Below are 58,951 nucleotides of genomic sequence, written 5' to 3'. Positions count from 1 at the left end.
ATCCTAATCCTAACCCTAATCTGAATCCTAATCTCAAACCCAATTAGAACACTAGTACTAACCCTAACCTGAACATGAATCCTAAAATGAACCCCAAACATTATCCTAACTCTAACCCTAATCCTAACCCATATCCTAACCCTAATCCTAACCCATATCCTAACCCTAATCCTAACCCATATCCTAACCCTAGTCCTTTCCCTAATCATAATCCAAATCCTAACCCTAACCTAAATCCTAACCCTAATCTGAACCCTAATCCTAACTCAAACTCTAGACCTAACCCTAATCCTAACCCAAATTCTAATCCTAAACAAAACCCAAAACATAATCCTAACCCTGATCTGAACCCTAATCATAACCCCAACTTGAACCCCAGTTTTAGCCCAAATCTTAACCCCAATATTAATATTATTCATATCCCAAATTTTAACCCTAATCCTAATCTGAACCCTAATCCCAACTCAAACCTAAAGCCTAAACCCAATCCTAACCCTAAAGTAAAACCTAATCCTACTGTTAAGCCTAACCCTTATCAGAACCCTAACCCTAATCATAACCCTAGCCTGAACACTAATCCTAACCCCAACTCAAACCCTAGTCCTAATCCTGACCCAAACCTTAACCTAAATCCTAATCCCGATATTAACCTAACCCTAATCATAATAGTCCTAACCCTAATGATAACCTAAACTTTAACCATAACCCTATTTGGTGCCCTAATCCTTACCCTAACCTGAACCCTAATGCTAACCCTAAACTTAATTTGAACTCAAATCCTAACCCTAATCTGAATCCTAATCTCAAACCCAATTAGAACACTAGTACTAACCCTAACCTGAACATTAATCCTAAATGAACCCCAAACATAATCCTAACTCTAACCCTAATCCTAACCCATATCCTAACCCTAGTCCTTTCCCTAATACAAATCCTAACCCTAACCTAAATCCTAACCCTAATCTGAACCCTAATCCTAACTCAAACTCTAGACCTAACCCTAATCCTAACCCAAATTCTAATCCTAAATAAAACCCAAAACATAATCCTAACCCTGATCTGAACCCTATTCATAACCCCAACTTGAACCCCAGTTTTAGCCCAAATCTTAACCCCAATATTAATATTATTCATATCCCAAATTTTAACCCTAATCCTAATCTGAACCCTAATACCAACTCAAACCTAAAGCCTAAACCCAATCCTAACCCTAAAGTAAAACCTAATCCTACTGTTAAACCTAACCCTTATCAGAACCCTAACCCTAATCATAACCCTAGCCTGAACACTAATCCTAACCATAATATTAATCCTAACCCTCACCCAAACCCTAATCCACACCCTAAAATGAGGCCTAATCATAACCCTAATACTAATCCAAACCTTTATCCTAACCCCTATTGGAAACCCAAACCTAATCCTAACTTTAGCCGCAATCCGAATCCTATTTTTAAACCCAAATCCTAATGCTAACTCTTATCATTTCAAGTATTATTGCACTCGGAGTTTGGGAGCAGCTGGTGGAGTTCTTAGGACCATCTTCAACCAATGGCCTTATCATCGGATTTCAGTGATTCCGGATTGTATAGTGTCATTAGCTGCCTGACTTATCAACGTGGCATACCCAATGCCGGTACACCATTGTGTGATGTGTGAGGAGCAGAGGGGCCCCCGGCAATGAAGATCCAGGCATTGCTGAGGAAACATCTCACCTATTAAAGAAGAATTAAGCCACAGAATCACATGACTGCCAAATAATTCTCAGCAGAGAGATACGGCAGTACAGGTCCTCCTCCTGATATATGCCTAAGGGTTATCTTTTATGTTTTGTCTCTTTAATGCCCCTTCATATTCACAGAATACATAATGTCTCTACCCCCCATCTGAATGCCTATTGAACACTTTGTAGGTGCCCATTTATTGTCACTGTTTTCTGTTCATTGTCCATGTATTGTCACTATTGCCCATTTATTGTCACAGTTTCCTGGTTGTTGTCCATGTATTGTCACTATTGCACCCTTATTGCTCATTTATTGTCACAGTTTCCTGGTTGCTGTCCATGTATTGTCTCTATTGCCCCTTTGTTGCCCATTTATTGTCACAGTTTCCTGGTTGTTGTCCATGTATTGTCACTATTGCCCCTTTGTTGCCCATTTATTGTCACAGTTTCCTGGTTGCTGTCCATGTATTGTCACTATTGCCCATTTATTGCCCATTTATTGTCACAGTTTCCTGGTTGTTGTCTATGTATTGTCACTATTGCCCATTTGTTACCTGTGTATTGTCACAGTTTCCTGGTTGCTGTCCATGTATTGTCACTATTGCCCCTTTGTTGCCCATTTATTGTCACAGTTTCCTGGTTGTTGTCTATGTATTGTCACTATTGCCCCCTTATTGCCCATTTATTGTCACAGTTTCCTGGTTGTTGTCTATGTATTGCTACTATTGCCCATTTGTTACCTGTGTATTGTCACAGTTTCCTGGTCGTTGTCTATGTATTGTCACTATTGCCCATTTGTTACCTGTGTATTGTCACAGTTTCCTGGTTGCTGTCCATGTATTGTCACTATTGCCCCTTTGTTGCCCATTTATTGTCACAGTTTCCTGGTTGTTGTCTATGTATTGCTACTATTGCCCCCTTATTGCCCATTTATTGCCCATTTATTGTCACAGTTTCCTGGTTGTTGTCTATGTATTGACATTATTGCCCATTTGTTACCTGTGTATTGTCACAGTTTCCTGGTCGTTGTCTATGTATTGACACTATTGCCCATTTATTACCTGTGTATTGTCACAGTTTCCTGGTCGTTGTCTATGTATTGCTACTATTGCCCATTTATTGCCCATTTATTGTCACAGTTTCCTGGTTGTAGTCCATGTATTGTCACTATTGCCCCCTTATTGCCCATTTATTGCCCATTTATTGTCACAGTTTCCTGATTGTTGTCTATGTATTGACACTATTGCCCATTTATTACCTGTGTATTGTCACAGTTTCCTGGTCGTTGTCTATGTATTGCTACTATTGCCCATTTATTGCCCATTTATTGTCACAGTTTCCTGGTCATTGTCTATGTATTGACATTATTGCCCATTTGTTACCTGTGTATTGTCACAGTTTCCTGGTCGTTGTCTATGTATTGACACTATTGCCCATTTATTACCTGTGTATTGTCACAGTTTCCTGGTCGTTGTCTATGTATTGCTACTATTGCCCATTTATTGCCCATTTATTGTCACAGTTTCTTGGTTGTTGTCCATGTATTGTCACTATTGCCCCCTTATTGCCCATTTATTGTCACAGTTTCCTGGTTGTTGTCCATGTATTGTCACTATTGCACCCTTATTGCTCATTTATTGTCACAGTTTCCTGGTTGTTGTCCATGTATTATCACTATTGCACCCTTATTGCCCATTTATTGTCACAGTTTCCTGGTTGTTGTCCATGTATTGTCACTATTGCCCCCTTATTGCTCATTTATTGTCACAGTTTCCTGGTTGCTGTCCATGTATTGTCTCTATTGCCCCTTTGTTGCCCATTTATTGTCACAGTTTCCTGGTTGCTGTCCATGTATTGTCACTATTGCCCCTTTGTTGCCCATTTATTGTCACAGTTTCCTGGTTGCTGTCCATGTATTGTCACTATTGCCCATTTATTGCCCATTTATTGTCACAGTTTCCTGGTTGTTGTCTATGTATTGTCACTATTGCCCATTTGTTACCTGTGTATTGTCACAGTTTCCTGGTTGCTGTCCATGTATTGTCACTATTGCCCCTTTGTTGCCCATTTATTGTCACAGTTTCCTGGTTGTTGTCTATGTATTGTCACTATTGCCCCCTTATTGCCCATTTATTGCCCATTTATTGTCACAGTTTCCTGGTTGTTGTCTATGTATTGACATTATTGTCCATTTGTTACCTGTGTATTGTCACAGTTTCCTGGTCGTTGTCTATGTATTGACACTATTGCCCATTTATTACCTGTGTATTGTCACAGTTTCCTGGTCGTTGTCTATGTATTGCTACTATTGCCCATTTATTGCCCATTTATTGTCACAGTTTCCTGGTTGTTGTCCATGTATTGTCACTATTGCCCCCTTATTGCCCATTTATTGCCCATTTATTGTCACAGTTTCCTGATTGTTGTCTATGTATTGACACTATTGCCCATTTATTACCTGTGAATTGTCACAGTTTCCTGGTCGTTGTCTATGTATTGCTACTATTGCCCATTTATTGCCCATTTATTGTCACAGTTTCCTGGTCGTTGTCTATGTATTGACATTATTGCCCATTTGTTACCTGTGTATTGTCACAGTTTCCTGGTCGTTGTCTATGTATTGCTACTATTGCCCATTTATTGCCCATTTATTGTCACAGTTTCTTGGTTGTTGTCCATGTATTGTCACTATTGCCCCCTTATTGCCCATTTATTGTCACAGTTTCCTGGTTGTTGTCCATGTATTGTCACTATTGCACCCTTATTGCTCATTTATTGTCACAGTTTCCTGGTTGTTGTCCATGTATTGTCACTATTGCACCCTTATTGCTCATTTATTGTCACAGTTTCCTGGTTGCTGTCCATGTATTGTCTCTATTGCCCCTTTGTTGCCCATTTATTGTCACAGTTTCCTGGTTGCTGTCCATGTATTGTCACTATTGCCCCTTTGTTGCCCATTTATTGTCACAGTTTCCTGGTTGCTGTCCATGTATTGTCACTATTGCCCATTTATTGCCCATTTATTGTCACAGTTTCCTGGTTGTTGTCTATGTATTGTCACTATTGCCCATTTGTTACCTGTGTATTGTCACAGTTTCCTGGTTGTTGTCTATGTATTGTCACTATTGCCCATTTGTTACCTGTGTATTGTCACAGTTTCCTGGTTGCTGTCCATGTATTGTCACTATTGCCCCTTTGTTGCCCATTTATTGTCACAGTTTCCTGGTTGTTGTCTATGTATTGTCACTATTGCCCCCTTATTGCCCATTTATTGCCCATTTATTGTCACAGTTTCCTGGTTGTTGTCTATGTATTGACATTATTGCCCATTTGTTACCTGTGTATTGTCACAGTTTCCTGGTCGTTGTCTATGTATTGCTACTATTGCCCATTTATTACCTGTGTATTGTCACAGTTTCCTGGTCGTTGTCTATGTATTGCTACTATTGCCCATTTATTGCCCATTTATTGTCACAGTTTCTTGGTTGTTGTCCATGTATTGTCACTATTGCCCCCTTATTGCCCATTTATTGTCACAGTTTCCTGGTTGTTGTCCATGTATTGTCACTATTGCCCCCTTATTGCCCATTTATTGCCCATTTATTGTCACAGTTTCCTGGTTGCTGTCCATGTATTGTCACTATTGCCCCCTTATTGCCCATTTATTGCCCATTTATTGTCACAGTTTCCTGGTTGTTGTCCATGTATTGTCACTATTGCCCCCTTATTGCCCATTTATTGCCCATTTATTGTCACAGTTTCCTGGTTGTTGTCTATGTATTGTCACTATTTCCAATTTTTTGCCTCTGTATTATCATGATTGCCTATGCAGATATTGTCTTGATTGCTCATTTTTGCTCACATACTGTAATGCATGGCAATTGGCTGCCTGCATATTGTGACAAATGACTGTGTAGAGTATATCACTGTCCTTTTGTAGCCCATGTAGTGGTTTCCTATTGGGGACTATAGAAACTGACATATGAACCCCACATCCATTTCCTATGTAATTTTCTACCCCAACAATTAAGGGTCTTAGCTGATGGATGATAGACATAGAAGGTGTCACAATCTGTATTTTAACAAAGATGGACCAGAAGGGTCATATAGGACATTATTCCAAAAAGTGGGAGTGGCTTAGAAATGTCCTAACAACAAGGCAAGCCAGGAAGATCCTATCTCTGGGAGGTTTGGGAGTAAATGACCTTCAGCTATAACAAGTCCTTATTCCACGGAAGTCAAAGCAGCTCCAGAAACCCCTAAAGACCAATCAGAGAACGTTCCGGGTCCAAACCGTATCTCAACGTCCCTCAAATAGTTCCTCTCATTGCCAATCTGTAGATCTCTGTGGACTCTTCCATTCGTTCCATCACTCTTCCTAGATACAGTCCTTAGTCCTATAGCTCTTCCCCTATAGAGTCCCTACTCCTATAACTCTTCTCCTATACAGTCCCTAGTCCTATAGCTCTTCCCCTATAGAGTCCCTACTCCTATAACTCTTCTCCTATACAGTCCCTAGTCCTATAGCTCTTCCCCTATAGAGTCCCTACTCCTATAACTCTTCTCCTATACAGTCCCCAGTCCTATAGCTCTTCCCCTATAGAGTCCCTACTCCTATAACTCTTCTCCTATACAGTCCTTAGTCCTATAGCTCTTCCCCTATAGAGTCCCTACTCCTATGACTCTTCTCCTATACAGTCCTTAGTCCTATAGCTCTTCCCCTATAGAGTCCCTACTCCTATAACTCTTCTCCTATACAGTCCTTAGTCCTATAGCTCTTCCCCTATAGAGTCCCTACTCCTATAACTCTTCTCCTATACAGTCCTTAGTCCTATAGCTCTTCCCCTATAGAGTCCCTACTCCTATAACTCTTCTCATATACAGCCCTTAGTCCTATAGCTCTTCCCCTATAGAGTCCCTACTCCTATAGCTCTTCTAATATACAGTCCCTTAGTCCTATACAGTCCCTTAGTCCTATAGCTCTTCCCCTATAGAGTCCCTACTCCTATAACTCTTCTCCTATACAGTCCTTAGTCCTATAGCTCTTCCCCTATAGAGTCCGTACTCCTATAACTCTTCTCCTATACAGTCCCTAGTCCTATAGCTCTTCCCCTATAGAGTCCCTACTCCTATAACTCTTCTCCTATACAGTCCTTAGTCCTATAGCTCTTCCCCTATAGAGTCCCTACTCCTATAACTCTTCTCATATACAGCCCTTAGTCCTATAGCTCTTCCCCTATAGAGTCCCTACTCCTATAGCTCTTCTAATATACAGTCCCTTAGTCCTATACAGTCCCTTAGTCCTATAGCTCTTCCCCTATAGAGTCCCTACTCCTATAACTCTTCTCCTATACAGTCCTTAGTCCTATAGCTCTTCCCCTATAGAGTCCGTACTCCTATAACTCTTCTCCTATACAGTCCTTAGTCCTATAGCTCTTCCCCTATAGAGTCCCTACTCCTACATCTCGTCTCATATACAGTCCCCTAGTCCTATAGCTCTTCCCATATAGAGTCCCTAATCTTAAATCTCTGTAATATACAGTCCTCAGTCCTATAGCTCTTCCCCTATACAGTCCCTAGTCCTATATCTCTTCTCATATACAGTCCTTAGTCCTATAGCTCTTCCCCTATAGAGTCCCTAATCTTATAGCTCTGTAATATACAGTCCTCAGTCCTATGACTCTTCACATATATAGTCCCTAGTCCTATAGCTCTTCTCTTATGCAGTCCATAGTCCTATAACTCATCTCTTATATAGTCCCTAGTCCTATAGCTCTTCTCTTATATAGTCCCTAGTCCTATAGCTCATCTCTTATATAGTCCCTAGTCCTATAGCTCTTCTCTTTTGCAGTCCCTAGTCCTATAGCTCTTCTCTTATGCAGTCCCTAGTCCTATAGCTCTTCTCTTATGCGGTCCCTAGTCCTATAGCTGATATGCGGTCCCTAGTCCTATAGCTGATATGCGGTCCCTAGTCCTATAGCTGATATGCGGTCCCTAGTCCTATAGCTGATATGCGGTCCCTAGTCCTATAGCTCTTCTCTTATGCAGTCCCTAGTCCTATAGCTGATATGCGGTCCCTAGTCCTATAGCTGATATGCGGTCCCTAGTCCTATAGCTGATATGCGGTCCCTAGTCCTATAGCTGATATGCAGGTCCCTAGTCCTATAGCTGATATGCAGTGGTATATCCATGTCAGACTCTATGAAGGTTGATCTGGGTTCTATTGGAAATGAAATATATTCAGATATTGATCTTCCTGTATTCTGTGATCGATCGAGTTCTCAGTATTGGTGAATGGGGGAGCTGTAAGTGTTCAGAACTTACCTTATGTCCTTGTATCCATCCCAGAACCCCACCTACAGAAAGAGACCTCCAGCTGGATGTCCCAGGGAGGGGTCCCTCCTTTATAAGGTCTCCCCTGTCCTCCCTTCTACAATGCAGAGAATATGGAACTCTCTGGATGGCAGATCTGCTGATGCCGAGTGACATTGTTCCCCGAATAAGCAAGCTGGCAGAAATATGTCCTGTCCTTAGACAAAGGCCATCAGGTGACGGGAGGGGAGAGCATAGGGATCACAGGATGGTGTATATGGGGTATACAGCATGGGGACCATAGTATATACTATATACTGCATGGAGACCATAGTATATACTATATACAGCATAGAGACCATAGTATATACTATATACTGCATAGAGACCATAGTATATACTATATACAGCATAGAGACCATAGTATATACTATATACAGCATAGAGACCATAGTATATACTATATACAGCATAGAGACCATAGTATATACTATATACTGCATAGAGACCATAGTATATACTATATACTGCATAGAGACCATAGTATATACTATATACTGCATAGAGACCATAGTATATACTATATACAGCATAGAGACCATAGTATATACTATATACTGCATAGAGACCATAGTATATAATATATACTGCATAGACACCATAGTATATACTATATACTGCATAGAGACCATAGTATATACAGCATTGAGACCATAGTATATACTATATACTGCATAGAGACCATAGTATATAATATATACAGCATAGAGACCATAGTATATACAGCATAGAGACCATAGTATATACTATATACAGCATAGAGACCATAGTATATACTATATACAGCAAAGAGACCGTAGTATATACTATATACAGCATGGAGACCATAATATGTAATATATACCGCATAGAGACCATAGTATATACTATATACCGCATAGAGACCATAGTATATATAATATATACAGCATAGAGACCATAGTATATACTATATACAGCATAGAGACCATAGTATATACTATATACTGCATAGAGACCATAGTATATACTATATACAGCATAGAGACCATAGTATATACTATATACAGCATAGAGACCATAGTATATACTATATACTGCATAGAGACCATAGTATATACTATATACAGCATAGAGACCATAGTATATACTATATACAGCATAGAGACCATAATATATACTATATACAGCATAGAGACCATAGTATATACTATATACAGCATAGAGACCATAGTGTATACAGCATAGAGACCATAGTATATACTATATACAGCATAGAGACCATAGTATATACTATATACAGCATAGAGACCATAGTATATACTATATAAAGCATAGAGACCATAGTATATACTATATACAGCATAGAGACCATAGTATATACTATATACAGCATAGAGACCATAGTATATACTATATACTGCATAGAGACCATAGTATATACTATATACTGCATAGAGACCATAGTATATACTATATACAGCATAGAGACCATAGTATATACTATATACAGCATAGAGACCATAATATATACTATATACCGCATAGAGACCATAGTATATACTATATACTGCATAGAGACCATAGTATATACTATATACAGCATAGAGACCATAGTATATACTATATACAGCATAGAGACCATAGTATATACTATATACAGCATGGAGCCCATAGTATATACAGCATAGAGACCATAGTATATACAGCATAGAGACCATAGTATATACTATATACAGCATAGAGACCATAGTATATACTATATACAGCACAGAGACCATAGTATATACTATATACAGCATAGAGACCATAGTATATACTATATACAGCATGGAGCCCATAGTATATACAGCATAGAGACCATAGTATATACAGCATAGAGACCATAGTATATACTATATACTGCATAGAGACCATAGTATATACTATATACAGCACAGAGACCATAGTATATACTATATACAGCATAGAGACCATAGTATATACTATATACAGCACAGAGACCATAGTATATACTATATACAGCATAGAGACCATAATAATATATACTATATACAGCATAGAAACCATAGTATATATAATATATACAGCATAGAGACCATAGTATATACTATATACAGCATAGAGACCATAGTATATACTATATACAGCATAGAGACCATAGTATATACTATATACAGCATGGAGCCCATAGTATATACTATATACAGCATAGAGACCATAGTATATAATATATACAGCAAAGAGACCATAGTATATACTATATACAGCATAAAGACCATAGTATATACTATATACAGCATAGAGACCATAGTATATACTATATACAGCAAAGAGACCATAGTATATATACTATATACAGCATAGAGACCATAGTATATACTATATACAGCATAGAGACCATAGTATATACTATATACAGCATAGAGACCATAGTATATACTATATACAGCATAGAGACCATAGTATATACTATATACTGCATAGAGACCATAGTATATACTATATACTGCATAGAGACCATAGTATATACTATATACTGCATAGAGACCATAGTATATACAGCATAGAGACCATAGTATATACAGCATAGAGACCATAGTATATACAGCATAGAGACCATAGTATATACTATATACAGCATAGAGACCATAGTATATACTATATACAGCATAGAGACCATCATGTTGTGGAAATGTTATTAGGATTAGTGAGGACATTTTTCAGGATGTGTTTTATTTAGATTGTCATTCTGGTTCCTGTAGGTTTGCAGTACTCTCATTAGAGGGAGTGAGCATTGAGGAAAGACTACTTACTGGCAGTGTAATATAAATAGAAGAGAAATTTCCGCGCTAGATGTGACAGAAAACCAAATGATTGAGAACAATAGTGAGCAGCTGGCACAAAATCAACTAACAGTGATTCAAAAAATACAATAAAAACCAAAAAGTGCAGCGCTGAAATCAGTATACAATTCTATAGCTGAAAAGCTCATATAAAGAAAACAAAAAAGGAGAGGGGATAATGTCCAAATGAATAGTCCCAATATTAAGTGCAGAGATGTGAATCCACGTGCAAAATAACTTTCTTCCAGTGACACCAGGGAAAAGTGTAGGAAGGGGACACCTTTGTGCTCAGGTATAACAAGCAGCTTACCGAAATTCCGTGGCTGCTCAATTTAATGAGACAGCCTCTCCCAGCTAGTAGTAAACCAGTAGGTCAACCGATATCAAGCTCAGGTGCTTCGAAAGACTCCAAAAGCCGAAAGCCGTTTCCGGTGTGTTGTTAAACCGATCACATTAATATGTGGCACACTTGGAACTTCTCATATACTCCATTGAACATAAAGCCATATGTAGAAAGAAACAGAGGCCCATAGCGTAATCCCGTAAACCAATAGGTAAATTTATTAAAAAAACTACTTACAATTTAAAAGACAAAAACGGGCATGTAGTATGTGCCGGTCATGGATCTAACCGCGGCGTCCCGCAAGTCTCCAGATCAGCATATGGATAAACAGCCGGCTTCGTTGGGGGGCGTGTAAACGTCCACACACCCCCCAACGAAGCCGGCTGTTTATCCATATGCTGATCTGGAGACTTGCGGGACGCCGCGGTTAGATCCATGACCGGCACATACTACATGCCCGTTTTTGTCTTTTAAATTGTAAGTAGTTTTTTTAATAAATTTACCTATTGGTTTACGGGATTACGCTATGGGCCTCTGTTTCTTTCTACATATGGCTTTACGTTCAATGGAGTATATGAGAAGTTCCAAGTGTGCCACATATTAATGTGATCGGTTTAACAACACACCGGAAACGGCTTTCGGCTTTTGGAGTCTTTCGAAGCACCTGAGCTTGATATCGGTTGACCTACTGGTTTACTACTAGCTGGGAGAGGCTGTCTCATTAAATTGAGCAGCCACGGAATTTCGGTAAGCTGCTTGTTATACCTGAGCACAAGGGTGTCCCCTTCCTACACTTTTCCCTGGTGTCACTGGAAGAAAGTTATTTTGCACGTGGATTCACATCTCTGCACTTAATATTGGGACTATTCATTTGGACATTATCCCCTCTCCTTTTTTGTTTTGTTTTTTTTTTTTTTTTTTTTTTTTGTTTTGTTTTTGTTTTGTTTTCTTTATATGAGCTTTTCAGCTATATAATTGTATACTGATTTCAGCGCTGCACTTTTTGGTTTTTATTGTACTTACTGGCAGTGAAAACCTTCCCTTTGATGTGTAGACGCATTCGCTCTACATAGACATCTCTGCCGGGGAACACTCCATACGCGGGTCTGATTGCCGGTATAGATCTATGTGTATTGAAGGGCGGAGTCAATATCGTTTTCATATCTATCTGCCTCTATGAAGGGATACACGCTCATGTCTTTCTACTGTGCCTGATCACCATAGTGGAAACCGCATGGCTCTTTCCCTGCAGATAGCCTCATGTCTATGGGAACAGTAGTATAAATCCTACTAGGAATTGTCCTCTGAGTTTTGCTGAATGGGAGTCACACCAGTAGTAGTGGTGGGAATACATGCAGGAGTGATCAGAGCAGCGCTCACGGTTCTACACGCTGGTTTCATTGTGTAGTGTTAGGCGTGAATTCCGCTACATGTGAGTTTCATTGTGTAGTGTTAGCCGTGAATTCCGGTACATGTGAGTTTCATTGTGTAGTGTTAGGCGTGAATTCCGCTACATGTGAGTTTCATTGTGTAGTGTTAGGCGTGAATTCCGGTACATGTGAGTTTCATTGTGTAGTGTTAGGTGTGAATTCTGCTACAGGTGAGTTTCATTGTGTAGTGTTAGGCGTGAATTCTGCTACATGTGAGTTTCATTGTGTAGTGTTAGGCGTGAATTCCGCTACATGTGAGTTTCATTGTGTAGTGTTAGGCGTGAATTCCGCTACATGTGAGTTTCATTGTGTAGTGTTAGGTGTGAATTCTGCTACATGTGAGTTTCATTGTGTAGTGTTAGGCGTGAATTCCGCTACATGTGAGTTTCATTGTGTAGTGTTAGGCGTGAATTCTGCTACATGTGAGTTTCATTGTGTAGTGTTAGGCGTGAATTCCGGTACATGTGAGTTTCATTGTGTAGTGTTAGGCGTGAATTCTGCTACATGTGAGTTTCATTGTGTAGTGTTAGGCGTGAATTCTGCTACATGTGAGTTTCATTGTGTAGTGTTAGGTGTGAATTCCGCTACATGTGAGTTTCATTGTGTAGTGTTAGGCGTGAATTCTGCTACATGTGAGTTTCATTGTGTAGTGTTAGGCGTGAATTCTGCTACATGTGAGTTTCATTGTGTAGTGTTAGGCGTGAATTCTGCTACATGTGAGTTTCATTGTGTAGTGTTAGGCGTGAATTCTGCTACATGTGAGTTTCATTGTGTAGTGTTAGGCGTGAATTCTGCTACATGTGAGTTTCATTGTGTAGTGTTAGGCGTGAATTCCGCTACATGTGAGTTTCATTGTGTAGTGTTAGGCGTGAATTCCGCTACATGTGAGTTTCATTGTGTAGTGTTAGGCGTGAATTCTGCTACATGTGAGTTTCATTGTGTAGTGTTAGGCGTGAATTCTGCTACATGTGAGTTTCATTGTGTAGTGTTAGGCGTGAATTCTGCTACATGTGAGTTTCATTGTGTAGTGTTAGGCGTGAATTCTGCTACATGTGAGTTTCATTGTGTAGTGTTAGGCGTGAATTCTGCTACATGTGAGTTTCATTGTGTAGTGTTAGGCGTGAATTCTGCTACATGTGAGTTTCATTGTGTAGTGTTAGGCGTGAATTCTGCTACATGTGAGTTTCATTGTGTAGTGTTAGGCGTGAATTCTGGTACATGTGAGTTTCATTGTGTAGTGTTAGGCGTGAATTCTGCTACATGTGAGTTTCATTGTGTAGTGTTAGGCGTGAATTCTGCTACATGTGAGTTTCATTGTGTAGTGTTAGGCGTGAATTCTGCTACATGTGAGTTTCATTGTGTAGTGTTAGGCGTGAATTCTGCTACATGTGAGTTTCATTGTGTAGTGTTAGGCGTGAATTCTGCTACATGTGAGTTTCATTGTGTAGTGTTAGGCGTGAATTCCGCTACATGTGAGTTTCATTGTGTAGTGTTAGGCATGAATTCCGCTACATGTGAGTTTCATTGTGTAGTGTTAGGCGTGAATTCTGCTACATGTGAGTTTCATTGTGTAGTGTTAGGCGTGAATTCTGCTACATGTGAGTTTCATTGTGTAGTGTTAGGCGTGAATTCCGGTACATGTGAGTTTCATTGTGTAGTGTTAGGCGTGAATTCTGCTACATGTGAGTTTCATTGTGTAGTGTTAGGCGTGAATTCCGCTACATGTGAGTTTCATTGTGTAGTGTTAGGCGTGAATTCTGCTACATGTGAGTTTCATTGTGTAGTGTTAGGCGTGAATTCTGCTACATGTGAGTTTCATTGTGTAGTGTTAGGCGTGAATTCTGCTACATGTGAGTTTCATTGTGTAGTGTTAGGCGTGAATTCTGCTACATGTGAGTTTCATTGTGTAGTGTTAGGCGTGAATTCTGCTACATGTGAGTTTCATTGTGTAGTGTTAGGCGTGAATTCTGCTACATGTGAGTTTCATTGTGTAGTGTTAGGTGTGAATTCTGCTACATGTGAGTTTCATTGTGTAGTGTTAGGCGTGAATTCCGCTACATGTGAGTTTCATTGTGTAGTGTTAGGCGTGAATTCCGCTACATGTGAGTTTCATTGTGTAGTGTTAGGCGTGAATTCCGCTACATGTGGGCTTCATTTTTAACTACGCTGTGCGAATTTCCACACACCAGCGGCGGGAAGCCGTGCACTCTGTTCTTCTCATTCACCATCATGTACTCCCCCTTTCTATTTTATATTTTAATGTACACAAGTGTGTCATTGATTCTATGTGAGTAACTTGTGTCATGTGACTGTACATTTGGAACCGATTGGCTGATGAAGTATAGTCATCACTTCCTGCTGTTGTCCCATAAATAAACAGAGCTCCATGCCTTAGACAGGACATTCTATGAGCATCCAATGAGATATCAGCCTGTGTGTCTGTATTACTGGGGACTGCTGTGCTGAGCACTCCATTACCTTATACACAGAGCTGAGAACTGCGCTTATTACCACAACGGGATGGATTGATATTCAAAAGTGCATTTATTAGTGTAACGGAGTTATTTGTGCATCAAGTGTATATTAATTTCCAAGACACTTGCAGCTGTAATTGCAGGGAAAGGCGCTTCTACAAAGTATTGACTCCTGGGGGGTGAATACAAATGCAGTCACACTTTTCACAGATTTATTTGTATCATTTATCATTTTCCTTCCACTTCACAATTATGGCCATTTTGTGTCGGTCTATCACATAAAATCCCAATAAAATAAATTTACCTTTTTGGTTGTAACATGAGAAAATGTGGAAAATTTAAAGGGGTGTGAATACTTTTTCAAGGCACTGTAGTATTTGGTGTGTACAGAATAGAGATCAAAGGATATAGTATATGAAGTATATAGGATAGAGATTAGAGGGTATGAAGTCTTATACAGTAGAATAGAGATCATACTATACAGTGTAATATTGGTAGAACGATTGCTCCAGGGACAGTCGCAGGTTTGAACATTAATTGAGGATTTTCTGGTCCTGGAAATTGTCCTTTATTTTTACACATAAAATCTCTCCTTGTACAGATACAGACAACGATCTTCATGTACACAAATGGAGAATGTACAAACATGTAGAATGAGCTCTATTCCGGCATGTCATGGCGGTAATCACTCCCAGGGAGGAGAACGGTAACCCCAGGGTCCAGTCTCTGATTATCTCAGGTTCTTTTTCACCAATTAAATTCTCCTCCAGCTCCTCGTGGGCGGAGCTCTCAGTCTTCCAGGCTGCGGAATGCCGTCTGCATCTCCTCATACAGCTGGGCGTAGTCGGCTTTAATCTTGGCTTCTCCATCCTTTAAAGGATCCTGAGGAGGAAGGAAGAGCAGATCAAACCTCCAGCGTCAGTCTTACCTCCCCTCCCCCACCAAAAAAAAAATGGGCTCATTTAATGACTCAGTATAATGTTTGACCATTCAGAATGGGCAGACTGCACATAGGACCCTAAGGCCTGCAATTGCTTATGGTGCATGGTTAGGGGGTGTCTAGTTTGGGGGTGTCTAATCGCGCATGGTTTGGGGGTGTCTAGGTGCCCCCCATGCAGATACCCAGCCCTGTTTTGGAGGGATTTTCATATCTTCCCCTGAAATATGTCACTGTCTGATACTCTCACCTTTTCCTTTCTCACCTGATAGTAAAAAACAAAATATTCCACAACCTTGCTGAGTACGGGTGCTGCTATCATTTCCATGTCATTGACTGCATAATTATCTTTCACACACAAGCAATAAATCACCATTGCAGGTAGTGTGTGATGATATTTACTAATGAAAAATGAAATAGTTGCGTGCTGCCACCTAGTGGTATTTGATGTGTATGGCTACTGCGATCACCAAATGTATTCCCACTCCCACATGTAAAAAAATTATAAATATGTGACAGTTTTTTTTTTAAATTAATTTCGGCATAAGTATAAACTTATAAATCAATAAATAAATAAAATTAAAGCACATTTCACATTTCAGCATAACTGAATAAAGTACAAACAATGAATCAGTGGAAATATTATATATAAAACAAGTAATTAAGGTGTGCAAAAAAAACCCCAAAAAGTGTCCACTTAATATTGTGCTCTGGTAGTGATTCTTCTTATAAGTTATTATACAGGATTTATATAGCGCCAACAGTTTGAGCAGCGCTTTACAGTGTGAATAAGTTGTGCAAACGAAAGTCTCTAATCAATAAGGTGATTCATAAATAAACATGCAGCGTTTCGCCACTTCACAGCCTGTGCTCCATTCACCAGGTGAATTCACATTCACAGCCACATTCCCACATCAACCACATTCACAGCCTGTGCTCCATTCACCAGATGAATTCACATTCACAGCCACATTCCCACATCAACCACATTCACAGCCTGTGCTCCATTCACCAGGTGAATTCACATTCACAGCCACATTCACAGCCTGTGCTCCATTCACCAGGTGAAGTGTTCACCTTCATCTTAGACCTATAAGGCTTCTTTCACACGGCCGCTCCGCTGCTTTAGTCCGCTGCGGGACTTTTTTTCACGGAGCGGATGACATTTCTGTCATCCGCTCCGTGTGTCCGCATATCATCCCATCCGTTTGCGGATGATATGCGGACATAATGTAAGTATATGGCATTGCGGATGTCAGCGGATGACACCGCTGACATCCAATTTTCCTTCCTTTCCGTTTTTTACACGGATGAAAAAATAGGGTTCTGTTCCGTTCCAAAAAACGGAACAGAACTGAAAGGAGGAAAATCGGATGTCAGCGGATGGTATTCCGCTGACACCCGCAGTGCCATAGACTTACATTATGTCCGCAAATCATCCGCAAAAAAATAGGATGATTTGCGGACACACGGAGCGGCCGTGTGAAAGGACCCAAAAGGGTTTTTTCCTCCAGATGAAGCCACATATGTTAGTGGCGTAACGCGTAGGGTTGAGCCTGGCAGCAGGAGTCATTTATTGGAATATGTGAGATCTTGCTGGATGTTATTACATAATTATGTTTCATAAATAAATGTGAGTTCATTATATGAGTCACCCTATTGATTAGAGAAGAAGAATGACTACCAGAGCACCATTCTACATGGACTCACCTTATTTACTTGTTTTAAATATAATATTTTCATTGATTCATTCTTTGCACTTTAGTCAATTATGCTATGAAACTTGCTTTCATTCTATTTATTGATACGCTTATACTTAGTATATGTTTGAATTAATTTGGGCAGCGCTATCACATATTTATCATTTATTTCCATTTTATTTACTAGTCGGCTTTCAGGCTGCAGATAATAATACAAATGGAGTCAAACCTTTCCTCTCTGCAGCCAATAGAAATGTTCCTTTTCCTTCAAATAACATTTTATAACCAAAAGTACATGAGGAAGGCAGCGCATGAACCACACCGGGATGCAATGGATAAGGAAGTCAGGTGAACATCCAGTATAGGAAGGGTTGACAGTTTATTGGTATTGTACATAAAATGCTTCCATCCCCCTGGGCTGGAGGGGACAAGGGCACCTGGCAGCAAGCAACACGAGTGCGAGGAGGTCGGTCTCTCAGGACTACTGAGCAGTGTGTGCACAAAGCCGGAAACCAGCCGGCGCGAGGATGAAAGGACTCCGCTGTAGTTCCGAATCGGTGACATCAGCCGGACAGGCGCCACTTGCGGGGGAAATACCAGGAACCAGGGTGGAACACAAGCTATATGGTTGCCATGACTACATGTTTCGCGCTATGCACTTTATCAAGTCAACATTTTATAACCTGCAATACCTTTCCTTGTTATTGTTATCTGTCACAACTAGGAGGTTTTCGTGTCATACCTCACCTACAGGTGTCCAATCGGAGGGGTTGGCACTGACGATCCACAGTAGGAGAATCAAAAATTACAGCAGCAGTACAAACGGATCTACGCTTGTGAGCTGGATCTATAGCTGATGTCTGAAATGTCTTGAAGATCAACTTGAATGTTAACCAAGGAACATGGAAGATCCAAACTCTGACCCTGGAACATGGAATATCCGACCTACCTCTGACCTTAGAACATAGAAGATCCACTCTAACTCTGACCCTAGAACGTGGAAGATCCAACCTAACTCTGACCCTAGAACATGGAAGATCAAACCTAACTCTGACCCTAGAACATGGAAGATCAAACCTAACTCTGACCCTAGAACATAGAAGATCCAACATAACTTTGACCTTAGAACATTGAAAATCCAGCTAACTCTGACCCTAGAACATTGAAGATCCACCCTAATTCTGACCTTAGAACATAGAAAATCCAGCCTAACTATGACCTTAGAACATGGAAGATCATCCAGCCTAACTCTGACCTTAGAACATGAAAGATCCACCTGCACTCTGATCTTAGAACATTGAAAATCCAGCTAACTCTCACCTTAGAACACAAAAGATCAAGCCTAACTCTAACCCTAAAATAGTGAAGATCCACCGTAACACTATCTCTAAAACATGGAAGATCCAGCCTAACTCTAACCCTAGAACATGGAAAATCCAGGCTAGCTCTAACCCTAGAACATGGAAGATCCAGGCTAGCTCTAAACCTAGAACATGGAAGATCCAGGCTAGCTCTAACCCTTATACATGGAGAAACCGATCTAACTAGAATATAGAAGGTCCAATGCAACGCTAATTCTAAAACATGGAAGATCCAGCCTAACTCTAACCCTAGAACATGGAAAATCCAGGCTAGCTCTAACCCTAGAACATGGAAGATCCAGGCTAGCTCTAAACCTAGAACATGGAAGATCCAGGCTAGCTCTAACCCTTATACATGGAGAAACCGATCTAACTAGAATATAGAAGGTCCAATGCAACGCTAATTCTAGAACATGGAAGATCTAGCTTAACTAGGTAACGCGGATGATTCATACTGTGAGCATTTCACATTTCAATCAGAATTCAATAGCCACGACCTGAAGTACGGTTATTAGGAAATAATTACCCATGACTGGATAAGAGGTGTGTACCCCTAAAGGGATCCCCAATTTCTGATCATTTTGTCACCCTCCCCCATCTTCTGTCTGGTGCAGAACGCTAACTGCCATCGTATATTCAGTGTCCCCAATTTCAGCACAACCCAACAATTACCTTAAATTTCATGGAGCTGAGTTTGTACATGATGTCCCCAAGTTGTTCCCGAATTACCGCCCAGGTTATTTTATTTTCTGCCTGAGCCGTGGCTTCCACTGCATGTCGTGCCATGTCATAGAAGGCGATCATGTTCTGCAGCATTCCCACCGTCTTGTAAAAAGGACAGAATCTGTAAGAGAATGGAAGAGATGTTTGTGGTGGTCCCAGGTGATGGGTGATGATGTCCATGGTAGAGGTTCCCTTTATCTATAATTGGTTGTGTGAAACCAAGGACTGGTCATACACCAATTCTAACACAATATAACCCAAAACTGGGCTCATGTCATATTCATAGTATCCCATAATACCGCAATAAAGTGTCTACTTGAACCAGTTGCCGACCACCCGCCGCACATTTACTGCTTGAACCGATGAACTGCATGCCAAGCGCCCGTGGCTAGGGGGCGTGCGTGCGTGCCCGCCATCCCCACAATGTGCTGATTCAGTTCAGAACCGATCAGTCATCAGGTCCAGGCCAATGATTTTTGGCCTTGACCTGGTGATCAGTTCTGACCAATTGAAAACGTTATAAAAACAGCGCTACCAGGAATGTGAATAAATAGATAATGCAATCATCCAATAATGATAAATAAAATACAAAATCATCCAATTAATATATGTGATAATATATAAAGTGCATTAGTGATGACAAAAATATATGTCAATTAATACATATGAAGGTGCAATAATAATTTGCAGTGCTAATAGTGCAAAAGTGCTAAATAAAGTGCAGTCCAAAAAATAGTCCACTATAAATCTCAATAAAACTGGATAAAAAGTGCTTGAAGTGCTTCACACGGTGGCAAGGTGCTTCAAACGACCCTTTTGGGGATCCACTCACCAGATTTTAAAGATAATAAAGCCTCAAATAATCAGTGGTTTTTCCACAAAATCTGGTGAGTGGATCCCCAAAAGGGTCGTTTGAAGCACCTTGTCGCCGTTGTCACTAAATGATATATTGCTCACACATGCCATGGGTATATGTGGAATGGCACCCCAAAATACATTCAGCTACTTCTCCTAAGTATAGGGATACCACATGTGTGAGACTTTTTGGGAGCCTAGCTGTGTGCGGGACCCCGAAATCCAATCACCACCTTCACGCTTTCTAAGGGCGTAAATTGTTGATTTCACTCCTCACTACCTATCACAGTTTCGGAGGCCATGAAATGTCAAGATAGCACAACCACCCCCCCACCCCAAATGACCTCATTTTGGAAAGTAGACACCCCAAGCTATTTGCTGAGAGGAATGTTGAGTTCATGGAATATTTTATATTTTGCCACAAGTTTTGGGAAAATTACAATTTCTTTTTTTACACAAAGTTGTCACTTAAATGATATATTGCTCACACATGCCATGGCTATATGTGGAATGACACCCCAAAATACATTCAGCTACTTCTCCTAAGTGCAGGAATACCACATGTGTGAGACTTTTTGGGAGCCTAGCTGTGTGCGGGACCCCGAAAACCAATCACCTCCTTCAGGCTTTCTAAGGGTGTAAACCTTTGATTTCACTCCTCACTACCTATCACAGTTTCGGAGGCCATAAAATGTCAAGATAGCACAAAACCCCCCAAATGACCCCTTTTCGTAAAGTAGACACCCCAAGGTATTTGCCATGAGGCATGGTGAGTATTTTGCAGCTCTTATTTGTTTTGGAAAATAAACAAAGAAAAGGAATTTTTTTTTTTTTTTTTTAAATTTTCAAAACTTTGTGACAAAAAGTGAGATCTTCAAAATACTCAACATTCCTCTCAGCAAATAGCTTAGGGTGTCTACTTTCCGAAAAGGGGTCATTTGGGGGGGGGGGGGGTTGTGCTGTATTGGCATTTCATGGCCTCCGAAACTGTTATAGGTAGTGAGGAGTGAAATCAACAATTTCCTCCCTTAGAAAGCCTGAAGGCGGTGATTGGTTTTCGGGGTCCTGTACGTGGCTAGACTGCCAAAAAGTCTCACATGTGGTATCTCCGTACTCAGAAGCAGCATTTTTTTAAACACCTGTGACAAACAAATTGAATATTCAATGGGCTCAACATGCCTCTCAGAAAATTCCTTGGGGTGTTTACTTTCCAAAAAAGGGGTAATTTGGGGGGGTTTTGTACTGCCCTGACATTTTAGCACTTCAAGAAATGAGATAGGCAGTCAGAAAGTAAAAGCTGCGTAAATTCCAGTATATACACCATAGTTTGTAGACGCTATAACTTTTGCGCAAACCAATAAATATACGCTTATTGAGATTTTTTATATCAAAGACATGTAGCTAAATACATTTTGGCCTAAATGTATGACAAAAATTTAGTTTATTGGATATTTTTTATAAGAAAAAGTAGAAAATTTAATTTTTTTTCTTAAAATGTTTTTTTTTTTTATTATATCGCAAAAAATAAAAAGAGGTGATCAAATACGACCAAAAGTAAGCTCTATTTGTGGGGAAAAAAGAACATACATTTTGTTTGAGTACAGCATTGCATGACTGCGCAATTACCAGTTAAAATCACACAGTGCCAAATTGCAAAAAAATAGCCTTGTCATTAGGGGGGCAAAACCTTCCCGGTCTAGAAGTGGTTAAAAAGTGATAATAAATTGGTTGCTACAGGCAATATCACTTTTACTGCAGTTTTCATGCAATCGTCACTGTGTGTATATAGATGGTCAGAAGAGAAGAGGAGATTACGGGGGGATATGATCACCATGAGAAATACATAAGGGGGGATATGATCACCATGAGAAATACATAAGGGGGGGATATGATCTCCATGTATAAATACATAAGGGGGGGATATGATCTCCATGTATAAATACATAAGGGGGGATATGATCTCCATGTATAAATACATAAGGGGGGATATGATCTCCATGAGAAATACATAAGGGGGGATATGATCTCCATGAGAAATACATAAGGGGGGATATGATCTCCATGTATAAATACATAAGGGGGGGATATGATCTCCATGTATAAATACATAAGGGGGGGATATGATCTCCATGTATAAATACATAAGGGGGGGATATGATCTCCATGTATAAATACATAAGGGGGGATATGATCTCCATGAGAAATACATAAGGGGTCCATATAGTGAACTTGGTGTTGAGTTTTTCACTTTAAGGTCAACACAGAGGACAAGGACAACTCTTTATGTCCAGAGGAAAAGAGATTTATTCTCCAGGTGCGGAAAGGTTTCTTCACAGTAAGAGCTGTGAAAATGTGGAATAGACTCCCTCCAGAGGTGGTTCTGGCCAGTTCCGTAGATTACTTTAATAAAGGCCTGGATTCTTTCCTAGGTGTACATAATATAACTGGGGAATAATATTTATAGGTAAAGTTGATCAGGAAGGAAATTTTCCCCTGCTGTAGTAAATTGGATCATTCTTTGCTGGGGTTTTTCGCTTTCCTCTGAATCAACTGCGGGTATAGGATGGTGTATATGGGATTGTATGGTTGGGGAGGGTATAGGATTGTGTATATGGGATTGTATGGTTGGGGAGGGTATAGGATTGTGTATATGGGATTGTATGGTTGGGGAGGGTATAGGATTGTGTATATAGGATTGTATGGTTGGGGAGGGTATAGGATTGTGTACATGGGATTGTATGGTTGGGGGGGGGTATAGGATTGTGTATATGGGGTTGTATGGTTGGGGCGGGTATAGGATTGTGTATATGGGATTATATGGTTGGGGAGGGTATAGGATTGTGTATATGGGATTGTATGGTTGGGGTGGGTATAGGATTGTGTATATGGGATTGTATGGTTGGGGGGGGGGTATAGGATTGTGTATATGGGATTGTATGGTTGGGGAGGGTATAGGATTGTGTATATGGGATTATATGGTTGGGGAGGGTATAGGATTGTGTATATAGGATTGTATGGTTTGGGAGGGTATAGGGTTGTGTATATGGGATTGTATGGTTGGGGAGGGTATAGGATTGTGTATATGGGATTGTATGGTTGGGGAGGGTATAGGATTGTGTATATGGGATTGTATGGTTGGGGAGGGTATAGGATTGTGTATATGGGATTGTATGGTTGGGGAGGGTATAGGATTGTGTATATGGGATTGTATGGTTGGGGTGGGTATAGGATTGTGTATATGGGATTGTATGGTTGGGGCGGGTATAGGATTGTGTATATGGGATTGTATGGTTGGGGAGGGTATAGGATTGTGTATATGGGATTGTATGGTTGGGGAGGGTATAGGATTGTGTATATGGGATTGTATGGTTGGGGAGGGTATAGGATTGTGTATATGGGATTGTATGGTTGGGGTGGGTATAGGATTGTGTATATGGGATTGTATGGTTGGGGTGGGTATAGGATTGTGTATATGGGATTGTATGGTTGGGGTGGGTATAGGATTGTGTATAGGGGATTGTATGGTTGGGGGGGGGGTATAGGATTGTGTATATGGGATTGTATGGTTGGGGAGGGTATAGGATTGTGTATATGGGATTGTATGGTTGGGGAGGGTATAGGATTGTGTATATGGGATTGTATGGTTGGGGTGGGTATAGGATTGTGTATATGGGATTGTATGGTTGGGGAGGGTATAGGATTGTGTATATGGGATTGTATGGTTGGGGTGGGTATAGGATTGTGTATATGGGATTGTATGGTTGGGGTGGGTATAGGATGGTGTATATGGGATTGTATGGTTGGGGAGGGTATAGGATTGTGTATAGGGGATTGTATGGTTGGGGAGGGTATAGGATTGTGTATATGGGATTGTATGGTTGGGGAGGGTATAGGATTGTGTATATGGGATTGTATGGTTGGGGTGGGTATAGGATGGTGTATATGGGATTGTATGGTTGGGGAGGGTATAGGATTGTGTATAGGGGATTGTATGGTTGGGGAGGGTATAGGATTGTGTATATGGGATTGTATGGTTGGGGTGGGTATAGGATTGTGTATAGGGGATTGTATGGTTGGGGTGGGTATAGGATTGTGTATAGGGGATTGTATGGTTGGGGTGGGTATAGGATTGTGTATAGGGGATTGTATGGTTGGGGTGGGTATAGGATTGTGTATAGGGGATTGTATGGTTGGGGAGGGTATAGGATTGTGTATAGGGGATTGTATGGTTGGGGAGGGTATAGGATTGTGTATATGGGATTGTATGGTTGGGGAGGGTATAGGATTGTGTATATGGGATTGTATGGTTGGGGAGGGTATAGGATTGTGTATAGGGGATTGTATGGTTGGGTTTTCTTCATTGTTTTTTGTTGGTTGAGCTGGATGGAATTGTGTCTTTTTTTAACCTGATTAACTATGTAACTTTGTACAGCCCCACCCACAACCACGCCCTTCCCGTATATCAGATACAGAGCCCCTATTCATGTTGTACTCATTTGTTTCCACTGAAAAGAGAAAGAATGTTTAATTGATCTTCAGTCTATATTGGATGAAAAACTTCAACCCCAATGCAGACCACAATATCCCTTGTTTGAATTCAGAGTGCCCCTTAACCTGAGCCTAAGAAGGTTGCTGATACCTGTCATAGGCGGAGTAGCCATTCTGCTGGAGGAAATCATCCTTTATCAGTTTAGCAACTTCCAAGGTGATCTTATCCGCTTCAGCTAGTGAGGCCTACAAGACAAAGACATTAAGATTCCCAGATCCCCATAGACCTCACATATCCCCAATAGATCTCACATATCCCCCATAGACCTCAAATATCCCCATAGACCTCACATATACCCTAAATACTTCACATATCCCCATAGATCTCACATATCCCCATAGATCTCACATATCCCCCATAGATCTCACATATCCCCCATAGATCTCACATATCCCCATAGATCTCACATATCCCCCATAGATCTCACATATCCCCCATAGACCTCACATATCCCCCATAGATCTCACATATCCCCCATAGACCTCACATATCCCCCATAGACCTCACATATCCCCCATAGACCTCACATATCCCCCATAGACCTCACATATCCCCCATAGATCTCACATATCCCCCATAGATCTCACATATCCCCCATAGATCTCACATATCCCCCATAGATCTCAAATATCCCCATAGACCTCACATATCCCCCATAGATCTCACATATCCCCATAGATCTCACATATCCCCCATAGATCTCACATATCCCCCATAGACCTCAAATATCCCCATAGACCTCACATATCCCCCATAGACCTCACATATCCCCCATAGACCTCACATATCCCCCATAGACCTCACATATCCCCCATAGATCTCACATATCCCCCATAGATCTCACATATCCCCCATAGATCTCACATATCCCCCATAGATCTCAAATATCCCCATAGACCTCACATATCCCCCATAGATCTCACATATCCCCCATAGACTTCACATATCCCCATAGATCTCACATATCCCCCATACACTTCACATATCCCCATAGATCTCACATATCCCCATAGACTTCACATATCCCCATAGATCTCACATATCCCCATAGACTTCACATATCCCCATAGATCTCACATATCCCCCATAGATCTCAAATATCCCCATAGACCTCACATATCCCCCATAGATCTCACATATCCCCCATAGACTTCACATATCCCCATAGATCTCACATATCCCCCATAGACCTCACATATCCCCATAGATCTCACATATCCCCATAGACTTCACATATCCCCATAGATCTCACATATCCCCCATAGATCTCAAATATCCCCATAGACCTCACATATCCCCCATAGATCTCACATATCCCCCATAGACTTCACATATCCCCATAGATCTCACATATCCCCCATAGACCTCACATATCCCCATAGACCTCACATATCCCCCATAGACCTCACATATCCCCCATAGATCTCACATATCCCCCATAGATCTCACATATCCCCATAGACCTCACATATCCCCCATAGACCTCACATATCCCCCATAGATCTCACATATACCCTAAAGACTTCACATATCCCCATAGACCTCACATATCCCCCATAGATCTCACATATCCCCATAGACCTCACATATCCCCCATAGACCTCACATATCCCCATAGACCTCTCATATCCCCCATAGATCTCACATATCCCCATAGATCTCACATATCCCCCATAGACCTCACATATCCCCCATAGATCTCACATATCCCCCATAGACCTCACATATCCCCATAGATCTCACATATCCCCCATAGACCTCACATATCCCCATAGATCTCACATATCCCCCATAGACCTCACATATCCCCTATATACCTTACATTTTCCCCATATACCTCACATATACCCTAAAGACTTCACATATCCCCATAGACCTCACATATCCCCCATAGATCTCACATATCCCCCATAGACCTCACATATCCCCCATAGACCTCAAATATCCCCCATAGATCTCACATATCCCCCATAGACCTCACATATCCCCATAGATCTCACATATCCCCCATAGACCTCACATATCCCCCATAGACCTCAAATATCCCCCATAGATCTCACATATCCCCCATAGATCTCACATATCCCCCATAAATCTCACATATCCCCCATAGACCTCACATATCCCCATAGATCTCACATATCCCCATAGATCTCACATATACCCTAAATACTTCACATATCCCCCATAGACCTCACATATCCCCCATAGAACTCACATATCCCCCATAGACCTCACATATCCCCAATAGACCTCAAATATCCCCCATAGATCTCACATATACCCCATAGATCTCACATATCCCCATATACCTCACATATCCCCCATAGATCTCACATATCCCCATAGACCTCACATATCCCCCATAGACCTCACATATACCCTAAAGACCTCACATATCCCCATAGACCTCACATATCCCCATAGACCTCACATATCCCCCATAGACCTCACATATCCCCCATAGATCTCACATATCCCCATAGACCTCAAATATCCCCCATAGACCTCACATATCCCCCATAGATCTTACATATCCCCTATATACCTTACATTTTCCCCATATACCTCACATATCCCCCATAGACCTCACATATCCCCATAGACCTCACATATCCCCCATAGATCTCACATATAGCCATAGACCTCACATATCCCCATAGATCTCACATATACCCTAAAGACTTCACATATCCCCATAGACCTCACATATCCCCAAAGATCTCACATATCTCCCATAGACCTCACATATCCCCATAGACCTCACATATCCCCATAGATCTCACATATCCCCCATAGACCTCACATATCCCCCATAGATCTCACATATCCCCCATAGACCTCACATATCCCCATAGACCTCACATATCCCCATAGACCTCACATATCCCCCATAGACTTCACATATCCCCTTAGATCTCACATATCCCCCAAAGATCTCACATATCCCCATAGACCTCACATATCCCCCATAGATCTCACATATCCCCATAGACCTCACATATCCCCCATAGATCTCACATATCCCCCATAGATCTCACATATCCCCATAGATCTCACATATCCCCCATAGACCTCACATATCCCCATAGATCTCACATATCCCCCATAGATCTCACATATCCCCATAGACCTCACATATCCCCATAGACCTCACATATCCCCATAGACCTCACATATCCCCTTAGATCTCACATATCCCCCAAAGATCTCACATATCCCCATAGACCTCACATATCCCCCATAGATCTCACATATCCCCATAGACCTCACATATCCCCCATACACTTCACATATCCCCCATAGATCTCACATATCCCCATAGACCTCACATATCCCCATAGACCTCACATATCCCCATAGACCTCACATATCCCCCATAGACCTCACATATCCCCCATAGACCTCACATATCCCCCATAGATCTCACATATCCCCATAGACCTCACATATCCCCATAGACCTCACATATCCCCCATAGACTTCACATATCCCCATAGATCTCACATATCCCCCATAGATCTCACATATCCCCATAGATCTCACATATCCCCATAGACCTCACATATCCCCCATAGATCTCACATATCCCCATAGACCTCACATATCCCCCATAGACTTCACATATCCCCATAGATCTCACATATCCCCCATAGATCTCACATATCCCCATAGACCTCACATATCCCCCATAGATCTCACATATCCCCATAGATCTCACATATCCCCCATAGATCTCACATATCCCCATAGACCTCACATATCCCCATAGACCTCACATATCCCCATAGACCTCACATATCCCCCATAGATCTCACATATCCCCATAGACCTCACATATCCCCCATAGACCTCACATATCCCCCATAGACCTCACATATCCCCCATAGATCTCACATATCCCCATAGACCTCAAATATCCCCCATAGACCTCACATATCCCCCATAGATCTTACATATCCCCCATAGACCTCACATATCCCCCATAGACCTCACATATCCCCCATAGATCTCACATATCCCCATAGACCTCACATATCCCCATAGACCTCACATATCCCCCATAGACCTCACATATCCCCCATAGACCTCACATATCCCCCATAGATCTCACATATCCCCATAGACCTCAAATATCCCCCATAGACCTCACATATCCCCCATAGATCTTACATATCCCCTATATACCTTACATTTTCCCCATATACCTCACATATCCCCCATAGACCTCACATATCCCCATAGACCTCACATATCCCCCATAGATCTCACATATAGCCATAGACCTCACATATCCCCATAGATCTCACATATACCCTAAAGACTTCACATATCCCCCATAGACTTCACATATCCCCATAGATCTCACATATCCCCCAAAGATCTCACATATCCCCATAGACCTCACATATCCCCCATAGATCTCACATATCCCTATAGACCTCACATATCCCCCATAGACTTCACATATCCCCATAGATCTCACATATCCCCCAAAGATCTCACATATCCCCATAGACCTCACATATCCCCCATAGACCTCACATATCCCCCATAGACTTCACATATCCCCATAGACCTCACATATCCCCCATAGATCTCACATATCCCTATAGACCTCACATATCCCCCATAGACTTCACATATCCCCATAGATCTCACATATCCCCCATAGATCTCACATATCCCCCAAAGATCTCACATATCCCCATAGACCTCACATATCCCCCATAGATCTCACATATCCCTAAAGACTTCACATATCCCCCATAGATCTCACATATCCCCCATAGATCTCACATATCCCCATAGATCTCACATATCCCCCATACACTTCACATATCCCCCATAGATCTCACATATCCCCATAGACCTCACATATCCCCATAGACCTCACATATCCCCCATAGACTTCACATATCCCCATAGATCTCACATATCCCCCATAGATCTCACATATCCCCATAGATCTCACATATCCCCATAGACCTCACATATCCCCCATAGATCTCACATATCCCCATAGACCTCACATATCCCCCATAGACTTCACATATCCCCATAGATCTCACATATCCCCATAGACCTCACATATCCCCCATAGATCTCACATATTCCCATAGATCTCACATATCCCCCATAGATCTCACATATCCCCATAGACCTCACATATCCCCATAGACCTCACATATCCCCATAGATCTCACATATCCCCATAGACCTCACATATCCCCCATAGATCTCACATATCCCCCATAGACCTCACATATCCCCATATACCTCACATATCCCCTATATACCTTACATTTTCACCATATACCTCGCATATCCCCCATAGACCTCACATATCCCCCATAGACCTCACATATCCCCATATACCTCACATATCCCCCATAGACCTCACATATCCCCATATACCTCACATATCCCCTATATACCTTACATTTTCACCATATACCTCGCATATCCCCCATAGACTTCACATATCCCCATAAATCTTGCATGTTCCCCATAGACCTCACAAGTCTCCCATAGACTTTGGGTGTTCTCCACAGACTTCATATATCCCCCATAGACCTTGCGTGTCCTCCACAGACCTCATATGTCCCCATATACCTCACATATTCCCCATATACCTAGCAGATCCTATGCAGACCGCACATATGCCCCAAAAACCTCACATAGCCTCCATAGACCTCGCGTTTCCTCTACAGACTTCACATGTCCCCCATAGACCTCAAATATTCCCCATATACCTCGCATGTTCTCCACAGACCTCACCTTTCCCCTGTAGACCTCACTTGTCCTTCACAAATCTCACATGTCCCCCATAGACTTTGCGTGTCTTCCGCAGGCCTCACATGTCCCCCACAGACCTTACACATCCCCCATAGACCTTGTGTGTCCCCCACAGACCTTACACATCCCCCATAGACCTTGTGTGTCCCCCACAGACCTTACACATCCCCCATAGACCTTGTGTGTCCTCCACAGACCTCACATATCTCCCATATACCTTACATGTCCTCCACAGACCTCTCATGGCCCCCACAGACCTTGTGTGTCCTCCACCAAACCTCACATATCCCCATAGACCTTACATATTCTCCATATACCTTATGTTTCCTCCACAGACCTCACATATCCCCATAGATCTCACATATCCCCCATATACCTCGCATGTCCTCCACAGACCTCACATATCCCCCATATACCTCGCATGTCCTTCAAAGACCTCACGTATCCCCCAGAGACCTTGCATGTCCTCCACAGACCTAAAATATTCCCCGCAGACCTCACATGTCCTCCACACACCTCATATGCCTGCCAATGACCTCGCAAGTCCTCCCCATACCTGGCGTATTCCCCATAGAGCTTACATGTCCCCCATAGACTGCACAGGAAAGATGTTTGTGCTTGGAGAGGGCAGTACATGCAAGGACATATCTCATATATATTGTCTCACCTTTCCCACCAGCTGGACAATCTCTGCTAGGTCTTCCTCCTCCTGAAGGATCTCTTTGGCTTTGGTTCGGAGTGGTACTAATTCAGCAAAGTTCCTCTCGTAATATTCATCCAATGCCCTCATGTACTTGCTGTAACTGATGAGCCAGTTCACAGATGGAAAATGTTTCCTTTGGGCCAATTTCTTGTCTAGACCCCAGAACACCTATCCGGGGGCAAAAGAGAGGATTCAGCTTTACATATCGCTCCCGTAACATACACCGCTTTCATTATTACATTTTACATTGCACACAGTGCTGGACGCCTCCCAGTAACCTCAGACAAACAAGCCAGTATGATAAATGACATCTAACCCTAATTCGATCTCTAACTAAAACCCTAACCTTTAACCCTAACCTCTAACTAAACCCCTGACTATAACACTAGCTATAACCCTAACTTTAACCCTAAACCCCTGACTATAACACTAGCTATAACCCTAACTTTAACCCTAAACCCCTGACTATAACACTAGCTATAACCCTAACTTTAACCCTAAACCCCTGACTATAACACTAGCTATAACCCTAACTTTAACCCTAGCTCTTAACTCAAACCCCTAACTCTAACCTTAACCTCCAACCCTAACCTCTAACCCTAACCCCCATCTCTAACCCTAAATCTAACCCTAACCCCTAACCTTTAACCCTAAACCCCTAACTATAACACTAGCTATAACCCTAACTTTAACCCTAAACCCCTAACTATAACACTAGCTATAACCCTAACGTTAACCCTAAACCCCTGACTATAACACTAGCTATAACCCTAACGTTAACCCAAGCTCCTAACTCAAACCCCTAAATCTAACCCTAACCCCTAAATCTAACCCTAACCCCTAACTTTAACCTTAACCTCCAACCCTAACCTCTAACCCTAAGCCCCTTCTCTAACCCTAAATCTAACCCTAACCCCTAACCTTTAACCCTAAACCCCTAACTATAACCCTAACTCTAACCCTAGCCCCTAAATCTAACCCTAACCCCTAACTTTAACCCTAACCTCCAACACTAGCTTTAACCCTAAGCCCCTTCTCTAACCCTAAATCTAACCCTAACCCCTAACCTTTAACCCTAACTTTAACCCTAGCTCCAAACTCAAACCCGTAAATCTAACCCTAACCCCTAACTGTAACCGAAACCCCTAACCCCAACCTCTAACCCTAACCCCCATCTCCAACAGTAACCTCTAACCCTCACCCTAACTGTAGCCCTAACCTCTAACCCTCACCCTAATGCTAGCCTTAATCCCAGGGGAAATGATGACATGGATTAGGCAAGGGCCCCGTATGTCCTTTGTGATAGATAAGGGAAATTTCTATTACTTCTGCTCATTGTTCAGTGGGATTGGTTCCATGCAATAGATGCCTACCTGCACAATACCCAGAGTGGCTGATGTAACCGGATCGGAGAAGTCACCACCAGGTGGGGACACGCTGTGAAGAGAAATTATTATAACTGAGACCTATTACTAATGCAAACAAACAAAGGCCCCAAACTATTAGGAATTTACTCTACCCCATTCCATACAATGGAACTTCACAAGCTCCATAGCTGCAGAACCTCCTCCCAATAATTGTTGGTCATAGATGTGTAGTTATTCAAATTGGCTAAGCTATTCACTCCATGAAACTGCATATAGTACATTCTATCTGTGAAAATGGGGGCAAATTTAAATGTTATTAGACTATTGTCGCTCCAGGCAGAAGGTTATTTATTCATACAGAATAGAGTGAGTCAGGAAAATACCACATTATGGCCACTAGATGAAGCTGTTCATCATAGGAAACAAATATTTACTATATTCATCAGTTCCATCTAGTGGCCATAATGCAGTATTTTCTTGATTGAATCTATTCAACATAGATTAATAACATTTGACTTGGAGAGAAAATAGTCTGCAAGCACATCATTTCCTCTAATCACATAGAATGAATGCGAATGCAGTTTCATTGGACAAAAATCTCTACAAATGTTCTTTAAATCCTCCCCATGCTGTATACAACAAGCACTTCATTATCTGATTGGGCATTATGGACCACCAGTCCAGGCATGAGATGGAGGGATGGAGGTTTTCTTTAAACTCATTTCCAGGTTGTTCAGAAGGTCATTCTTGGGTAGACTGGATCATGGATTGGCAAACATGGCCGCTGCTACACAGATTGAGTCACTCACGCTCCAACAATGCTGACGCTGCCTTCTCTCTGAGGACTTCCCAGACACCGGACTCTTCCTGCCCGCTCATAGAAGGAGGCCAAGCGGGCACCAAGGTACGCTGGGTAACCACTGTCTGTAACACAAATCATTTCACACATGAGAAGGAGGCCAACTGGGTGATCTGCTGGCACTGGACCTCTAATAAAATGGCTGCTCCCTACTGTTCCCGAGACCCAACAAATGAGACCCTTCCATATCCATCATACTGTCCTCTACTGTCCCTGAGACCCAACAAATGAGACCCTTCCATAGCCATCATACTTCCCTCCACTGTCCCTGAGACTATACAAATGAAACCCTTCAATATCCATCATACTGTCCTCTACTGTCCCTGAGACCCAGCAAATGAGACCCTTCCATATCCATCATACTGTCCTCTACTGTCCCTGAGATCCTACAAATGAGACCCTTCCATATCATCATACTTCCCTCCACTGTCCCCGAGATCCTACAAATGAGACCCTTCCATATCCATCATACTGTCCTCTACTGTCCCTGAGACCCAACAAATGAGACCCTTCCATATCCATCATACTGCCCCCTACTGTCCCCGAGACCCAACAAATGAGACCCTTCCATAGCCATCATACTGTCCTCTACTGTCCCTGAGACCCAACAAATGAGACCCTTCCATATCCATCATACTGCCCCCTACTGTGCCTGAGATCCTACAAATGAGACCCTTCCATATCCATCATACTGTCCTCTACTGTCCCTGAGACCCAACAAATGAGACCCTTCCATATCCATCATACTGTCCTCTACTGTCCCTGAGACCCAACAAATGAGACCCTTCCATATCCATCATACTGTCCTCTACTGTCCCTGAGACCCAACAAATGAGACCCTTCCATATCCATCATACTGTCCTCTACTGTCCCTGAGACCCAACAAATGAGACCCTTCCATATCATCATACTTCCCTCCACTGTCCCTGAGACTATACAAATGAAACCCTTCAATATCCATCATACTGCCCCCTACTGTGCCTGAGATCCTACAAATGAGACCCTTCCATATCCATTATACTGTCCTCTACTGTCCCTGAGACTATACAAATGAAACCCTTCAATATCCATCATACTGCCCCCTACTGTGCCTGAGATCCTACAAATGAGACCCTTCCATAGCCATCATACTGTCCTCTACTGTCCCCGAGACCCAACAAATGAGACCCTTCCATAGCCATCATACTTCCCTCCACTGTCCCTGAGACTATACAAATGAAACCCTTCAATATCCATCATACTGTCCTCTACTGTCCCTGAGACCCAGCAAATGAGACCCTTCCATATCCATCATACTGTCCTCTACTGTCCCTGAGATCCTACAAATGAGACCCTTCCATATCATCATACTTCCCTCCACTGTCCCCGAGATCCTACAAATGAGACCCTTCCATATCCATCATACTGTCCTCTACTGTCCCTGAGACCCAACAAATGAGACCCTTCCATATCCATCATACTGCCCCCTACTGTCCCCGAGACCCAACAAATGAGACCCTTCCATAGCCATCATACTGTCCTCTACTGTCCCTGAGACCCAACAAATGAGACCCTTCCATATCCATCATACTGCCCCCTACTGTGCCTGAGATCCTACAAATGAGACCCTTCCATATCCATCATACTGTCCTCTACTGTCCCTGAGACCCAACAAATGAGACCCTTCCATATCCATCATACTGTCCTCTACTGTCCCTGAGACCCAACAAATGAGACCCTTCCATATCCATCATACTGTCCTCTACTGTCCCTGAGACCCAACAAATGAGACCCTTCCATATCCATCATACTGTCCTCTACTGTCCCTGAGACCCAACAAATGAGACCCTTCCATATCATCATACTTCCCTCCACTGTCCCTGAGACTATACAAATGAAACCCTTCAATATCCATCATACTGCCCCCTACTGTGCCTGAGATCCTACAAATGAGACCCTTCCATAGCCATCATACTGTCCTCTACTGTCCCCGAGACCCAACAAATGAGACCCTTCCATATCCATCATACTTCCCTCCACTGTCCCTGAGACTATACAAATGAAACCCTTCAATATCCATCATACTGCCCCCTACTGTGCCTGAGATCCTACAAATGAGACTCTTCCATATCCATTATACTGTCCTCTACTGTCCCCGAGATCCTACAAATGAGACCCTTCCATATCCATCATACTGCCCCCTACTGTCCCTGAGACCCAACAAATAAAATCCTTCCATATTCATCATACTGCCCCCAATTGTCTCCGAGATGCAACAAATGAAACCCTTCCATATCCATTATACTGTCCCCTACTTTCCCTGAGACTCAAAAAATAAGACCTTTTCATATTCATCATACTGCCCCCTACTGTCTCCGAGACCCAATAAATTAGACCCTTCCATATCATCATACTTCCCTCCACTGTCCCTGAGACTATACAAATGAAACCCTTCAATATCCATCATACTGCCCCCTACTGTGCCTGAGATCCTACAAATGAGACCCTTCCATATCCATCATACTGCCCCCTACTGTGCCTGAGATCCTACAAATGAGACCCTTCCATAGCCATCATACTGTCCTCTACTGTCCCTGAGACCCAACAAATGAGACCCTTCCATATCCATCATACTTCCCTCCACTGTCCCTGAGACTATACAAATGAAACCCTTCAATATCCATCATACTGCCCCCTACTGTGCCTGAGATCCTACAAATGAGACCCTTCCATATCCATCATACTGCCCCCTACTGTGCCTGAGATCCTACAAATGAGACCCTTCCATAGCCATCATACTGTCCTCTACTGTCCCTGAGACCCAACAAATGAGACCCTTCCATAGCCATCATACTTCCCTCCACTGTACCTGAGACTATACAAATGAAACCCTTCAATATCCATTATACTGTCCTCTACTGTCCCCGAGATCCTACAAATGAGACCCTTCCATATCCATCATACTGTCCTCTACTGTCCCTGAGACCCAACAAATAAAATCCTTCCATATTCATCATACTGCCCCCAATTGTCTCCGAGATGCAACAAATGAAACCCTTCCATATCCATTATACTGTCCCCTACTGTCCCTGAGACTCAAAAAATAAGACCTTTTCATATTCATCATACTGCCCCCTACTGTCTCCGAGACCCAACAAATGAGACCCTTGCATATCCATCATACTGTCCTCTACTGTCCCCGAGACCAAACAAATAAAATCCTTCCATATTCATCATGCTTCCCCCTACCGTCTCTGAAACCCAGCAAATGAGACCCTTCCATATTCATCATACTGCCCCCTACTGTCCCTGAGACCCAACAAATAAAATCCTTCCATATTCATCATACTGCCCCCAATTGTCTCCGAGATGCAACAAATGAAACCCTTCCATATCCATTATACTGTCCCCTACTGTCCCTGAGACTCAAAAAATAAGACCTTTTCATATTCATCATACTGCCCCCTACTGTCTCCGAGACCCAATAAATTAGACCCTTCCATATCCATCCTACTGTCTTTGAGATCAAACAAATGAGACCCTTCTATAGCCATCATACTGTCCTCGAGACCCAACAAATGAGACCCCTCCATATCCATCATACTGCCCTCTACTGTCCCTGAGACCCAGCAAATGAGACCCTTCTATTATCATCATACTGCCCCCTACTGTCCCTGAGACCCAACAAATGCAACCCTTTCATATCCATCATACTGCCCCCTGCTGTCCACGAGACCCAACAAATGAGACCCTTCCATATCCATCATACTGCCCTCTACTGTACATGAGACCTAACAAATTAGAACCTTCCATAGCCATCATACTGCTCCCTACTCTCCCCGAGATTCAACAAATGAGACCCTTTCATATCCATCATACTGTCCTCTACTGTCTCTGAGACCCAACAAATGAGACTCTTCCATATCCATCATACAGTCTTTAGAAAAACCGAGATTTCACCCTTTTGTAATGTTAGGATGTTGTGGACATTGTGTTCTTCTACTTACTGCTCCCCCAATAGAACTCCAATCTTCCCCAACTGCTGTCATCATAATGGTGGCGCTCAGCTGTGTGAGTGACACCTTATCTAATCTTTCTATTGTGGGAGAGGCAGAGGCACAAACTACTGGGGGGGGGGGGATCTCCCCATTGTGGGAGAGGCAGAGGCACAAACTACTGGGGGGAAATCTCCCCATTGTGGGAGGGGCAGAGACACAAATTACTGGGGGGAAATCTCCCCATTGTGGGAGGGGCAGAGACACAAATTACTGGGGGGAAATCTCCCCATTGTGGGAGGGGCAGAGATACAAACTACTGCAGAAAATCCCCCCATTGTGGGAGAGGCAGAGGCACATACTACTGGGGGGAAATCTCCCCATTGTGGGAGGGGCAGAGACACAAATTACTGGGGGGAAATCTCCCCATTGTGGGAGGGGCAGAGACACAAACTACTGGGGGGAAATCTCCCCATTGTCTGAGGGGCAGAGATACAAACTACTGCAGAAAATCCCCCCATTGTGGGAGAGGCAGAGGCACATACTACTGGGGGGAAATCTCCCCATTGTGGGAGGGGCAGAGACACAAACTACTGGGGGGAAATCTCCCCATTGTGGGAGGGGCAGAGACACAAACTACTGGGGGAAAATCTCCACATTGTGGGAGGGGCAGAGACACAAACTACTGGAGGGAAATCTCCCCATTGTGGGAGAGGCAGAGGCACATACTACTGGGGGGAAATCTCCACATTGTGGGAGGGGCAGAGACACATACTACTGGAGGGAAATCTCCACATTGTGGGAGGGGCAGAGACACATACTACTGGAGGGAAATCTCCAAATTGTGGGAGGGGCAGAGACACAAACTACTGGGGAGAAATCTCCCCATTGTGGGAGAGGCAGAGACACAAACTATTGGAGGGAAATCTCCCGATTGTGGGAGAGGCAGAGACACAAACTACTGGGGGGAAATCTCCACATTGTGGGAGGGGCAGAGACACATACTACTGGAGGGAAATCTCCAAATTGTGGGAGGGGCAGAAACACAAACTACTGGGGGGAAATCTCCACATTGTGGGAGGGGCAGAGACAAAAACTACTGGGGGGAAATCTCCACATTGTGGGAGGGGCAGAGACACAAACTACTGGAGGGAAATCTCCCCACTGTGGGAGAGGCAGAGGCACAAACTACTGGAGGGAAATCTCCACATTGTGGGAGGGGCAGAGACACAAACTACTGGGGGAAAATCTCTCCATTGTGGGAGGGGAAGAGACACAAACTACTGGAGGGAAATCTCCACATTGTGGGAGGGGCAGAGACACAAACTACTGGAGGGAAATCTCCCCACTGTGGGAGAGGCAGAGGCACAAACTACTGGGGGGAAATCTCCACATTGTGGGAGGGGCAGAGACACAAACTACTGGGGGGAAATCTCCACATTGTGGGAGGGGCAGAGACACAAACTACTGGAGGGAAATCTCCCCACTGTGGGAGAGGCAGAGACACAAACTACTGGGGGGAAATCTCCACATTGTGGGAGGGGCAGAGACACATACTACTGGGGGAAAATCTCTCCATTGTGGGAGGGGCAGAGACACAAACTACTGGGGGGAAATCTCCACATTGTGGGAGGGGCAGAGATACAAACTACTGGGGGAAAATCTCTCCATTGTGGGAGGGGAAGAGACACAAACTACTGGGGGAAAATCTCTCCATTGTGGGAGGGGCAGAGACACAAACTACTGGGGGGAAATCTCCACATTGTGGGAGGGGCAGAGACACAAACTACTGGGGGAAAATCTCTCCATTGTGGGAGGGGAAGAGACACAAACTACTGGAGGGAAATCTCCACATTGTGGGAGGGGCAGAGACACAAACTACTGGGGGGAAATCTCCACATTGTGGGAGGGGCAGAGACACAAACTACTGGGGGGAAATCTCTCCATTGTGGGAGGGGCAGAGACACAAACTACTGGGGGGAAATCTCCACATTGTGGGAGGGGCAGAGACACAAACTACTGGGGGAAAATCTCTCCATTGTGGGAGGGGCAGAGACACAAACTACTGGGGGGAAATCTCCACATTGTGGGAGGGGCAGAGACACAAACTACTGGGGGGAAATCTCTCCATTGTGGGAGGGGCAGAGACACAAACTACTGGGGGGAAATCTCCACATTGTGGGAGGGGCAGAGACACAAACTACTGGGGGGAAATCTCTCCATTGTGGGAGGGGCAGAGACACAAACTACTGGGGGGGGGGGGGGGGGAATCTCCCCATTGTGGGAGAGGCAGAGGCACAAACTACTGGGGGGGGGGAATCTCCCCATTGTGGGAGGGGCAGAGACACAAACTACTGGGGGAAATCTCCACATTGTGAGAGGGGCAGAGACACAAACTACTGGGGGGAAATCTTCCCATTGGGAGAGGTGGAAACTATTGTAGTCATTTTCCTTCACTATTGAAGAGATAGAAAACCCATGGAATTGAAATAGATAAATAATTCTTACCAGCTGGCATTTCTGCCAAACGACCAGAGATTTCTCTCAGCGCCTCGGCCCATCGTGAAGTGGAGTCCGCCATCATACTGACGTTGTAACCCATATCTCGGAAATATTCAGACAAGGTAATTCCTTTTTGAGAAGAGAACATTCTTCAGTCTCATTGAATAGATTTAGGGTTAGGGTTCAGGCTGAGACGGGGAGAGGAGGACATTGCCTCAATGTTGTAGTCATTTATTATCATCAGTCCATCTAGCTGGCTCATTGCACAAGGCTTAGGTAACAATGAGTATGACACCAGACACTACATATTGTTTGATTAGGGCAAAAAGTAGACTCATGTTTAGGAATGGTAAACGGTGTAGCTGTTGAAGACTAGAGGGGCATCAATACAGCGACTACTACAACACACATTTATCTAAGAAGATACAGAGTAGACCAATGGAATGTATATTTACTATAGACTTCATGTACATACAGTACATACCGTATATAACAGAAATGGGCTCACCTGTGTAGATTGAGGCCTCTCTAGCTGCCACCGGCATGTTAGATGTGTTTGCCACCAGAGTTGTTCTTTTCATGATTGTCTCAGTTTTCCCATTCACCTCCATGGTAAGCTGATAATGAATGAATTCTTGGGATGAGTACACATTATCAGTCAAGGGGATTTATGGTACGTTGTCTGAGAAATGTCTTACCTCTGGGAAGTCTCTTAGCACCTCCGACATCTCGTTACCTCTCTCTCCACAGCCCACGTATACAATGATATCACTATTGGAGAACTTGGATAAAGCCTGAGAGATCACGGTCTTCCCACAGCCGAAGGCACCAGGGATTGCTGTGGTTCCACCTTGGACACATCTAAGAAAGAAAACATGGACATCCGTTGAGACACATAATCTCTCCATCAGTCTGGAAGGTCTAAAGTTTGGGTTTTTCTGATGTGGTGCATCTATTATGGTTGCCATAGTGTTTTATACAGATCTATATATATCAGTCCCTACTGTGTTGGAAGTTTCTATGGAGCTTTACATACAGTATTAGCCACGATCTATGTACATGTTATGTCCTCTTTTCAAATAAAATTACATGCTTTTCTTATATACTGCTCATATCATACTTTTTTCGTTGGATGCTTCAATATGGAAAGGCCAGTAAAGTCCCATCTAGGGGGTTCCTTTTCCAATTTTTTGGAAGGCCAATCATTGAGCAGTGTCTGTTGGAGGATTGGCTTGCTGAGATGGAGTTCTACAAAGGCTGGATCCCCAGCTGTATGGAGCTTTACACTCTCAGGCTGATTGTCCATGAAACCATCAATGGTGGGAATTATATCAAACCTCCCATATCTGTCGTATTTCTGCCAGAAAAGGGAGTTTCTAGACAGCTGATCTGTCTGGACATGAACCCAGCCTTATCCTTTGTCTCATGTAAGTTCTATGCTCTCAGAATCAGATCCAAACCTGCCCTTGCAAATTTACAAATGAAGAACAAGTCTGCATCTGATTGGAGGCTTTGAGGGTTTGTGGACCTATGGCCAATAAGAAATGAGGCTAAGTAAGCCTTGAAATCCAGGAGATGACATTACGGGAAAAGGGCGTCCAAGACTCTCTGTCCGGTCAGCAGTGGGTAGTTGGCTGGAAGCTTCTCAGCGGTTGGTCGAATCTGCCGCACTGGCCACACCTGTACCATGGTTAGCTTTTCTTTGATGCCTTCGAAGTCCAATTCTAGAACCACATCCTAGAGAAGACAAAGTAATACTCTGAATGTAAAAGACTCAATGAAACTTCCTGCTTTAAAATATGGATGAAATTGTCCTCTGACCTCCAATGTTGAGGATGCCCATGTGCAAGGACTTGGCATAGCTAAGGGCTAAGCCTAAACTAGAGGTAGAGGAGAGTATAAAGTAAATACTTTCCACAGCAACTTACTGAAATATCATAGTTCCCAGGGGGAGCGACGTAGGTGACAGTTCCACGGCTTCGGGGGGGCACCATGATTCTGTGTTGGATGAGGGAATTCTCTGTGACACTCCCGTAGATATCCCCTCCAGTCAAATGACTACCTGCCTGGTGAAGAAGAAGAATTGTCATGTCTTATTTACTCCCATCTGTTCATTCCTCAAACATTAACAGACTTAAGTTTGATCCTCACCCGTCTACGTGATTTCCAGGTGTTCCCAGGGTCCTAAGAGACAGCCCTGGCCAGCAATCTATGGAGAACTAAGAGACAGCCCTGGCCAGCAATCTATGGAGAACTAAGAGACAGCCCTGGCCAGCAATCTATGGAGAACTAAGAGACAGCCCTGGCCAGAAATCTATGGAGAACTAAGAGATAGCCCTGACAAGCAATCTATGGAGAACTAGCAGACAGCCCTGGCCAGCAATCTATGGAGAACTAAGAGACAGCCCTGGCCAGCTATCTATGGAGAACTAAGAGACAGCCCTGTCCAGCAATCTATGGAGCACCTACCCCCTCTAAACCCACTCCTCACAGACACTTACCCCCTTTACAACCACTCCTGACAGTTACTTGCCCCCATTACACCCACTACTAACAGACACTTACCCCCATTACACTTACTTCTGAAAGACACTTACACCCACCCCTGACAGACACCCCATTACACCCACTCCTGGTAGACACATAAGCCCCACTCACTCCTGAGTAACCTTCATCCAAGGCCACCCACTCTTTGTACTTACCCCATTACATCCACTCTTTGTACTTACACCCATTACACCCACTCTTTGTACTTACCCTATTACACCCCCTCTTTGTACCTATCCCCATTACACCCAGTCTTTGTACTTACCCCATTACACCCCCTCTTTGTACTTACCCTATTACACCCCCTCTTTGTACCTATCCCCATTACACCCAGTCTTTGTACTTATCCCCATTACACCCAGTCTTTGTACTTACCCTATTACAACCCCTCTTTGTACTTATCTCCATTACACCCGGTCTTTGTGCTTACCCCATTACACCTAGTCTTTGTACTTACCCCCATTACACCCACTCTTTGTACTTACCCCCATTACATCCACTTTTTTTTTACTTACCCCCATTACATCCCCTCTTTGTACTTACCCCCATTACACCCCCTCTTTGTACTTATCCCCATTACACCCAGTCTTTGTACTTACCCCATCACATCCCCTCTTTGGACTTATCCCCATTACACCCCCTCTTTGTACTTACCCCCATTAAACCCCCTCTTTGTACTTACCCCCATTACACCCCCTCTTTGTACTTACCCCCATTACACCCCCTCTTTGTACTTATCCCCATTACTCCCCCTCTTTGTAATTACCCTCATTAAACCCCATCTTTGTACTTATCCCCATTACACCCCCTCTTTGTACTTACCCTGATGTTTTTGTCTGGAATAAACTCCCACTTAATATCTCTGGACAAAGCGGTCACATTAATACCACGAGGGATGTAAATACTTTTTGTCAGGTCTGAAATGTCTTTTAAAGGACGTTGGATCCCATCAAAGATGTTTCCCATAATGCCCGGGCCCAACTCTACCGAGAGGGGCTTCCCAGTCCGCAGCACCGGATCTCCCACCGACACGCCAGCTGGGGGCATTCCACTAAGGAAAGAGAAACATCCATACAATGCCCACTTCTGTGCACGGATCAATTCTGTCCACTAACTGATCCTTCTATCCTATGTATTACTCTACATTACTATGGGTTACTATCTATTACTATGTATTACTCTACATTACTATGTGTTACTATCTATTACTATGTATTACTCTACATTACTAGGTGTTACTATCTATTACTATGTATTACTCTACATTACTACGTGTTACTATCTATTACTATGTATTACTGTACATTACTATGTGTTACTATCTATTACTATGTATTACTCTACATTACTATGTGTTATTATGTATTACTACAGTGCCTTGAAAAAGTATTCATACCCCTTCAAATTTCCCGCATGTTGTTATGTTACAGCTAAAAACATAAATGTATTTTATTGGGATTTTATGTGATAGACCGACACAAAGTGGCCATAATTGTGAAGTGGAAGGAAAATGATAAATGATACAAATAAATCTGTGAAAAGTGTGGTTGCATTTGTATTCACCCCCCTTTACTCTGATACCCCTAACTAAAATATAATGGAACCAATTGCCTTCAGAAGTCACCAAATTAGTAAATAGAGTCCCCCTGTGTGTCATTTAATCTCAGTATAAATAGAACTGTTCTGTGAAGCCCTCAGAGGTTTGTTAGAGAATCTTAGTGAACAAACAGCATCATGAAGGCCAAGAAACACACCAGACAGGTCCGGGATAAAGTTGTAGAGAAGGTGAAAGCAGGGTTAGGTTATAAAAAAATCTCCCAAGCTTTGACCATCTCACGGAGCGCTGTTCAATCCATCATGGGAAAATGGAAAGAGTATGGCACAACTGCAACCCTACCAAGACATGGCCATCCACCTAAACTGACCGGCCGGGCCCCTACCAAGACATGGCCGTCCACCTAAACTGACCGGCCGGGCCCCTACCAAGACATGGCCGTCCACCTAAACTGACCGGCCTGGCAAGGAGAGCATTCATCAGAGAAGCAGCCAAGAGGCCCATGGGAACTCTGGAGGAGCTGCAGAGATCCACAGCTCAGGTGGGAGAATCTGTCCACAGGACAACTATTAGTCGTGCGCTCCACAAATCTGCCCTTTATGGAAGAGTGAGAAGAAGAAAGCCATTGGTGGAAGAAAGCCATAAGAAGTCCTGTTTGCAGTTTGGGAGAAACCATGTGGGGGACTGTGGGAGATTAGCTCGGTGGCGGGTATGGATGACCCCTTTGGGGGTTGCGTTTACACAGGGAGATAGCCGAGAAGTGGTTGCAAACAACAGTTTGGTTTATTCTTGCAATTTACTTCACACAAGTGCAAGCGTCAAAAACAGCAAAATAAATATAAAACACAAAATAAATCCTTGCCACTGTGGGCGGCTACCTTCTCACACACAGAAACCTATCTAATGAAGTCTGTCCCCAACCTACTGTTGGGCAGACTTGCTGATCCTACAGCAGACTCTCAATAGTCCATGTTTTATCTCTTCACACAACAAATGTCCATTGAACATGTCCCTTTTCCTCTTTTACATTGAACATGTCCCTTTGCTTGTCTCTTCACATAGCACACAGTTCATTTATTTCTTCCACATAGAAATAGTTCATTTTCTTTACCTTGAGAAATCTTCACACTTTTATACCCTCCTCAGCGCACATCGCTCCAGGAGGTCTTCTACCATGCTCACACAGCTTGTCGGGAGGCACACATCTGACTGTCCTCCTCTACCCACACGGCGTCAGGAGGCAGCAGTCCTTCTCCCATGCCCACATGGCGTCGGGAGGCACACATCTGACTGTCCTCCTCTCCACAGCGTCAGGAGGCAGCAATCAATAGGACTTCCTTTGGACAAATTATAGAGGCCTTAACTTCCTCATTCCGAACAGCTGAAGGCCTTTCAACTTCCTTAAGCTGTCCTGGCTACCTTTTCAGCCGACACCCTATAGTAATTGGTGAACTTTCCAAACCAGGTGGAAATGTATCTCCTGTCTGTGACTACATCCACAGATTTACCTGACTTCCTGTCACATACCCCCCCCTCTTGTTTCAACCCTAGGGTTGGGACACAGATTTCCAGACACGCATGTGTCAGGCACTTCTCTTGACTCTCACTGATAAGCCTCCTAGTATCCTCAAGCTTCAGGATGAAACTGTTTCTGTCAGCTTCATTGACAGATTTCTCATAAATGTCAGACAGCTTGTCCCTCATAACCGTCTGTCCTATCCGCCATGGAGGACCGTGATCCATAGGCAACTCAATTGCGCTAGTCTTAAAGTCTTCAACATTCTTAAGCTTAGCTTGCTCTAAGATTCTGTGCAGAGGGCCTTCCATTTGCGACAACAGGCGGTCACACATTTCTTCAAAGTGACCCCTGTTTCCTTTTCCAGAGACATCATCAACTCTCCTTCCACCAACATATGGGTCAAAGGCAACAACACAGTCTATTACAGGTTTCTTCAATGCACTCTCTGCTATTGCATTACTTTTCCCTTGTAGCTCCTTTTCTTTATCTGAACTCCACATGGAATGTATCTCAAGCTCCCGATCAAACTTCTGCCACCTGTCTTTCACCAGTTCCATTTTGGAAATATTCCCTGAAAGGCACTTATTCATTTGCTTCACGTTTTCACCAACAGCCTTAGTTTTCTCCACTAGGTGGTGTTTGCTTTTTTCTCCAAGTTTTATATCACTTGCCTTAGTTTTCTCCACTAGGTGGTGTTTAATCCAGAGGGGTGATTCAAACAACATGTCATCAAATTTCTGATGCTCACTCAGGACAGACCCCAAAACACTGATCCTTTTATAAACTGCATCAGGCACACTATCCCCTCTCTTGGACAGATCCTCTGTTGCCTGTAATTCCTCTTCAAGTTCCTGCAACGGAATCTTCATCTCTTCTACTTGCTGTTCTAAGGCTCGCTTAGACTTTTCTAGCTCCTGAACGCTTTTCACAACATCATCCTTGGAGCTGACCAAATCTTCAATTTTTGTACACAGCTGTTTGTTAACTCTTTCTAGTTCAACCTTACACTCTAGAGCTTCCTCCAAGGAGCGAGCCAAGAACAGGGCTTTGCTCTCTTTATCACGCGCCTCTGCTTCTGCACGGTCGCGTTCTTCTGCATATTTTGCAGACACAGTCTTCTCCTCACTAAGCATCTGATTAAACTTCTTTTTCACATTTTCAACATTCTCTAATGAGCCAACGCTTTCTTCCATGCGTTTTTTCATATCCGCTATCTGAGCTTGCAATGTTGCGACTTGCTCTGATAGGTTTTTCTTGGCTTCCTCCTCCTCTTTTAATTGTTCCAGGATGCCATTTTTCTCAACTTCCATTTGTTTTAGTTTTGTGCTAAAACTCAGCCTTTGACACCTCTCTTCCTGTAAGAGTTCCGGCGTGTCTTGCAGCTGCTATTCCAAGATAGAGAAATCTTTTGCAATTTCTCTAGATTTGCTGTCTGCTTGAGAAAACTGATTTGTGACATTGTCCAACTCAGCCTGCAGTCGGTTTGCCTTCTCTGACAGCTTAGCAAACAATCGGTCAACTTCTGACACCTTGACTTGCGATTCCTGCAGCTGTGCCTCTACTTTTTTTCTCTTGTGTTCAGAATCTCCTTTTTCCTGCATAAGAGCCTTCACCTCATTGGCTAGTTTCTGGGAATGAGACTGTAATTCTGCCACACAGGCTTCTTTCTCCTTTAGCTGCTGCTGGACACGTTGGGCTTCATCTTTCCAACTTTCACAGTCCATACGCAATTCATCTACCACATTGCTCAAAGTGGTGAGCTCATACACAGTACTCAGTAATTTAGTCTCTCTCTCACTTTTCTCCTTGTCGCTGAGAGACAATGTAGTTTTCAGAGAGACATTCTGTTCCTGCGCCCCCTGCAGGTCTATTTTTGTAGCTTCCAAAGACTGAAGACTTTTTTTCAGCTGATTACGCAACTCCAACATATCACACATACTTTGCTTCTGCAAAGTCTGAATTTCACTTTCCTTTTCCATGAGGATAGTATCTTTCTCCATTATAGTCTCCATTATAGTCTACACGTTTTTGTAACTCGGAAAAAAGAAGAGCAGTGGATTCTTCCCACTGGAACACCTGAGCCTGCAAGTTTCTATGCTCCATCCTAAGCAACTCCAGGGCTTGTTCCTTTTCTTCCATTTTCCGTTGCAAGGCATCCAGCTCAGCCCTGCACACATACTCGGTTTCCTCCAAACCGATGACCTCCATTGGCTGCTGGCGTCTCTGTTTCCAGCCTGCCATGCTCTCTTGTTGAGCCTTTTGTTGAGCTGCAAAGCTCCGCTGAAAATCCGCATTTGCCTCAGTGTTGCTAGGGACAACAACCTTCCTCTTTAGTAGACTCTCTTTCGGCATGGATGGGGCTCGTTCAGACGGTAACATCCCCTCCATCCATAGAATCCGGTCTCTCATTACAGCTAGCTTTGCATCTTTCAGGCGCTTTGATCGCCCCATCTTCAATAACTCCACAATAAATTTTTCACAGTCCAGTAAAAAATTTTGAGACCACTGTCTCTTTAAAACTAGTAGTTTTTCTCTCTCTTGCAGGATCTCCTTTCCTGCAGACACAGTTTGTGCATCTCATGCACCAGACAAAGTTCATCGAAAAATTTTTGAGACCACTGTCTCTTTAAAACAAGTAGTTTTTTCTCTCTTTCAGGATCTTCTCTCCTGCAAACATAGATTGTGCAATCTCATGCACCAGACAAAGTTCATGAAACATATGCACTTCTTTGCAGGGATCTCTTCTTCTGCCCGCATCCTCCACCATATGTGGGAGATTAGCTCGGTGGCAGGTATGGATGACCCCTTTGGGGGTTGCGTTTACACAGGGAGATAGCCAAGAAGTGGTTGCAAACAACAGTTTGGTTTATTCTTGCAATTTACTTCACACAAGTGCAAGCGTCAAAAACAGCAAAATAAAAATAAAACACAAAATAAATCCTTGCCACTGTGGGCGGCTACCTTCTCACACACAGGAACCTATCTAATGAAGTCTGTCCCCAACCTACTGTTGGGCAGACTTGCTGATCCTACAGCAGACTCTCAATAGTCCATGTTTTATCTCTTCACACAACAAATGTCCATTGAACATGTCCCTTTTCCTCTTTTACATTGAACATGTCCCTTTGCTTGTCTCTTCACATAGCACACAGTTCATTTATTTCTTCCACATAAAAATAGTTCATTTTCTTTACCTTGAGAAATCTTCACACTTTTATACCCTCCTCAGCGCACATCGCTCCAGGAGGTCTTCTACCATGCTCACACAGCTTGTCGGGAGGCACACATCTGACTGTCCTCCTCTACCCACACGGCGTCAGGAGGCAGCAGTCCTTCTCCCATGCCCACACGGCATCGGGAGGCACACATCTGACTGTCCTCCTCTCCACAGCGTCAGGAGGCAGCAATCAATAGGACTTCCTTTGGACAAATTATAGAGGCCTTAACTTCCTCATTCCGAACCGCTGAAGGTCTTTCAACTTCCTTAAGCCGTCCTGGCTACCTTTTCAGCCGACACCCTATAGTAATTGGTGAACTTTCCAAACCAGGTGGAAATGTATCTCCTGTCTGTGACTACATCCACAGATTTACCTGACTTCCTGTCAGAGGGACACAGCAAACATGTGGAAGAAGGTGCTCTGCTCAGAGGAGACCAAAATTCAACTTTTTGGCCTAAAAGCAAAACGCTATGTGTGGGGGAAAACTAACACTGCACATCACCCTGAACTCACCACTGTGAAACATGGTGGTGGCAGCATCATGGTGTGGGGATGCTTTTCTTCAGGAGGGACAGGGAAGCTGGTCAGAGTTGATGGGAAGATGGACGCAGCCAAATACAGGGCAATCTTAGAAGAAAAGACTTGAGACTGGGGCAGAGGTTCACCTTCCAGCAGGACAAGGAACTGAAACATACAACCAGAGCTACAATGGAATGGTTTACATCAAAGCATATTCATGTGTCCCCTGACCTATATATACCCTCTTCTACTTCCTGCTAGCGCCTGAGTATAGGTTTTGCTTCCTGTTTGTCTGCTGTGTATGTTCTGCTCTTGTTGCTGACCTTGGCTTACCTTGACCTCTCTTTGGATCACCCCCTTGGACTGTACCCACTCTGGCTATTGATCTCGACTCGCTCTTGACCTCTCTTTGGATTTCCACCTTTGGACTGTACCGGCTCTGGCTAACGAACTTGGCTTGCTCCTGACTACTCTTCTGGACTTCGCTCCCTTGGGGTCTGGCTCCCGACCTACTCCAAACCATGAGTCTTTTTCCTATTAGTAGTTCCCTAGGTTTGCTGGTTGCACTTTCATTTGTGGTCCCGATATTTCGGCTGCAGGATCCTATCCGCTCCTCCACCTGCTACTGGGATAACAAGACTACTGGTCAGGAAACCGGAGGAGCAGTTGGGGTCTCTGGCAAGCCTCACAGTATACTCAGGCCAGATGGACCTCAACCAATTGGAGCAGGCAGTCACACATTAGGGACAACTTCTGGGTGTGCAGGCTAACCAAGTAAAGTCATTGGAGGAGAAATTAGAGACCATCGCGACTATACTGTCCTCAGTGTCTATCGTGCATGGTCCCAGTCCTGCTGCTCCCTTTGATCAAGGGGCTGTACCTAGGGAGCCTGTTACCATGGGTAACTCAGCGGCCCCCCAGGCTCCTAAAATACCTCTTTCTGAAAAGTATGATGGGAACCCTTCAGATTGTAGGGGTTTCCTCAACCATTGCCGACTGCATTTTAGGAATCAGCCCTCGGTTTTGCCTCTGCTCAGGCTAAAGTGACATTCCTAATTTCCTTACTTAAGAGTAGAGCTTTGTCCTGGCTGTCTCCTCTTCTGGAAAAAGAGTCCCTCATACTATATGATTACTCCACCTTTATTAAGACTTTTGAATGCATTTTTGACGCTTCTGGCAGGGTGTCGGGGGCGGAGTCTGGGATCCTGGACTTACGTCAGGGTAAACATGCGGTAACTTCCTATGCTATAGAATTCCGCACATTAGCAGCAGAGACCTCCTGGGGTTATAACGACCTTAAAGCTTCCTTTCCCAGGGATCTAGCTGAACGTATTAAAGAAGAATTGACCTACTGTGAGGTCCCTGGAGGATTTTATTCATCTTTTTATTCAGGTAGAAGCTCGCTTCTCTGAACGTCAAGCAGAAAAGGAGCGCTATAGACAGTATAATCCTCACAGTGTGGATCCCCAACCTCCTCCAGGACTGGGGATGGTCACATTGGGGTGATATATGTACAGAGTGACACCCCTGGATGGTCACATTGGGGTGATATATGTACAGAGTGACACCCTTAGATGGTCACATTGGGGTGATATATGTATAGAGTGACACCCCTGGATGGTCACATTGGGGTGATATATGTACAGAGTGACACCCTTAGATGGTCACATTGGGGTGATATATATACAGAGTGACACCCCTGGATGGTCACATTGGGGTGATATATATACAGAGTGACACCCCCTGGATGGTCACATTGGGGTGATATATATACAGAGTGACACCCCCTGGATGGTCACATTGGGGTGATATATGTACAGAGTGACACCCTGGATGGTCACATTGGGGTGATATATGTACAGAGTGACACCCCTGGATGGTCACATTGGGGTGATATATGTACAGAGTGACACCCCTGGATGGTCACATTGGGGTGATATATGTACAGAGTGACACGCCCTGGATGGTCACATTGGGGTGATATATGTACAGAGTGACACCCCTGGATGGTCACATTGGGGTGATATATGTACAGAGTGACACCCTTAGATGGTCACATTGGGGTGATATATGTACAGAGTGACACGCCCTGGATGGTCACATTGGGGTGATATATGTACAGAGTGACACCCCTGGATGGTCACATTGGGGTGATATATGTACAGAGTGACACCCTTAGATGGTCACATTGGGGTGATATATATACAGAGTGACACCCCTGGATGGTCACATTGGGGTGATATATATACAGAGTGACACCCCCTGGATGGTCACATTGGGGTGATATATATACAGAGTGACACCCCCTGGATGGTCACATTGGGGTGATATATGTACAGAGTGACACCCCTGGATGGTCACATTGGGGTGATATATGTACAGAGTGACACCCCTGGATGGTCACATTGGGGTGATATATGTACAGAGTGACACCCTTAGATGGTCACATTGGGGTGATATATGTACAGAGTGACACGCCCTGGATGGTCACATTGGGGTGATATATGTACAGAGTGACACCCCTGGATGGTCACATTGGGGTGATATATGTACAGAGTGACACCACTGGATGGTCACATTGGGGTGATATATGTACAGAGTGACACGCCCTGGATGGTCACATTGGGGTGATATATGTACAGAGTGACACCCCTGGATGGTCACATTGGGGTGATATATGTACAGAGTGACACCCTTAGATGGTCACATTGGGGTGATATATGTACAGAGTGACACGCCCTGGATGGTCACATTGGGGTGATATATGTACAGAGTGACACCCCTGGATGGTCACATTGGGGTGATATATGTACAGAGTGACACGCCCTGGATGGTCACATTGGGGTGATATATGTACAGAGTGACACCCCTGGATGGTCACATTGGGGTGATATATGTACAGAGTGACACCCCTGGATGGTCACATTGGGGTGATATATGTACAGAGTGACACCCCTGGATGGTCACATTGGGGTGATATATGTACAGAGTGACACCCTTAGATGGTCACATTGGGGTGATATATGTACAGAGTGACACCCCCTGGATGGTCACATTAGGGTGATATATGTACAGAGTGACACCCCTGGATGGTCACATTGGGGTGATATATGTACAGAGTGACACCCTTAGATGGTCACATTGGGGTGATATATGTACAGAGTGACACCCCTGGATGGTCACATTGGGGTGATATATATACAGAGTGACACCCCCTGGATGGTCACATTAGGGTGATATATGTACAGAGTGACACCCCTGGATGGTCACATTGGGGTGATATATGTACAGAGTGACACCCCTGGATGGTCACATTGGGGTGATATATATACAGAGTGACACCCCCTGGATGGTCACATTGGGGTGATATATGTACAGAGTGACACCCCTGGATGGTCACATTGGGGTGATATATGTACAGAGTGACACCCCTGGATGGTCACATTGGGGTGATGTATGTACCCCTGAATATTGGGTAAAGGATACAGGTCTCTTCATATACTTGAATGGTGGCCAAGTCTCCCTCAAGCCGAATAATCTCACCCACAAGTTCTGAATGACCGACTCGCACCAACTCGTACATGGCGGCCCCGGACATCTGTGCTGCGGTGACCACTGGAAGAAAAGGACAGAATATTTCAGGGACGGATCCCACCTGTCCTCAGAATGTAGCAGCCAGTCCCACCTGTCCTCAGAATTTGGCACCCAGTCCCACCTGTCCTCAGAATTTAGCGCCCAGTCCCACCTGTCCTCAGAATGTAGCACCCAGTCCCACCTGTCCTCAGAATGTAGCACCCAGTCCCACCTGTCCTCAGAATATAGCACCCAGTCCCACCTGTCCTCAGAATGTAGCACCCAGTCCCACCTGTCCTCAGAATTTAGCACCCAGTCACACCTGTCCTCAGAATATAGCACCCAGTCCCACCTGTCCTCAGAATGTAGCACCCAGTCCCACCTGTCCTCAGAATGTAGCACCCAGTCCCACCTGTCCTCAGAATATAGCACCCAGTCCCACCTGTCCTCAGAATATAGCACCCAGTCCCACCTGTCCTCAGAATATAGCAGCCAGTCCCACCTGTCCTCAGTATTTAGCGCCCAGTCCCACCTGTCCTCAGAATGTAGCACCCAGTCCCACCTGTCCTCAGAATATAGCAGCCAGTCCCACCTGTCCTCAGAATATAGCAGCCAGTCCCACCTGTCCTCAGAATGTAGCACCCAGTCCCACCTGTCCTCAGAATATAGCAGCCAGTCCCACCTGTCCTCAGTATTTAGCGCCCAGTCCCACCTGTCCTCAGAATGTAGCAGCCAGTCCCACCTGTCCTCAGAATATAGCAGCCAGTCCCACCTGTCCTCAGAATGTAGCAGCCAGTCCCACCTGTCCTCAGAATGTAGCAGCCAGTCCCACCTGTCCTCAGAATTTAGCGCCCAGTCCCACCTGTCCTCAGAATTTAGCGCCCAGTCCCACCTGTCCTCAGAATTTAGCGCCCAGTCCCACCTGTCCTCAGAATATAGCACCCAGTCACACCTGTCCTCAGAATGTAGCACCCAGTCCCACCTGTCCTCAGAATGTAGCACCCAGTCCCACCTGTCCTCAGAATATAGCACCCAGTCCCACCTGTCCTCAGAATGTAGCACCCAGTCCCACCTGTCCTCAGAATGTAGCACCCAGTCCCACCTGTCCTCAGAATATAGCACCCAGTCCCACCTGTCCTCAGAATGTAGCACCCAGTCCCACCTGTCCTCAGAATTTAGCGCCCAGTCCCACCTGTCCTCAGAATTTAGCGCCCAGTCCCACCTGTCCTCAGAATATAGCACCCAGTCCCACCTGTCCTCAGAATATAGCACTCAGTCCCACCTGTCCTCAGAATGTAGCACCCAGTCCCACCTGTCCTCAGTATTTAGCACTCAGTCCCACCTGTCCTCAGAATGTAGCACCCAGTCCCACCTGTCCTCAGAATGTAGCACCCAGTCCCACCTGTCCTCAGAATATAGCACCCAGTCCCACCTGTCCTCAGAATGTAGCACCCAGTCCCACCTGTCCTCAGAATTTAGCGCCCAGTCCCACCTGTCCTCAGAATTTAGCGCCCAGTCCCACCTGTCCTCAGAATATAGCACCCAGTCCCACCTGTCCTCAGAATATAGCACTCAGTCCCACCTGTCCTCAGAATGTAGCACCCAGTCCCACCTGTCCTCAGTATTTAGCACTCAGTCCCACCTGTCCTCAGAATGTAGCACCCAGTCCCACCTGTCCTCAGAATGTAGCACCCAGTCCCACCTGTCCTCAGAATATAGCACCCAGTCCCACCTGTCCTCAGAATATAGCACCCAGTCCCACCTGTCCTCAGAATGTAGCACCCAGTCCCACCTGTCCTCAGAATATAGCACCCAGTCCCACCTGTCCTCAGAATATAGCACCCAGTCCCACCTGTCCTCAGAATGTAGCACCCAGTCCCACCTGTCCTCAGTATTTAGCGCCCAGTCCCACCTGTCCTCAGAATGTAGCACCCAGTCCCACCTGTCCTCAGAATGTAGCACCCAGTCCCACCTGTCCTCAGTATTTAGCGCCCAGTCCCACCTGTCCTCAGAATGTAGCACCCAGTCCCACCTGTCCTCAGAATGTAGCACCCAGTCCCACCTGTCCTCAGAATATAGCACCCAGTCCCACCTGTCCTCAGAATATAGCACTCAGTCCCACCTGTCCTCAGAATGTAGCACCCAGTCCCACCTGTCCTCAGAATTTAGCACCCAGTCCCACCTGTCCTCAGAATTTAGCACCCAGTCCCACCTGTCCTCAGAATTTAGCACCCAGTCCCACCTGTCCTCAGAATTTAGCACCCAGTCCCACCTGTCCTCAGAATTACACCTCACCTGGAGCACCGAATCTGCCTCTCTGTTTTCCCCAATTCTGATGGATACATCGGACCATAAGCAAGACAACCTGAATGGTACGGCCTGTGCAATGATCTGTGCAATGTCATCTTCACATCTTAGTGCTGCTGATCTCCTGCAGCCTCTTTCACTCACTTCCTGTCTACATTACCCCCCCCCCCATCATTTCTCTGCCCAGCGATGGGGCACTTCCTGTCTACATCCCCCCCCCCATCATTTCTCTGCCCGGCGATGGGGCACTTCCTGTCTACATCCCCCCCCCCATAATTTCTCTGCCCAGCGATGGGGCACTTCCTGTCTACATCCCCCCCCCCATAATTTCTCTGCCCAGCGATGGGGCACTTCCTGTCTACATAACCCCCCCCCCCCCCACCCCCATCATTTCTCTGCCCAGCGATGGGGCACTTCCTGTCTACATCCCCCCCCCCATAATTTCTCTGCCCAGCGATGGGGCACTTCCTGTCTACATAACCCCCCCCCCCCACCCCCATCATTTCTCTGCCCAGCGATGGGGCACTTCCTGTCTACATTCCCCCCCCCCCCCCCATCATTTCTCTGCCCAGCGATGGGGCACTTCCTGTAACCCCCTGCTGTATTCTCCTCCCTCCTGCACCCAGATCCCTCTGCTATCATGGGAAGTATGATGGCACCCTGACATACAATATCAGATCTTCTCTCTGATTGGTCGGTTCAGCCTCACTAATTGGATGCTGTAATGAATACCTGGTCCAGACACACCATGGACAAATCCCAGCATGGTCTCCTCATCCTCATCGCTGATTCTTGGCAGTTTTGAAAAGTCCATCCTTGTCCACCCTACAGACATAGGAGAGTGTAATTACCATCACAGTCATTATATAATATATTCTACAGACATAGAGTGTAATTACCATCACAGTCATATATATAATATATTCTACAGACATAGGAGAGTGTAATTACCATCACAGTCATTATATAATATATTCTACAGACATAGGAGAGTGTAATTACCATCACAGTCATTATATAATATATTCTACAGACATAGAGTGTAATTACCATCACAGTCATTATATATAATATATTCTACAGATATAGGAGAGTGTAATTACCATCACAGTCATCTACATAATATATTCTACAGACATAGGAAGGTGTAATTACCATCACAGTCATATATATAATATATTCTACAGACCTAGGAGAGTGTAATTACCATCACAGTCATCTATATAATATATTCTACAGACATAGGAAGGTGTAATTACCATCACAGTCATATATATAATATATTCTACAGACATAGGAGAGTGTAATTACCATCACAGTCATATATATAATATATTCTACAGACATAGGAGAGTGTAATTACCATCACAGTCATATATATAATATATTCTACAGACATAGGAGAGTGTAATTACCATCACAGTCATATATATAATATATTCTACAGACATAGAAGAGTGTAATTACCATCACAGTCATATATATAATATATTCTACAGACATAGGAGAGTGTAATTACCATCACAGTCATTGTATATAATATATTCTACAGACATAGAAGAGTGTAATTACCATCACAGTCATATATATAATATATTCTACAGACCTAGGAGAGTGTAATTACCATCACAGTCATTATATAATATATTCTACAGACATAGGAGAGTGTAATTACCATCACAGTCATTATATAATATATTCTACAGACATAGAGTGTAATTACCATCACAGTCATTATATATAATATATTCTACAGATATAGGAGAGTGTAATTACCATCACAGTCATCTACATAATATATTCTACAGACATAGGAAGGTGTAATTACCATCACAGTCATATATATAATATATTCTACAGACCTAGGAGAGTGTAATTACCATCACAGTCATCTATATAATATATTCTACAGACATAGGAGAGTGTAATTACCATCACAGTCATCTATATAATATATTCTACAGACATAGGAAGGTGTAATTACCATCACAGTCATATATATAATATATTCTACAGACATAGGAGAGTGTAATTACCATCACAGTCATATATATAATATATTCTACAGACATAGGAGAGTGTAATTACCATCACAGTCATATATATAATATATTCTACAGACATAGGAGAGTGTAATTACCATCACAGTCATATATATAATATATTCTACAGACATAGAAGAGTGTAATTACCATCACAGTCATATATATAATATATTCTACAGACATAGGAGAGTGTAATTACCATCACAGTCATTGTATATAATATATTCTACAGACATAGAAGAGTGTAATTACCATCACAGTCATATATATAATATATTCTACAGACCTAGGAGAGTGTAATTACCATCACAGTCATATATATAATATATTCTACAGACATAGGAGAGTGTAATTACCATCACAGTCATATATATAATATATTCTACAGACATAGAAGAGTGTAATTACCATCACAGTCATATATATAATATATTCTACAGACCTAGGAGAGTGTAATTACCATCACAGTCATATATATAATATATTCTACAGACATAGGAGAGTGTAATTACCATCACAGTCATATATATAATATATTCTACAGACATAGGAGAGTGTAATTACCATCACAGTCATATATATAATATATTCTACAGACATAGGAGAGTGTAATTACCATCACAGTCATATATATAATATATTCTACAGACATAGAAGAGTGTAATTACCATCACAGTCATATATATAATATATTCTACAGACATAGGAGAGTGTAATTACCATCACAGTCATTGTATATAATATATTCTACAGACATAGAAGAGTGTAATTACCATCACAGTCATATATATAATATATTCTACAGACCTAGGAGAGTGTAATTACCATCACAGTCATATATATAATATATTCTACAGACATAGGAGAGTGTAATTACCATCACAGTCATATATATAATATATTCTACAGACATAGAAGAGTGTAATTACCATCACAGTCATATATATAATATATTCTACAGACCTAGGAGAGTGTAATTACCATCACAGTCATATATATAATATATTCTACAGACATAGGAGAGTGTAATTACCATCACAGTCATATATATAATATATTCTACAGACATAGGAGAGTGTAATTACCATCACAGTCATATACAGTCAGGTCCATAAATATTGGGACATGGACACAATTCTAATATTTTTGGCTCTATACACCCCCCCTCTATACACCCCCCTCCCCCCTCTATACCC

At 43.4% G+C, this 58,951-nt stretch overlaps 1 protein-coding gene across 1 annotated transcript; it reads right to left on the bottom strand.

Moving 5' to 3' along the window:
* Nucleotides 1-15,889: 15,889 nt before the first annotated feature.
* Nucleotides 15,890-56,534, bottom strand: LOC309569056 (V-type proton ATPase catalytic subunit A-like). Its single transcript, XM_082274817.1, has 14 exons — nt 56,443-56,534; nt 53,317-53,445; nt 43,842-44,056; nt 42,401-42,538; nt 42,058-42,209; nt 41,171-41,333; nt 40,981-41,089; nt 40,479-40,601; nt 33,947-34,061; nt 33,144-33,207; nt 31,735-31,938; nt 25,359-25,453; nt 19,814-19,985; nt 15,890-16,025 (listed from the first exon to the last, which is right to left on the bottom strand). Exons 1-14 carry the CDS (start codon nt 56,522-56,524, stop codon nt 15,933-15,935), a joined length of 1,854 nt encoding a protein of 617 aa, XP_082130943.1. The 5' UTR covers nt 56,525-56,534; the 3' UTR covers nt 15,890-15,932.
* Between the last annotated feature and the right edge of the window lie 2,417 nt (nt 56,535-58,951).

Source organism: Pelophylax lessonae, assembly GCF_965119305.1.
Source record: "Pelophylax lessonae genome assembly, chromosome: 13".
NCBI lineage: Eukaryota > Metazoa > Chordata > Amphibia > Anura > Ranidae > Pelophylax > Pelophylax lessonae.
This window is presented reverse-complemented; position numbering and strand designations above follow the sequence as displayed.

Coding starts and splice junctions, on each gene's coding strand:
- LOC309569056 (XM_082274817.1), bottom strand. CDS start 56,524: ATGGACTTTTCAAAACTGCCAAGAATCAGCGATGAGGATGAGGAGACC. Junction 41,090..41,170: donor TGCTAAGAGACTTCCCAGAG/GTAAGACATTTC, acceptor ATTCATTATCAG/CTTACCATGGAGGTGAATGG. Junction 34,062..40,478: donor TTTGGCAGAAATGCCAGCTG/GTAAGAATTATT, acceptor TTTGTGTTACAG/ACAGTGGTTACCCAGCGTAC.